Below are 72,089 nucleotides of genomic sequence, written 5' to 3' on the forward strand. Positions count from 1 at the left end.
GGAAAGCAACAAGTACTTCTAGGAACGTAGTGCTTTGTTATAAAGCTCTTTTCCTTTGTGTTATTAGTAAGTTATCACACGCATTGTTTCTCAGGGATTAAAACAACCTATGTCAGCTTAGTCTTTTCATTTTTGAAATCATTGGATCTCCTGGTGAATTTTTAACTTTATATACTCTCCTCTTTTGTCAAACTTTCAATTGGCTACACTCTTCTCGTTTTTTGGTCTGAAAATGTTTTTCGGCCTTTGACCTATGTTAATGTCAGGTTGTACATGAATGGCCTGGCTTGCCTCATGGTGTGAAGTTTGATCCTTCTGACCAAGAGCTGCTGCAGCATCTGATGGCTAAAGTCAGGAAAGCAGGTGCAGAACCTCATCCTTTCATCAATGAATTCATACCAACGGTTGAAAAGGATGAAGGAATATGTTATACGCACCCTCAGAAATTACCAGGTGACTGATTATTCTATATATATATTTTTAATGCTGTTTTATGCTGTTGTTTTTAATATTTCTTTTAAATTGAAACTCTTTTCCTTTCAGGAGTTAAGCAGGATGGAAGTGCTTCTCACTTTTTTCATAGAACATTCAAGGCTTACAATACTGGAACTCGTAAGCGTCGAAAGATAAACACTGATGATCTTGGGGATGTCCGCTGGCACAAAACAGGAAAGACGAAACCGGTGCTTTTAGATGGGGAGCATCTGGGATGTAAAAAAATAATGGTTCTGTATGTTAGTGCTACAAAGGGAGGTAAAGCTGAAAAGACTAATTGGGTGATGCACCAGTATCACCTTGGCATTGGTGAAGATGAGAAAGATGGTGAATTTGTTGTCTCTAAAATACTTTTTCAGCAACAGTTAAAACCTTGTGAAAGGAGTATAGTAGATCCAATCATAAAAACTACAGAGGATGTTGCTGCTGCGACGGTAATCATGGCTTGTACTGGATCTGCAACTCCTGAATACCATGATGAATGTCAACATATGATTCAAACCTCAGAGGAAACGTCTGATCAGGTAGATATTATCTTAGTGTAAGTACTATCAAATCATATGTTTCTTCCGGATATATATCTCTCTAAGCAGTTTCTTTTCAGCAACTCATGTCGAATTGAGCCAAAAATAGCCTTCTGCTTCATAGCTCGTTAGATGTGCGTTATTTGGAAACACTATAATAAAATCATGGCATTTAATGTAGATGGGAGATAGAAACCTAATAAAGTTTGCAGATTATTGTACTCAAATAATGAAAAGATTCATTGGTTCACTTTAAAGAAACAAGAGCATGGAAGTAAAAAATGTTATCACAATATTCAGGGCAAGTGATTTTTTTTTTCTCTCTTTTTAGTGTTGTTGGAGATGGTTTGGATCAACCATATATTAACTTAATATAATTGTTTATGAGTCCAAAAAGTTGTAGTATTGATTTTCTTTGCATTTTATTTAATAATTCTTGGAAAATTATAATTTAAAAGACTTCTGCAAGCCAACTTCTTGGTTGGAAGCATCCGATTATAAAAGATGAGAACAAGATATCTTTGTCTTGCTCATATAGTTAGAATCTTTACTGTTGTTCTTTTAACTATCAAACTTTCATTCTATCCTATCAACCTGTTCAATCACAAACCAAAATATGCCCATGCCCACTTAATTTTAATTGAATAACTTAACACAAAGGTCCATTGGTCATGCATTTAAACAGTTTCTGGTGTCAAGCATGAAGCATTACTTTGAAGTTCAAATTTCCTGTGAGAAGAGGCACCTATCCCACAGAAACTAAACCAGCGTCTTTTAGTTGTTACCATCTTCTTGTGGGTAGTTGTGCTGTAAACTGATTTGCTTGAAATGGTAATTGGGTTTAACTTTCGGTATGATCCGAACTGAAACCTAGATATATGCATAAAGTTCTATGGGAATAATAGTTAGTGAGATAAATTGAATACTTATTTAGGTTGAAAAATTGAAAAGCTAAAAGCATCCTATCTATTTAGGTCCCTGTTTTTAAAGTCATAAATATTTGTTCTGTTCTATAAGCATCAGATGCCAAAATCCCTTTCAATAGCTTCCTGCTGTTATTTGAACCCCAAGTCCATGCGGCTACTGCACTTCCCTCCAGTGAAAAAGGGGGTGACATACGCACTTCAGATTTTGGTATTTAGTGGTTGGTCCTTGAAGTTTTTGGCTTCATTTATATTGTCAATTGCAGTAATAAGGCAAAATTTTCCTTTCTGAAATATGTAGGTACTTAACTCTGAATGTTCCTTCCTCCCTCCCTCCCTCATGCCCTGGACCTCCCCTCAATCTTGTTCTGGAAATTGGTTGACTTGAGAGGCTGCATAACTATTATCAAGCTTATCTGAGATAGTTGCTCCATTACACTGCCTTACTTACCCCTTTTCAGGTTGTGTAGATGCCTTACTTTTACCAGCTATAAACTTGACCCCTAATTAGAAAATTGTATAATGACAGAGAAAGAAATTTGAGCTATGCATGAGAGGCTGTCACCAAGCCCCACCTAGATAGAATCCATTCTTCTTGCAGTGCATGACAAACATCAAATTTACAGGTAACTCATTCTGTTTAACAGGAAAATTAGTTAACAAATGGTTTATATATTTATTCATTATATCTTATGAAAATAATTATTGCTCGCTCATTAAGAGGGCAATCTCAACATGAATATTCAATATTAGCTTCCTTAATTGACAAGTGCAAAATGAATCAAACACAAGCTTTTTAGAGAGCTGAACAGGAGCTGTTTTCGAATGACACTTTTTTGACAGCCCTATTGGGAAGGTCTTTGCATAAGTGAGGTAATTTTTTTTTTCTCCTTGGAACATTGCAGACTGGTAAGCAACGAGTTTTCCATCTTGTATTAGAAATAAACCCATTGCATAAACACTTACATCATTCGTTAAATGATTACCGCAAATTTGGCAAATTGGTGTCTCGGTCCTCATGTTTTTGGCTCCATTCAAACTTAAAATTTGCTCTTGCAAGCTCATGGCAATGAAGAGGCCAGCATTGAAAAATGGCAAGCGAACTTATTGACATTCTGGCAAACCACCATGAAGCTTCTCACATCAATAATCATACCCTGTCTTATCCTCTTTTTGATCCCCTTCACTTGGGTGAATCTTGATTTCCCATTGCTCACCTTAAATCATGGATAGAGGTGTTATTTGCAAATGAACACTTTTTTCTGGTTGAGATGGAATGTTATTGTAGCAGTTTAAAGACTTTCCTCAAGTGCTTTTGGTTCTCTTATGACTTGCTGAAAACTAGGATATCATCCGGATAGATGATGATGATGATGATGTCATATAGCAGTGGTTGCAAGATGTTGCTCATCAATTGCATGAAAATGGTAGGGACATTATGCAATCCAAATGACAACCAACTATTCACATAGCCCTTGCCTCGCCTTGAACAAAAGCTTCTTAGTATATTTCCCATTAATCCGCATTTTATTATAGCCATATTTGAGATTCAGCTTGGAGAAGATGGTGGTGGGCTTCAGTTGATCAAGCAACTTGTCAATGTGCAACAATGGATAATGCTTTTTCATTATTATTTTGTTGAAGAAAATAGTCAACGTAGCGTCCACATCTCATCATTCTTAGGGACCACCACAATAGGTGATCCACAAAGAGAATTGTCGGAATGGGTTACGCTATTATCGATTGCGGGACTTGCTTTTTGACCTCTTTATTTTTCGATGACCAAATTCCATTGCAGTGGGAAATTTAGCTACGATATGTCTAAGGTAAGCTGAATTTCATGCTTGATTGGCCACTTAGATGGCAGCTCTTGTAACTCCTTAAAGTAATGCAAATTCTCCAAGTAGCTTCTACATCTACTTGTCTTTATCCTTGCCTAAAGCAGAGAAACAAGGCTTCTTTTATCTTCAGTTGGACGGTTAAGCATCAATAGAAGCTTCCAGCCAGCGTTGATGATATTCCTTGTCCTATTATTATCATGTTCACCATGGGAACAACTTAGTCTTTCTTCAGCAGAATTGTCGTCCCATATTTGGCACTCTTAATTCCATCAGTAGAAATTGTAACAACCACATCGTCATTCTCTTGATTTCCACCCATGTTAGCAACACTTATCTCTTGTCTGGCCATAAAAGGTGATGATAGTATGTGGATTGGGTCACTAGCAATTGGTTTAGCCATAGAACATCACATTTTCATCCACTTTATAACAGTGGCCATTTACCATGCCAACCTAGCACTTATTTTGCTAGATTTTTATGGTCTTCATTCTGAGCCATTTTATTTGCAAGGTCTTTCTCCCTTTTATTTCTTGACTTTCTGTCTCTACTATCTAAGATAAGAAGTGATTCTCCCGTACCTTGATTTTCTCTCTTTACTTGTTCCCTTCACAATGAAAAGATGCTCTAATGCCCAATTTGGTCTGATGCTAACCTCTTGACATACTAATGTGAGAAATTTAGCTGTTTATCCCTCGTAATGGCACATTTTTGGACTAATATCTTCCTTCTTTTATTGATGTGAATTATATTTCTTTATAGGTGTTTAATTAAGTCAAACTATATATATATATATATATATATATATAATTTTCTACACTCAGTGGAAAATGACAGTTAAAACTACCTAGGATCAATATTTATAAATTTTTTACCTAGTTGGGCGTCCATTTTGAAATGAAAAGGGAGAACTGTTTCGCAGATGATGCACTATTATAGCTGATGCAGGACTACTTAGATGTGATGCTTATGGATTCATTTAGTCATTGCACAACTCTTAGATTAGAATAATTTTGGATTAAAATTATTAGCAATTCTCAACGTCAACTCAAACAAATAAAGAGATGCTTTGCATAGGCTAAATCACATACTCCAAGCTTTGAAATTTTCAAGATAAATAAGAAAATTGAAACAATGCAAAATAGTAGTTTTCAATTTAATCCCTAGTCTAACAACGAGATTTAGGATGCAAAGAAAGTACGCTTAATAACCTACGATTACTAAGCTTAGCAAGAGCACTTGGAGGAGACTTTTGTGACTACAATCACACCAATGAGAATTTAGACTTAAAAGAAATTAGAGGCAAGTGAAAGAGAAACCTTTGCTTAAGGAGACGCAGAGATCCGCCACTCGATGCCTTCAAAATGCTCGTCAATGGCTTCCGTCAACGCGAATAAAATGCGATCCACGTATTCTTCGATTGTGTGGTCAATCTCCTGATTCACGTCGAAGAAGGTGGACCCAAGAATGTCGGTGAAGCCGTCGTCGTCCCAAGTGATGCCGTACTCAGTCTCCGGATCCGCCATTCATGGATGGTTGAGGGTATAAATTCAATATCAATTGATACAACTCTCGAGTGGTGGCAATAACTAACTCCACTTGTCCTCTAATCAAAACCTGAATTTTCCTTTCAGGAAATCTGAGAGACTTCAGATTTTCCTCTCAAAATCTGAGAGAAATTAGGCTCTCAATGTTGGGAGGAAAGGGTTAGAAGGAGCAATAGTAGGGAATTGAATCACAGGTGATTAACGGTGGAGAGGAGATATGAGAGGAGGGGTGATAAACTTTCCATGATGATCTGATGTCCCCATCATTCTCCCGGGGTGGGAGAAAACTCGACTCCGTCGAGTAAGAATCTCTGGCTCTCTCGTAGATCTCTAGTGCATCTGGGTCAATCTGCTGCAACTCCTTGCGATCTAGCCACGTATCCTCTGACTCGGGCTTTGCTTTCCACCTGATCAAATTTCTTCTCCGTCCTCCTTCTCTTGTGGATGATCTCATCACTTAAGACTGCCTACACTTGCTCTGCTATAGGAAATTTGGGAATATCTGGGAGTGGAGGTAGGTTCGGGATCTCACAAGGTGGGTTCACACAAGGCTGTTTTGATAGTGAATTTTGTGGGTTAAAATCAGGACCTTCATATACCACTAAGTCTTCTATGTTAAAAAAGAGATTTATATTGAAATCTGCAAGCAGATCTACTATATAAGCATTGTTGTTAATTTTCTTCAGTATTTTGAAAGGTCCAGCACTCTTTGCATGCAATTTCTTAACTGTTCTTGGAGGGAACCGTTCCGGACAAATCCGCACCATAACAAAATCACCAACCTCAAAAGCTTTAAATCGACGTTTTAAATATGCATGTAATTTGTATTCCTGATTATTCTTTTCAATTTGTTGTGCAATGTCCTTATGAAGTTCATGCAAATGAGATGCAAATGCTGATGGAGACTCAGAAATCCTATACCTAGAACTCATGGCCTCATGGGTATCAGATCTAACGGCTGTCTAGGTTTGAACCCGTATACAATTTCAGAAGGATTAAGACCAAGGGTAAAAATCACTGAATCAAGGTAATCGAGTCCACCTGGAATACGATCAGATAGGGAGGCTCTAGGGGCTAGATCTAGAACAAGTGAAATGCCTCTAATCAGGGGTAATGGATCGGGAAGACCATCAGGATGGATCTCAACAAGTCTACTAGGTATGAGCTGACTCTTATGAGGGACTGATTCGTCAGACTCAGTGGGAGTTTCACGATCGACTAAGATGTGTAAAGGCACGCTCTTGGCTAGGGCGTCTATCAGGTTCATTCCCTTCTTGGCTTTGACAGGGTTGGATTCAGGATCATCCAAAACCTGAGGCTGTGATGGCAAAAGCTTGATCTTTTTACCATCATGTTCAAACACGCAGATGTTTGAACGACCATAGATGTGGACATCGTTGTCGAAAAGCCAGGGGCGTCCTAGAAGGATTTGTCCAACATTCATGATCAACACATCACACTAAATATTCTCGTTATAATCAACGAAGGAGATAGGTATGAAGCTACGTTCCTTTACCTCCAAGGCAGTGGTGTTGACCCAAGCTACCTTATAGGGGTTAGGGTGGGGAACGGCAGACAGACCAAGCTTAGACACCATGCTGGAGGAGACAGCATTGATGCAGCTGCCACTATCCACGACGACTTTATAGTTCTTATCTTTGATTTTAGTGTAGGTGTGAAAGATCGTAGTCCTACGCTAGTCGTCAGTGGTAACGGGTTGTGACAGTGCACATCTCGCCACGCAGGTGGGAGAAGTGTCAATTTTCTGAATGTACTGGATGACAACAGTGTCGTCATCCTCCTCAAAGAATTCACCATCATTGTCCACTTGGTGAATCTAGTCGATTTCGGGATCGAATTCAGCTTCAGTGGTCTCTTCGATAATCGTGACTTTAAATGGACTGGAGCACTGAGAGGCGATATGCCCATACCCCTGACATTTAAAGCATTTGGTCCCGGGGTTAGATCGATGGGTATCCGGAGTGGGAGGCTTACTTCTAACATTAGGATGAGGAGTGGGGGGACTAGACGAGGGTCGGGTAGTGCTCCCAGGGGTCGACTGGGCAGTGGGGGTGTGAGGGGTGGAACTACCAGAAGGTCTGTAGGAAGGCCTAGAGTCATGTGCACGGCTTGGGTGCTGTGAACGAGTCTCCTCTAAGTCAAGCACCAGGCTGTAGGCATTCTCCAGTGTAGTGACGTTCCGGGCAAACTGCTCATTGCGAAGATCTTCACGCAACCCGGTATAATATCTGCTCGGGGTGGTAGAGGTCTCCTCTTTCCAGCGAATCAAAAATTCATCAAACGAGGCGACATACTCCTTCACTGGTTTGTTGCCTTGAGTCAGCCTATTCCATCTGTCCAACAGGCGGGGGAAGTACGACGGAGGCAAGTACTTTTGCTTGAGTTCCCGCTTCATGGACAACCAATCTACAATCGGGTAATCATTCCTATCTTCCCTGAGACTCTCTAAGTTCGCCCAAAACTGACTCGCCCTACCCGTTAGTTTCATAGGAGCAAAACTAACCTTCCTGGCCTCCGAAATGTCATACCACTTAAAGAAACTATCCATACATTTGACCCAGTCCAGGAAGAGCTGGGGATCGAGGGTGCCATCAAAGGTAGGAGCATCAACCTTAATGTTTTTCATAAGCGGTGCATCGGGATCATGGCCGTGGTAGGTAGCACGATGATTGGCACGGTGATGCCTCTCATCCAAATCAGGATCATGACGTGGATCATGTCCATGGTAGAGAGCTCGATGATTGGCCTGACGTGGCCTCTCATCCGGGTAGGTCTCATCCCCATACGTAGAAGGTGGTCTAGATGGGGTGTAGGGAGTAGGGTGGTCTCTAGCTCGCTCAAGTGTATCAAATCTTTCGGTGGTGTTCCTACGAAGCTTAGCTAGATCCGACTGGTTTTCCTTGAGTCGCTGACTAATATTGTTCATTTGGCCTACCAAGAGGTCTAAGGTCCTTTATAGTTGATCCGGGTCCATTCCTAAACACAATGGGGTACTGGAAGGCTTCCTAGGAAGTGGACATCAAACTAGGGGATGGAAAGACACTCTAAAATGACCCTATATGGTGCAGGAAAATCAGGGACAGCAAACCACACTAATGTACAAAGTCACCCTAGCACTACAAAGGTTTGTGAAGTTAAGGACAGCAAATAAGCACTTCACTAGTGGCCCTAAAAGCTTGCTAAAAGCTGCAGAAATTTCTAGACAGCACACTTAAAATGGTGTGTAATGGTGAACTAAGATGCTTTATGCATGTAAAATGATACACGATGAATAGTTAGCACCTTAGTAGCTTCTTATATGAAAACAGTGTAAAATAAATGTAGAAAGGAAAATTACTAGGAATCCTAAAACATGCAAGAGCATACCATGCTCTGATACCAGATGATGCAGGACTACTTAGATGTGATGCTTATGGATTCATTTAGTCATTGCACAACTCTTAGATTAGAATAATTTTGGATTAAAATTATTAGCAATTCTCAACGTCGACTCAAACAAATAAAGAGATGCTTTGCGTAGGCTAAATCACATACTCCAAGCTTTGAAATTTTCAAGATAAATAAGAAAATTAAAACAATGCAAAATAGTAGTCTTCAATTTTAATCCCTAGTCTAACAACGAGATTTAGGATGCAAAGAAAGTACGCTCAATAACCTACGATTACGAAGCTTAGCAAGAGCACTTGGAGGAGACTTTTGTGACTACAATCACACCAATGAGAATTTAGACTTAAAAGAAATTAGAGGCAAGTGAAAGAGAAACCTTTGCTTAAGGAGACGCGGAGATCCTCCACTCGATGCCTTCAAAATGCTCGTCAATGGCTTCCTTCAACGCGAATAAAATGCGATCCATGTATTCTTTGATTGTGTAGTCAATCTCCGGATTCACGTCGAAGAAGGTGGACCCAAGAATGTCGGTGAAGTCGTCGTCGTCCCAAGTGATGTCGTACTCAGTCTCCGGATGCTCCATTCATGGATGGTTGAGGGTAGAAATTCAATATCAATTGATACAACTCTCGAGTGGTGGCAATAACTAACTCCACTTGTCCTCCAATCAAAACCTGAATTTTCCTTTCAGGAAATCTGAGAGACTTCAGATTTTCCTCTCAAAATCTGAGAGAAATTAGGCTCTCAATGTTGGGAGGAAAGGGTTAGAAGGAGCAATAGTAGGGAATTGAATCACAGGTGATTAACGGTGGAGAGGAGATATGAGAGGAGGGGAGATACGGGTGACAGAAGGGAAGGCCGGCGGGATTGGGGGGGCTGGGATTCTAATTTCCTAAATCCAAACTCTAGTTTCAGGAAAGAAATTAGAGCCTAGTTATTAGGGAAATTTTCGGCTAAGAGGGGTTTAAGGATTTTGAAATTATTTCCTAAAGCTAGAATTGATTTTAGGAAATAATTTGAAAAGGATTTAATGAGGGAGAGCAATGGGGCCGACGGCATGCATGTGTGAGGGGTTGAGTAATGAGAGTAATTAAGGATTCCTAATTTAAATTCATAAGATTGGAAAGATTTAATTCCATCCTTTCTCAATTAAAATTTAATTAGGCATGATTTCGAAAAGTTTCCTAAAATAGAATTAGTGAATTAGGAAACTTTTGAATTTCAAATTAATTAAATTTGAATTTCTATTTCTTCCCAAATTTGACCAATCATAAATTAGGAAATTTCAAAGGGAGCATGGAGGGAGGTGGCCGGCGGGTTTTGGAGTGGTGGCCGGCGGTTTTGTGGGGGAAAAAGGCTCGGGTAGAGGGAATGGCCGTGGGGTTTGGGGAAAGATGAGGTCGGGTGAGGTGGTTGGTGGCTTGGGTGGAAGATGGGGATGTTCGACGATGAAAAGATGAAAAGATAACGAAGAAAACCACAAACCCGACCGTATCCAAGGTTGGTGGGTGATGCGCAAATCTCCCTCTCCTAGGGATCTCTCTCCATTAGAGCTCACAAGTTCTCACAAACTCATTCAAGAGGAAAATATCATAAGCAATCATTCATTAACTTGAAATAGAACAAAGTGGGGCTTTAAATAGCCTCATACAAATGACTCAAAACAAAAAGACACAGATGCCCTTTGAACTTACATACGACAACTCCCATAAGAGGGGTACAACGGGAAAAAATAAAACCACATAAGCAAATAACAAAATACATGAAAATAAAAAATACATCAATGACTCAAAAATATAAAGGCTCGATCGTGGCCGTAGATCGGCGGCCACGTCTCTGATAAACTTTCCATGATGATCTAATGTCCCCATCAATAGCTACTTCTCAAATCTTATTAAAAGCACGCATTATTGGTGTCTATACATTTATGCATATGCAGGTTGTTGTGTGCACTCCTGCATTTGTATATTTTTTTTTATTGTTTACTTGAGTCATATAGAATGAATACTTTAGCAACTAGTTTCTGTCAGCCGTATTGTACAATGATAGAAGGACATATTCCTCCTTGTAAATTGTGCTTAAAGTTGCAGGTAAAAGTAGATCATGACCCTGTGGAGAACTGTGAAGTTTACCCTGCAGGGGAAGAACTCCATTATCAAAGTTTTGGTACCAGTAATGGGACCAAAGAACTTCACAATGAAGTTCCTGCTCAAGATAGCCAATGCGCAGAAGAACCCAAATGGTGGGAAGGTGAATCACAGTTCCTGCTGGATTCACAGCAGCTTGCTGAAGGCATTGCACTATGTGATGAGTTCCTCCATAGCCAGTCATCTTATGCTGAGGATGAGATTAAACATAGTAAATCCTGCTTGTCAGATTATGCTTTTATTGGAGTTGAGGATTTTAAAAAGGACCTAGAAGAATGTCAGAAGCTCAGCCGCGACAACGGCCAGTCATCAAAAAGTGAACTCGACACAACTGGTGATATGAGACTCAGCCAACTTGTATGAATCATCATGAACTCATCTTATCTTTGAGAACAATTGTTTACTTAAATGCTTGCGGTAATTCCTTGACTTGTTAAGTTTCTAATTGCAGGAATTTGGATCTCAAGATAGCTCTCTGGGGTGGGAACAAGCAAACTTAATGACTAATTAGGTAGAGATCAATCATCCTCTTTTGTCATAAATATATTACCATCCATATGTTTTGCATATGCAGTTGTCATTTTTGCTATGCCATTTTGGCAGGAAATGCTCCTACTTATGTATGAAATTAACCTGTAACGATGCTTGGAACGTTACATTTGTGATAACACTGCATATGATGTTGTAAAAGTTGTAACATTTTGATGACAAAGTTGTAGTGCATGGTACAAAACTATTGATATGTACAACTGAGAGATCTTTTATATATATATATATATATAATAGCAACTCTTCTACTGTTTGAATTATGGTGGTACAAATTATTGTTTAATTTTGTGCTACTGGCCTCTAGTATTGGTGTTCCTATTAAATGCTTGTTGTATAATAATAATGCTATGAAAGAGTTCAGAAAAGGGTTTTTAGTATGCTATTAGCTAGAAGAGCATATACCTTTTTGTTGATTTTTTATCACTATTAATCTTATGTATAATAGCTTGTGATCCTTAAGCAAAAGGAACTATTTTTTTTAGGTTTTATTGCAAGCTTTCAATTTTCATGACCTTACTCTTATCTACTTTACCTTATGATGGTAATGTTGTGATCAATTATAGAAAAAAGTCCCTACGTTCAAATTTCCTTCCTAACTCCCTAAAAAATCCTTCATAAACCGCTCCCTTAGACCTGGCGGCTTGAACGGCACATAGATGAGAGGCGGAACTTCCACCTATGTTCCGCCTGGGCCGGTCCCGTGTGGACCGGCTAGATCAGTCCATGGGCCGGTCTAACATAGTGTTTGAAAGATTTTGCTGAGGCTATGTGGAGGGGAAGCTATAGCATGAAGAGGGTTGCTTGAGTAGCATTATCCCCAAAAAAATGGGGGCTTACCAAATTGTAATAATCTACTATATATTAAATGATATAATAATCCCCCTTTACTCATTATTTAAGAGCAATATTACCTCGTAATTGAAGAAAAGTTGTGGTGATGGAATGCGTTTTACATGTTTGCTTTTGATAAAAAAATCGAACAAGCATAAAAAATTTAGGATTGCAATAATCCTCTATGTATTGAAATCTATAAATCTTCATTCTTTATAATTTATGAAAATAAGTTTATACTAAGTTGAATGCAATTATTTGATTTCTATTAAAAAGGTTATAAAAATTGAATTTCTGCAAGTAAAAAAAAATAAAGCCTAATGACGGTTGCATATTAATAGGCAAACGATAATAGATGGATGATGAAAGTTTGATGATAGTGATAAGGGTTGTCAAAATTGGGTTACGGGTCGAGTTTGGATCAAGCCTGAATTTGACCTGATAATTTTTAACCCAACCCGAATCCGACCTGTTTTTGCAAACGGGTAGATTTTTCGGACCCGAATCCTATCTGCTTCGGGTATGTTTTAGTAAAATATTTTTATTTAATTCAATTTATTTAAACATAAATCTAATTAAGGTAAGATTTACTTCAATCAATTTAAAATAAATCAAGTTTAATTCAGTTTGGGCAACAAAATTTATTATTTTTTGAAAATAACATTTACTTTTTTTATTATAATCTTCTAAAACCCTCATAAATCAATTAAAAATGGATCAAATCAGGTTGATTTCGGATTTTCGGGTCAACTCAAACCCAACTTGGTTCGAGTTTGAGTTGACTCGGATCCAAAATTTTTTGATCGGATTTTCAGGTCGTGTCAAATATTGACTATTGACACCCTTAATAGTGATGACAATTGCTGATGTTGGTGATCGATGGTGATGATCAGAAGTTGCTATATACTTTTTGAGCTCTCAACTATTAAACATTTTTATGTAAAAAATGAAGTCCTATTTATAATCATTTTTAAATAAGCATTTTGATAAATTTTAGAGTTCAAAACACTCCATCATTAGATTCATATTGATCTCCTTGATCATAATTCATTTATCAAATATCTTAATAAAATCATAATCAAATGATCTTGGGCTTGTGATATTTTTCCTGTAAAGCCGGTCGATTTCACTATAAGCATTCTAGAATTATATATCATTTGTTCATTCAATTAGTGTTAAAACTTTTTCAAATATATTTTACCAACTTGATTTGAACTCATTCAGAGTTGGATTAAATTGCTTGTAGTATCAATTCATTCGTCTCGTTGATACGTTCTGTTCGACTATAAATTTGTTAAAATAAAAATTCAAATGATCATGAATTTAATTCTAGAAAATCTTCATTCACATATTACATCGAGATCCACGCTAATGATGCGAATTATTGCTTCGCATTGCCAATGCATTCGATTATAAGTTTATTGAAATCAAAATTTAGTCGATCCTAAATTTAATTGCAAAAAAAAATTTAATTCAAATATTATCTCTATATCTCTACTGATCATGTAAATTTTTTGGAGGCATCTTATATGCAAACACAAGAATTTTACAACATGTATATAACTCCAAAATTTTCATATACCATACAACAATATTTAGAACTAGAGATACCAACCATTTCTAATAAATATCTACATTTCTTAAAAAAAATTGTCAAAGACATTACACTAATAATATATACCATGATCTAACTGAAATACAATTAAAGAAAAAAAAAACAACAAATCCACAATACATGATCATTTATGAATGGCTAAATAAATATTTACACAAAGTAGCTGGAGAAAGCCCTGCATACTTAGCTCCAAAAGTGCCTGAGGCAAAATTCCAAGGCAATGATTCTCTAAGCTGCTTCAAAATTCTCCATTAATGTGCTCCTTTGAACTGAAAATATAAATGAGCAAGATAAAGATCCGTTACACACAACTAACCAATTAATTTGAAATTGTAAGCATATTTTTCGTTTTGCAGGAACAAACACAATTTTGATTCATTTGATTGAGCAGCTAATGGAGGAGTAAAAATGAAAACAGACGCTGGCCTTGAAAGAGAGAATCAAGAAATCTAACCATGATTGGTACTAAATGAAGACAAAACTCCTTGAGTTAGAAAAATTGTACATTTAATACATCAAAGCCTGATTGATACATTTGAGTTTTATTGTTTATAATTGCATAAATCCAAGAATGAATGAAATTTGAAAAGATTCACACCTTTATTCTATCTCCTCTCCTAGCAGTTTTCTTCTCAATCCTCTCAGACCCCCTAAAAATAAAGCGAAAATGACAACCTTTTCCTCTCTCTCTAGAACTCTCTCTACACTCATAATTCATTCCTCGCCATTAAGGGCGAATTCAAGGAAAAGATCAAGGAATTCATGGCTAAATTTAAGAAAAGAGGATCAATAAGATCATCATTAAGGGCTCAACATCAAATTGGCATCAAATTTATTCTTCTTCCACATCATTTGATATCAAAACCATGTTTCCTAAAAAAATTGCATATACCTTTCCCTTCACCTTACCTATTCTACACTACTACTAAGGCTTTGTTTGGGACGGATTTCTTACTGCTTCTTAAAGCAGTTTTTTAGTATAAATATTTTAATTTTTATACTAAAAAGCTGTTTAAAAAGCAATAAAAAAATCGTCCCAAATGAAACCTTAAATTAGCACAGGTGACGATGCTACCTGTTTGGCAAGGAGTTGGTGCATACAGACCACAAAACAAAAGTGTGGTATTAGCAGGCTCACCCCCACTTGAAGTGGCACCCAAGATTTTGATGTTAAGGAAGTGACGCTTATAGAAACACCTCAAAATAACAGTGTGACTATCCATCGAAGAACCTTCGAGGCATACAAGCTTATCTGCATACATCTGGTGGTTGATGTTTGTCCATGTTGTGTGGTTAGGTAAGAGACACTTTGTATTTCTATGCATGTTCACCATAAGAGTTGCTTTCAAAACCTTAAGTTATCTATTTATATAGATTTATGCTTTCTTCAAGAGGTCCATTTCTTTTGATATTCAAGTTTCAATAAATCCTCACAGATAGAATGCCTATAGTTGTTTCTAAATAAGAAAAACCTTATCGATATTAAAACAAATACTTTGAATAAGAACATAAAACGTTTCAAAGATGATAGGAAAGAGTCCCTGCGAGAAAATAATCAAAAGAATCCTCAATGGCTATATATTAAGATAATTACTAGATGAATACTCAAAAGGATTGAAAAAGAGAGAAAAAAAAAAAACAAGGAACATAAAGTAGAAGTTTCTTCTGAGAATCCTCAATGCCACTTTTAAGAGAAAGTTTAAGATTAACCGATTAGGATTGATGCCAATCTCAATCACATAAGCTCTAAGTTGAAAAATCTGTTATTCAAAACTACAGAATGGTAGATACAAAGGCAAGTTCAATTTAGATTAAAGCATGAAAAATTGATAATAAAAGGACAGTCAGTACGGTATCACAATATAAAATGGCTGGAACAAGTCATATCAAAAGGTTCTTGAAGACCAACATGCAGATAAGCTGAGAAACTGCAATATAAACATGGGTAAAAATAACATGCTTGGAAATGGTGACCAAGAGATTCAAAGATAGATGTATAACCAAGTTTATTTTAAATAGGTATATATGAAAATCCCCCTGTGCTCATACATACAGGCAAAACAAAAAAAAATATTAACATTAACATAAATGAAAAAAAAATTAGACACAAATATCCTAACACAAATATGTTCAAGATAATTTTAAAGAAATATATTTGTTTTTGAGAGGAGAGTAATATATGACTAATCAATCAAAACTTAAATTGCTCTCATCTCCAAACAAACCAGAAGACAAAAAAAATCATCTCATCAAATTTGAGTCAGCATATCCTTTATCCAACATAGATATACACAAATTGCATAAATCTACACATGCATAGTTTGAAATAAAATCAGAAATAATAAACAATAAAAAAAATAAAACCTAGAAAATTAACCACTAAATCATATACAAGATTTTTCATTTGCTCCAATTAGGATACATAAACAAGGTAATATGAACCTTTTTAATGTTCGAAATACAAATAGAGCCATGCCAAGGAGTTATCCGCAAGGTAAGGGAGTAGTTCATAAATATTAATGATTTAGGCTTTGTTTGGGGCAGCTTTCTTACTGCTTCTTAAAGCAGCTTTTTAATACAAAATTTTATTTTTTTGTACTAGAAAGCTGCTTTAAGCAACAATAAGAAAACCATCCCAAACGAAGCCTTAATATATTTCAGAAGTATACTTGCTCGTTAGGAAGAAGATTTTCTAAATAGAGATGAAAATTTAAGTTTCAAGGAACCTTCCTGTTCATGACGGTGACAGGTATTCACAGCTGAACAAGCACGTATATGGAATTACCGAATTAAATCATAGTTAGCGAAACTCTTCAGATTGTCCACAGATTACATCAAAACGTGATCATTTGTTCAATTACCATTCTAAATCATCTTCAACATGTTAGCTACAAAAGGAATTTTTGATGAAAAAACAATAAAAGATCTAACAATCTAAGGGACCAGTTGTTTGAGCCTTTTGCCACAAAGTAGGTTTGACGTGGAGCTACAAAAAAAAAAAGTTTGATGTGGAGCTGACCTTCCTCCTGACATCATGCAGTTTCCACGTCCCGCAATGCAACTCCTTTACAAGTCCAACTTCTTTTTGTGTGCTGCCTTCACAAATCCCAGTTCACGAATGTGTTCCTCCATACGATTCCTTCACGTGAATGGATCATGTAGGCGCATCAATCTTTATGGCTTCAGTTTTGAGGACTCTTTCTTATCCATTGTCGGTTTTTATTTGGTCCGGTGAACGTACGCAACTCTACATTCAGCCGCCAGTAGAATCGCGCAACGCGTTTTCATTATTTACCGCGCGCCCCGACACCCCGACCCGGAACGGACCCAAGATTGCTCGGTATTACTAGGTATTGGTCGATTTTGCTCGGCAAAAACCAATACCGAGCAAATACCTAGTTGAACCGAGTTGTACCGAGTTTTTTCTAGCAATACCGAGCAAATACCTAGCAATACCAAGCAAATCCCTAGCAATACCGAGCAAATCCCAAGCAAATACCGAGTTGTACCGAGTTGTAGAAAAACTCGGTACAACTCGGTATTTGCATGGTATTGGTCTTCACATAGCGGTATTTCTCATTTTTGCAAAGCAATACCTAGCAATACCGAGCAAATACCGAGCAATACCGAGAAAATCGCGAATATAGCATTCCCGGGTTCCGGTCCGGGTCAAGTCATCGAGCCGCGCGGTAAAGAGTAAGAGCACGTGGCGACATGTTATTGGCGGCCGAACGTAGCTCTACGTCCGGTCAGAGGACGTAATAATTGTTCCCATTGTCGACCGTAGGAGAAATTCTATGTAATTGTTAAAGGAGTTCCCGAGGCACAAACAAAGAGCAATTATTGCTTAATAAAACTGATATCTTCCTCTCAAACTTAAGTGCTCTAGAAGGAAACTATCTCATTGTTTATGAGGTTTGAATCTCTTATTTGATGAATTCTGTTCTTATTAGTTTTTTCTATATATTTTGTGACTCTCTACGAGCACGATTAGCTTCAGTCAAACCTATTACAACTTGGAGCCTCAAATTATGTTATGAATCTTAATCGAAATTTGGCTTTTGTAAATTCAACGTTATGGAAGAATGTCTAATTGGATGTTAATTAAATAAATGTTTGGGATGAATTTTTTGTCTTCTACTTTTTATAAAGAAAAGAGAAGTTATTTCACAGAACTTAAAGTTTATTGATTGCAAATTTGACCTTGTGTGTGTGATCTTGTCATCTCAATCATAGATTTGCATTAAAAAACCTTAAATTTTAAGATATTCTACATCATAATTGATATCAAAGCTTCCAATGAAATCATATAAACTATAATGCTAGAGAATTACAATATGAGTGCTATGAGATTCAAAATTATTTTCTACATTCAGAGAGAAATATAATCTAAGGAAAATTTTAAATTAGATTAAAAACTTCGAAGATATCTTTGAACATATACAATATGTTCGATTCACAAAAAAATGAAAATGCTAAACTAGAACAGTTGGACAACTCAGTCATTTTGGTGGAGTGCTATTGCCGTGTATATATATATATATATGTATATATATATAGATATATATATGAAATATGTACAAATTATATTGTAGTTCTTACTAAAGCTCTTCAGCTTAATCCACCGATAGAATCCAAAGACGAACATCTATATGATTAATATTCTAGAACTTCCTACTCAAAAAAGGAATGCTATGGGAAAATAATGAAAAAAAATATCAACAAAATAAAATGTAAAAGCAACAAATGTACCAGAAAATTTCAGGTCAAGCAACCTGTGTAAAAAAAAAATTTTTTGCACCTACCAACGGAGAATAAATTTCAAATCCTCATTATAGAAAAAAGCACAAAAGCTGAAACTCATAACCTGATGTATGATGATATGACATTGAACCTAAAACTTCTGGTACCATAAATATAGATAAAGAAAATGTTTTCTTAAGCCTTTTTAAGAATCTAACTTCCATGATGGGTACAAGTAAGAATAGTTTTAATTTTAAAGGTTGGAACTGAGTTTGCAATGAAAATAAAGGACTAAATAATGATGGTTTTGCTAACAGAGGAGCAATGTGGCGGTGCTTGAGTAGGATTTCATGCATTATAGATTCCACTTAGGTTATAGGCGTCATGGACTCTAAGAATGGGCAGTATCATGATACGAATTACATTCAAAATGATGGCCAAATTGCACAAAATATAAATTAAAGCAAGCAATGGCGTACTGCACATTCTACTAATTATATCATGCAAAAAATGGAATAATTTCTACAAGAAAATCATTAAATATTCTATATAGTTTTCTCTTTCTCAACCTCTTATAAAGCTATTAAGCAACATTAGGAAAGTTTATGAATGAAACTGTTAAAACAATATAAATTCAATTACGCTCATAATTTATCCAGAGGACGCTAATACCAGAAAGGTAAAGTCATAATCACATTGTTGAAATAAAATCATTGTAAGAAATTAAACATAAGCAGGAATAATGAATATTTAAGCAATATCATTATAATAACAAAAATAACTCAAAAGTATAGCAACAGAATTAGTTTCGCACAAGCATATGAGGGCAGCAATAACTTCACATATGGACTAGGAACGCACCTTGGAAGATAGAGGAGGTAGTGAGACTCGCCGTAGACTTTTAGCAGGTTTTGTTACTTTCTTGATCTCTTCAAGTTGAAATGCAATCTCATCAAGGAGTTGTAACTGGAAGCTTTCCTTCTCTTTTTGGTCTGCATAAAGGCTTAGATTTTTTCTTCCTTGCCTGATGATCTCTAATCTCTTCCTTAGAACGTCAACTTCATTTTCAATTTTGTATCTTTCGCTTTCAACAAAAGGAAATGAACTCCGCGGATTGAAACATGAAGTTCTACCATACAAGCCATCAATCAAACTGATCCTATTTGTGATTTCTGAGCAGCTTCTTCGAATTTTAAGTTCCATTTCATCAAAATTTGTACATGATAATTCTTCCTCTGAAGCAATGACATTTTGGTTGCTATCTTCCTCGAACTGTACATGAACATCAAGGATGTTTGATTCAGTTTCATGTTGAGAAGATTCACTGCATCTCTGATCAGTTTCATCACTTCCCATTGTACATGGGCCTTCAATAGAAACTATAGTATCAATTGGGGTACCCCTCTCACCTTCATCTTTGGCAGTAGAGTCTGTAATATCTTTATGGTATTCAGCTTCAAAAGGTGCATTCAAGCTATACACAACTGAATCATCTACAGATGTAATATTTAGGATATTTGAAGACGATGAGTTGGTACATGTTGCGAGTATGGTTTTCTCCTGGAATTCCTGATCACAATCATCTGTACTGCTAAATAATTCAGGATGTTTACTCGAACCTACAAAATTATACATAAGATAACCTTGATTTGAGCCAACTATACTTGAATTCGTAATTGGTGATGATTCCACTCCAAAATCATTTGGTTCTTCCTTCTTTCCAACTGATTTATAAATTTGTTTCAACATCAGCATGGGATCATCTGAGGAATCAACGAAAGTATCAAATTTGTCTTTCAAAAAGTTCTCATTATCAAGCTCCAGCTCAACTCTCTCACCAGAATTCATCATTTGCTTATACATCTCGACTTCATTCTCAAGAACATGCTTCTCCCTCTCCCGCCTCACTATGATCTCTTTGAGAATCTCCATCTCTTCCTCATCATAAGCAGATTTCTCCTCAACCATTCGCTTATACTGACGGGCCTCCATGCCTATCTCAGCTTTCTCCTTCTGAAGCCTCAATATCATTGCCATGGCCTCGTCTGCAGCACTGGCAGCCGCATTCCTCTCCTTCTCCAATTCAAGATACAGCGCTGCACGAGCCCCTCTCTCCTCCTCAAGCTCCTGCTCCAAACTCCTCAACGTTTCCAAACTCAACACTTTATCGCATCCTAACAGGCCTCCAACGCCATTACATGAATCGTTCTCCTCTTCATCTGCAACCTCTTCCACCAAAACTGAACCCTCCAACCAAAAATTTGGTGGTGTTTAGTTTGATGCTATTTAAATATAAAAACTATTAAGATGTCAAAACTATCAAGTCAAAGATTACTTGCTTGGATTAATGCTACTGTGTTTCAAGATTGTAACTATTCAGGGCAATATTATCTTTAGAGTCTAGTACACTAAGGGTAAGAATAAAATTACTCCCTTAATATTGTGGTATTTGTAAAATGCTTTATAAATCTTCTATTGATGTATTACAATGGTTGTGTAATTCTTCCCTGAAGATAATGCATGGATCTTGCTTGTCTAAACTAAAGCGTTGTTAAATATCCTCTGTTGGCAGTATATCTCTGAAGCGTTACTTACAGCGCCTCTTGTTTCGATTTACACAGGTTATAGTAACAGAATTTTTAGCAAGATCATGACATAATGCATAGATAACCCAAAACAGTTACAAAAAAAAAAAAAACAACGAAAGAGAATTGATTCCACCCACCCATCCCCTCACCAAAAAAAAAAAAAGTTTGTCCATTCAATTTTAGGTCTTATCATAAAAGATGAAGCAATTGTTGCGTCAAATGATAAGAAGTGATTGAACTTACCATCCTCATCAAAATCCCAGGGGCCGCCGGAAATCCTCTCAGCCGAGGTCGAGCAAGACTTCTCCCGATCGTAGATCGAATACCCAGGACTTGGATGAACCAAAGGCTCCTCGGGCGAATCAGGGGGCATCTCGGGCGGCGGCAAATCGCAATCTTCACTAGGGTATTGGACAGCATAGCGACATCGGGGAGAGGGTGAAGCACCTGCGGGCAAAAGGGAATCAAAAGGAAAACGAGAGCGAAGTGTGTGATGGACGGCGGCAAGATTGGCTCTGGGGAAGTCGAGGAGGAGGCTGTTTTGGGCACATGAAGGGTGGCCGAATCGTCCATCGCAAGTGCATGGGAGAGAGAGACCGGCGAGGGAGAGAAGCTTCGAAGCTAAGAAGGCGATGGTGGCTCCGACGAGGAGGAGGTAGGCCAGGGCTAGGTCGAGGTAAGCGCCCACAAGAGAGGTGAGAGTCCAGCTCTCTACAGCTCGGCACGCCATCGACTGTTATGGTGGCTTCGGTTACCTGTGCTGAAAAGGAGATGACAGAGGGAAAGAGAGAAAGGATAAGCAAAGGCCAACACGGCATTTATTGAATCGACTATAAAGGAATTAAAGGAATTATAAAGACGGGATTAGTAGCTTACATTAATTATATCCCAAAGCTATCCAAATTTATGTACCATAAATATTATAAGAGATGATAGTGACTAAGAAAATTCAACCTGATGAATAAATATACCATCAAAAGTAATTTGATTCGAGTCCAAATATATTAAGATGAGTTATTTGAAGTAGAAATTATTCTGTGGAGACCTAAAGAAAAATGCCGCTCGGAGACCAACCAAAATACGACATGTCAACGGTACTGGATTGTTGTACTGAGCACAGCGGTGATATGGCACATTCTGTTTGGTCTTCGGACGACATTCTGCGTCCGCACATAATAATTAATCCATTTGAAGTACATATAAAAATTCCATAATATTAATATGATGATGAAATGATCTTTCAATCTTGAATGCTTATAATCAAATTGAATATCTTGGCGAGATGAGTCCAACGAACTCAATTTTTTTTATTTCTGATATCATTAAGGCACTTAAACTTTAAAAGAATGGTTTATGATCGAGACGATTAATATTGGCTATCCAATGGTGTATTCTTAATTCAACTATACTTGTAAAGAATAATACTCTTAAAAATTATAAATAAATCACGACTCTCAGTAATAGCTATGGGGGATGAAGATTGAGCTTGGACACTGACTTGAATTTGGAGATGGCTCGCCTTTAGGACCATTTCCATCCAACTATCACTCTTGAACCACTGCCATCAAACAATCATCATCAAACCTCTGCCCTCAAAACACTGACTACGATTCTCCAAGCACCAGTACCCGACCACTATTCTTCGACCACCATCACCCCGCTAAGGTCCTCAAACCATCTTCACCAAAACGATCATTGATTTGGTATATATTTATTTATATTATATGAAAATATAATATCACCAAAATGATATTAAAAGGTATATATTTATTTATATTTTTATATTTATATGAAGATATGTATGTATAGTATTGTATAACAAAACAATTATGATGATAGAGTGAGAGTTCAAAGTTCTAGTATTCTATAGAAATTTAGAACAGCTACAAATAAGAGAGGAGTTGTAAGAATTTCTTTGCTCGCAACCGCGGAAGTAAATACGACGCATCTTTTTTTTTTCGGATTTCTTTTTGTTTTTCAACGGATACGTGTATCGAATATGAATGTCCTTTTGAAATTAATTAGTATTTTAACTGGATACGTCTTTGGCGTATCCGACACGTATCGGTGGAGTATCGGAGGCGTATCCGTATATCGGTGTATCAGATATAGCACGCCTTCATAAATAGGTGTATCGGTGCAACATAGTTGACAACTAACTATGACCCTATGACCACCATGCCCAATTGCTATCCTCCCATTAATCATTATTGTCTATCTACATTAGCACTCGCTAATTTCATCACAAATCATCCCCATTAGCTCATATTTTTGTAATCCAACCTTTTCTAATTTAGGGGTGGGCAGATGCTTACATATACATAATAAAATTATTTCCATTGAGTCAAGTTCCGTGATTTTTTTCCCTTCATGTGTCATATATGTAAATACTTCGATTATGACTTAATAATTTTTTACTACTACGTGGGGTCGGCAAACATCTTTTGAATGCAATTATAATATTTTATTAATAAGAGATAATAATTAATTAAGACAAAATGATAATTATCTTAAAGTAATGATACTCTTAATTCTTTATTAAATTAATCGAACTCCTTCAAAATCTCGTTTCACATTTCCCATAATAGAAGCCTTCTATGTTTCCAGATATTTTCCTTGAAAGGCTGTAAAGGAATGCTTAATTAATTAGTTATCTTACAAAGGACATAAATGGTGGTCCATTCCGTCACGAGCTATAAAATTTATTTATTATTTATTATTTTAGTTGAAGGAAAAAAATTATTTATTATTTATTTTAGTTGATTAGGTATATATTTATTTATATTTGTTGACTGTAACTGTCGCTCCCCACCGACTGAAACCCCAAACGACACAATGATTCTTCCACCGACTCTCTCGACAGAAACCGACTACTCACGACTTAAAAAAAAAAAAAGAAAAACAACGCTCTCTCTTATTCGCTTTTTCACGCACAGATACGCACCGAGAGAAGAGACGGAGTTTTCAGAACTTACCTCTCGATCTCCCGTTCGCAATTTAGAACAGCTACAAATAAGAGAGGAGTCGTAAGAATTTCTTGAGTTTTTTATATGGGAAACTCAAAAAACACAAAAGCTATTAGATCTGACAAAATATGGCAATGGTGGTTGGAGAATCATAGTTAAGTCACGGTGGCCAAAGAATCATAATTGGCTAATGATGGTAAGAAGATTGCAGTTAGAAGATGATGGTCGGAGAATCGTAGTTGGACGACGGTGATTGGAGGACCATAGTCAAGTGACAGTAGTTGAAGGACTGTAAGAGGGAGACTATGGTCGAATGACAAAAGTCAAATGATTGTGGACAGATGACCGAAGAGGACAATCATGGTTGAAAGACCGAAGTTTGGCAATGGTAATTAGAGGATTGTAATTGAGTGATGGTGTTCAAAGGACAATAGTCATGCGATAGTGGTCAAAAGGCCACAATGTTTCAAGGCTCTAATCGGTCGACAGTGGTATGAGTTCAAAGGATAGTAGTCGAGGCACAATTATCAAAAAATCATAATCCGTTCTTTTAAAATTTTGGTTTCTTAATGATAACAAAATTAAGCAATCTTAACCTCTTAACTTCATCTCATCTAGACGCTCAATCTGACCACAAGAATAAAAGATTTAAAAGCCGTTTAATTATCTGATCAATATCCTAAAAGTTTTAATCATGTTTCAAGTTCTTGATCTACGCTCGAATCACTTTTAATATCAATAAATTTATCAGATTGAAATATTCAAAAATCAATTTTTACAAGCTCCTAAATCAAAGTCATTAACTACATCAAAAATATTAATAAATATGAGAACAAAAGACCTTTTTGTCTCCTACCAAAAGATGAGAAACTAAAGACGTTCAAAAGAAACGGCAGTCGGCAGCTGACGCCTGCAGCCAAAGCGTCTCGTTCGCTGGAGGCTTTATTCAGGCCACTTGTCTTTTTCCTTGCTAATTTTTATATTCATATTTATTTGCTTCTCGTCTATTTTATTTGCCTCTAAGGAAATATGATATGAATATCTGGTTAGATATCAATTTATAAATCCTGCCTTTCCTTTTTTTAAAAAAAAAATGTTTTCGAATATTATGTCAATCAAAATAGATGCATAAGCATCTTATGGACTCAGACTGCTAATCTCAAAGATCAGAAAAATGAACCGGCATCCGCGAAAAAGAAATCTCCTGGTTGCCCAAAAAAGAGAAGGCCCTCCAATTAGATGATTAGCAGCTACATCATCGTCCTTGCATGAAATCCTTCGAATTAAACATTCACATAATCAAAACTGATATTCAAAAGCCTGAAGAATCCACCATATCAAAGTAGATACCAAAATTCCATTATGTTAAGAATCAACCAAAAACCGTCCCTCCAACAAGACAGGCCAGCTGAAAATTCTAGCTGCAAAATAACCTCCAGTAAAATTGAACACAGCACCGAACTCCTTAACCAGACCAAGGAATTCTCAAATTTTCGGAATGATTCCAGGTCACAATTTTTGCCTCAACTGCAGTTTTGATGACCAATTAAACATTCACACTTCACTTTTTTGTTATGTGCGCTTTCATGTCATGGAAATAGTATAAATTAAATTTATAGTTTTAAGGGCTCAGTATAAAGAATTGCCCTTAAAACTATAATATTTTTTTTTTTTTTAGATTGTTCTAACTCTGTTTTTCTTTTTAGCTTCGCTTACTAGTTTTTAACAGTTTTCTTTTTCCGGTTTTTAACAGTTTTATGTTTCCTGTTTCTTTCACACCTGAACTATTTTGTTTGATTAATGAAAGGGCTTTGCCATATTTTTCCCAAAAAAAAAAATTGATAGTTTAAATTTCAAATCGGGAAGGCGGCAATTTTTATAAAAATGATTATAAAAAATAAGCTTTTTTTTTTTTTGGGGGGGGACATTTAGGCCATTTAAGACAAACTCGCACACAAGACGCATACACATAGACTCGAACCTTAGACCTCTTAGCTGGAAGCCTAAACTCTCAACCATTTGGCTAGAGAGGGTTGTGTAAATAAGCTTTTTTTTTAAACCACAATAAAAAGCAGAGCTTTTTGATGTAATTCTTATTACTTCTTAAAATAATTTTTAAATATAAAATTTAAATTTTTTAAATAAAAATAGCTTTAAGTAGTAAAAAAACGTACCAAACAAAACTTTAATATAAAAAATTCATGATAGTAGTGAAAAAGTAATAGCCAAATAAAAAAATTGACTATAATTTGAAAATTAAAACTTCAATAAAACTATCCCAAACGAAGTCAGAGAGTTCATTTGAGACAACTACAATTTTTATAAAAGTAGTTGTAATAAAATAACTTTTTTAAAAAATATTGAAAAAATCAACTTCCTAGCACAAAATTATTGAAAATAATAAAAAAATAATCCTTGAGGCTAAGCTCCACTAGGTGGTTTGCCATTGATTTAAAAAATAATCATTGAGGGGAAGCTCAAAGGTCCCCTTCTCACTAAGGGTACACATCAATTGAAAATGCAATATTTATCAAAGCCATTTGTCCTCTCTGAAAGGATTTGGCAGAAAGCACATTGAGATAACTCATAAAAAAAGATCAAAATCAACTTGAAACTCATCAAGAGATGCCTATTTTGGACAATTATTAGCTAAAAAAAAAAAAACAGTTCTCTTTCTTCACTGATGTAATAACTAAAAAAATTAGAATACAAGTACATCAAACAGAGCACATAGAACTGGAGCTGCTATATTTCATTCTAATGTTACAGAGAAGATCACAAAGAATCTGCTTTTATGAAGAAAGAGAGCCTTATGATGAATACTAAGAAGCTGCATGAGAAAGTACATAGGTGAAAACAGAGAGAGCTTCCTGAAGAAGGCCGGCACGAATATCTTGGGGGATTGGAGCGTCAAGCATCGTCTCAAAACAGCTCATTTGAACTGATGGAGTTGAGCCTTCACCTGGAATGGACTGCAGCAGGTCACATAGCTCCTCTGCCATCCTCGAATAAGTTGCTCTAGAACACACAAATTTAGAAGGCAAGAAAAAAAAAATGTAGTTTTACACAAATTTCACATGAGCTACAAATAAAGTAGTGCGTAAATCTCCCGATAAATTTGATGGATGTGTAGAATAACAGGCACAATGATTGAAATGCAAGTAAAATATTGTTAGACCTGTCCACTGAACCGATCCAGCTGGTCAGACTGGCTTGCGAGCAATAGAGGCAGAGAAGTTCTGCTTCCTTGATAAAACCACATAGTCCAAAAGAGCATATTATGAAGGTTTTAGGAGAAGTTTAGAAGGAAAATTTGAATGTAAGGTCTGTTTAGAGGTTTCCTTCTGGATTGTATGCATTAAACAGTTTGTTTTTCTTGGATTATTGCATCTTGAATTTGGCTGAAATTAGACTGTTTTTAGGTGTTTGGGATCTAGCCACGGCTAGAGATTTGGGAGAGCCGGATCTTCCTCTCCGATTGAAGATCCACTTGTATCTTGTTTTTTCTTTCATAAAAATTTCAATAAAAAAGTGTTCGAGTGTTTTATTCTTGATTTTTTTGTCGTTGGTTTTCTGAAATTGTTGAAATCAGAATTCAGCCAAGGCTTTTCCTAAATTTCTGCACGTGCTTCCCAACAAACATCAAAACTATGGCTTGGCTGCACTTATTTTGCAATAAATTTTGGTGGCGCTGTGTTTTGATTGGCTTCTATGAAGGGTCTCTGTTTTGGGGTTGACTCATCTATGTTGGCAGCATCGGTTTTCAACTATCCTTCAACGCTTGTAGGGAACAATCCTTATGATCTCCTCTATAACTTTTTTTTTTTTGGTTTCCCGTCCCAGGGTTGCTACACAAACTTGGCTACCCGAATGTTGATGTTATGCAAGCCCTCTTGCAGTTCACTCTGTTTGAATGGCGTGGAAGACTGCTCTTTTAAACTTTTTTAATTGATAATTGAAGAAAGCTTTATAATTATAATTATGGGGATCTAAGGCATTTAAAAGCAAGTCTAACTGAGTTCTATTTGATTGAATAAATTTTCTAATTGATAGAATTCCTCCTAGACTTCTCCCAATGCGATAAGAGATTAAATTTTCAAAAGAGGTCATCTCCATGGATAGTTGTGAAGCTTATTTGTTACTATTTAATACTACAACAACAACATCAAGCCTTTATCCTACTGTGGGATTTGTTACTATTTAATAATTACATATATATTCTCTATTTAATAATTATTTATATTTTTATGAGTTTCATTAAATTTCGTAAAATCTTATTTTTAAACTATGGATTGATTTTTTGAAAACATATGATCTTCATGCTTACAAAATTCAGTGAAATTTCTTAAATATAGCTATTAAACTATCAATTGTGGCAATTTCCTCAGTTTTTTTTCCCTTGCATCTAAGGAAATGAATAGTTCTCAAAATTAAAGGCTCGTGGACTACAAAATGTATTTCTTTGCCTAAATTTATACATTTCTTCATAGATTTGTATTAGAAAATCCTAGACCCTTAGATACTTAATATTAAATTTGGCATTAGATTTTAAGGTGATGTCAAAATATTAGCTACAAGTGGAGATTAATATCAGGGTTATTTGAAGATCGTCAAAATGATGAGATCTTAAGAAGTTTGCAAAATGAATCAGTTGAATTACTAAATGAATAAATCAAATGAGTGAGCATTAATATTAAATGAAAGAGCTAACTGAAATTTTCAAATCCTCAAAAGTTCAACCACGTCACCAAGAACTTGATTCAAATCCCGACCATGGACCCATCCATTTAAATGTCAACATGGATAGGAAACAAGAAATTAATCAGGATAAAATAATCAAAACAGACCATAGAAGACATATGATGATAAAGCTAAATGTATCATAGATGCCAACATATGATTTAAACAAAGACAACTAAAGAAGTAAAAAAATTGGGCCATCTAAATTTGATAGAAAAATAGATCCTAGCTACTTTCTAACCAGGTTCTGGATGTGGGTAGTTTCTTCAAATGCAAATTTCAATTGGAGTGAACATCAAGTAAATTTGCCAAATTGAAATGAACTGAACAAGTTCAAATGTTAGATAAGTATGGAAAAATAAAGAGAGATATTGTGTAGAGAAGTTCACAAGTACTTGGGTTGATATGAAAAAAAAAAATTAATCAAGGAAAAATATTTCATTATCACATTATCATCATTTGTGTTTGATGAGTATAAAATGCTAAAAATAAAGAATAAAAACTATTATATGAACACATTGGATGAATTACTAGTGTTCCGAAATTGAAAATCCTAAAACAATGTTTTTGAGTGTTAGATATGGATTATGGCATAGAATTAAAAGAGAAATGACAACTCATCACATTCCTTCATTACGTCATGTTTTCAAACTTTGCATTACATTTTGAATAGATGTTAAAATTTCCTACTACAAAGAGAGCCACAGCATATTATGAAAATATATCATTTTGTCAAGATAACCAAACTGAATCTATTGCACCTAATATATTTAAAAGAAATAACACGATTGTTAACAATGACAATAACGAAAACCCCTTAATATTGTATGATTGTATCTAGTTCTAAAATTTCTGCAAAAAATAGTTTTAGTTGTCAATAGATTGATTGGTCATGCAGATGAATATACCCGTACGAAATTAGATATTAAAGAAGAAATGAAAATGGAATTAATGAAGGCAATGATGGTTGTGAAATTGATGAAGAAACAAGTGATACGAAGATGTTTTGATGAAATTTTCATTAAACATTCTAAAATGTGTACTCTTTATTAATGACATGATCACCCAAAATCACAATCCCTCCACTAGATCTATCACAAGTTCACAACTAAAATTACACTCCATGTATTCGATTTTAGATCTACTAAAATGAAAACCTTTAAACTCTAAGGTTGACTTTCATAATTCAAGATTATTTTCAACTCCCTCTCCAGTCTTATCAGCATGAAAAATATCATCAACAAAAAGAATACACCAAGGTAAATCCTCTTGCAAATGTCTTGTAAGAACATCCATGACTAAAGAAAAAAGATATGAGCTTAAAGCTGATCCTTTGAGTAATCCAACTAAAATAGGAACATACTTGATCAAACCACCTTGTGTTTGAACACAAGTAATAACTCCTACATGCATATCCTCAATGAATTAATACAAGCATTATTAACTCCTTTTTCTTTTCTAGAAATCTCTAGAGCACTTCTCGTGAAACTTTATCATAAACTTTCTCTAAATCAATAAATATCATAACTAGATCCTCCTTATTCTCTCTATACTTCTCCATCAAACCTCTTAATAAATGTATAGCTTCCATAGTAGACCTATCCAGCATGAATCCAAGTTGAATTTGAGACTCTCTCAATAACTCTTTGCCATAATTTTAAAGCATGACACCATAACTTAATTCCTCTAGAATTCGAGCATCATCTTTATTCTTAAAAATAAGAATCAACAAACTCCTCCACTCATCTGACATTTTTTTATTCTTCAAAATAATATTGAAAAGTTTAACACCTCAATTGGAATATCATCATGTCCTATAATTTTTACACACTTCATTTTTTTAAAGCCTATCTAACTTCGATTTTACTATTACGCTGATAAAAACTAAAATGTTTGAATGCATAAAAAAAGCTAGAAAATATACGTGTCAATTATTTGCACAAATATACTTGAGCAACTTTGTTCATTTCATAGGTACAACTAACTTCAATATTTTACGGTCAATAACATGAGAACCTTTTTTTAATCCTCTTACACATGCATTGAAGACAAGAGGTTTCGTCATGGGTGAGAATTCGGAGAGGAAGCAAAAGAAAGGAAGAAGGATTGATCGTCATTTGGTTGTGTGAGGAAGACAAGAAATCAAGAAAAATAGAGAGATAGAAGGATTGAGCGAGATATACATGGAGGGAAATTGAGACCTGCGACGAGAAAGGGAGACAGGTGGTGACCAAGCAGGAAATATCGTTGTGCTCGATCATGCAGACTTATAAGCCGAGTAGGGACTTCATGTGCTTTAAACTGTTGATATTATACATTGACTGAGTTGCGTTTGGCAAAACCAAGTTGTCGATCCAAGATGGGTAGTTTAATGCTAGTTATTTGAGGGAAGGCTTGAGTTAATAGAAGAAGAATGTATATATTTAAACTAGAAAATTTTAAATTTTATTTTGAGTTAGAGAAAATTTAAATTTAAAATATTAGTTAAGTGTTATCATTTATATCCGCAAATCACGAAATTTAATTTAGAAAATGCTTGCAAAGGTCATAAGTTAAAAGAAATGAAATTTTTTATTTAAATAGATTTGAAATAAGATATGAACATTAATTAGCAATGCTATAATAATTATTGGTGCAAGAAAGGAGAATTTTAATATATATATTTATTTATGTATATATATAAACCTATTTTATAGTCGTTAAATTAATTGATAAAGGCTTTTACTTTCATGATATGAGATTTATATAGACTAGTTTTAATTTTTGAAATTTAATGGATAAATAAAAAGACTAATACAAATTAGGTTAATGAAATGTTAGATATTAAGTTAAAAATTATAAATATTAATTAAATATAAATTTATATACTTGTACACTGTTAAATAATGAAAATTATAAAATTGGAATTAAGGAGTGACAAAAGCAAGACATAAAAAAGTGAGCTCAGTACTCATGTTCCTATTCTTACAGTAATCATATTATTTTCTCTAATTTGTTTGCATTGAATCAATTGATACTTGTTTAATTAATAATTACAGTAAGATTCGAGCATTACTTATATTTTTCTTTTTCAATGAATATCATTTCAAAGTTATTAATGGTTAGCATGATAATTCATCAAATCTAATATAGAAAGTTCTTGAACGATATATAATAAAATGACAATATAAAAATACTTGCATGTACATGTTGATTGAATGAGTACAACTCCTTATGGTTGGCTGAGGATGTAATCTACCTACATGCATGAAATAGAAAAAATTTTGGAAAAGATTATGAAAAAAGAAACGGAAAAAGGAGAACCTTAATTTGTACTATTTATATGGCGTCTCCTTGAGAATTGTATTAGTTATAGAAAATGGTTAGATATGATATGTGTGTGTGCATAGTATGCTATTTATGATCATGAATTTTAAATAGAATTGCCAGTTTATAGCAAGCGTGCATCAAAGAGTTTAAATGAGTGGATGACAGAATGTGTATTGTAAACAGAATGCTTCGAAAGAAAAGTATTTGTTGAAATAGTTATAGTATTTTTCGTCTCTTTCAATATATTGAAAATAGTTATTGTTAGAAGTTTTAGCGAATGAAATTTAAATAATCGTCTGACCGTTTGTTCATACCTCGTTAATTCAAGCCTCTGGGCAGATTAGTAATAATACCTATACAAATATCTCATTGTTATCTCCTTTATTATGATTTTCATTATTCAATTCCTTGTGATTTGATTCATCACGATTCACCCACTAACTATTTGATTTTAGCTAACCAATTCATGTTGCTACACTAGTCCTTGGGGCTCAACTCAATTTGGATAGGGTTCACGAAAGCACTTATGGATTTTTTAATTGAGCAATGAAAGAGCATTTAAGATTCTAAATATGAGGGTATGAGGCTTAAAAGAAAAAAAAAATTATCCTTGATTTTTGTTTTGATTAAATAAATTATTGGTTGGATGCAATTTCTTTTATACTTCTAATACAAAGAATTAAGATTTTCTAAGAAAGTTGTCTCATTATACAGGCGTGAGGTTTGGTTGCTCCTATTAGGTATTTTCTTACCTGTTCTACATCTATTCACTATTTTCTAATTGTAGGTTTGCATGTGTGATTAAGCTTCTTAAATTTAGTACAATCTCATTTTTAGTGATGTTATTTTCAGTGAGCATATAGTTTTCATGCTTCCAAATTTTTACAAAGATTTTTAGAAGACTGCTATATTATCACTTGTGTGTGTGTGTCTTTTTGAGTTTTCATTTTTTTCTTAAAAAACAAATAGTTTTGTAAATTAAAGATTTTGACCTATGAAGTTTAAATGCTTGGGTGGATTTGTGCATCCCATCATAGATTTGCATTGAAAAACATAGAACGTGAGACTATCTGCATCACTTTGCATACAAGCACTTTTATCAAGTTTCAGCAAACCAACGAGCCGCTTGGACAGTGAAGAAATAAATGAGAAGGGACAGTTAATGAAGCCTCAGTAATTTTAGTAATCAAAGAATACCATGTCATGTACTAAGAAATACTTGCTCAAGTTATCAGCACGTGACCAAAAGAACAGACATAATCGAAAGTAAAATTTAAGCCACATAAGACGTCGTGTGATGCTTCTAAAACCCCAAAACTTCTTGAAAAAAAGACAAAATAAGAGTTGGGTGTATGCAGCAGTCTTGTTGATAATACTGTGTGAAGTATTATACTAAAACCATCTTGAACATTCTTATGAAAAAGAATGAGGCCACTGGAAAAGAAAATATCAACGAGCAGATTCCTAGTTCCTAATAAATATGAGAAGCCCAACATGATGGGTTAGAAAGCTGGTGTATTTATATAAAAACGTAATAAACAATGCCTGTGGAAAAAAGAATCAGATTTTGAAGAAGGAAAAGCCATCTTTGGAGCACAAAAAAACACATATGGATCTTTTGCCGAGCCAGAAAAAAACAAGACGCTAAATAAAAGAGATTTTAGTTCAAACTTCCAGAAAGATCACGAGATGGACTTTCTTTAATACCTCGCATCAATTGGGAGTCTGCTTCCCCAAACTCGTAATGATTGATTTAGCCGACTGAAGAAATGCCTGCATTCTTTATTTTTTCTTGCAAGTAGGTCCTATTGCAGGGCAAGAAAATATTTCATTAATCAGAAATGAAAAAGAATAAATCAAGATGCTCCATAATTAAGTGGAAAGTGACAATCAATCGCAGTGCATCTTCAGAAGTGTGAAGTTGTGACTGGTGCATATTCAGAACTATGAGATTCAACGTGTAAGAAATAGTGCTTTCAAAAATCTAACAGAAGCCACGGCTCGGCACTACGGTCACCAGATGAAAGAAAATAACAGAACAGGTCTGATTTACCCAAGGTTAGAAGCATATTTCTAGATTTCTTTTTTCTTCCCTTACATATGTTATATATAGGTTCATTACTTTTTTTAATTATTTTTCCTACTATCTAAAAAGCCTTAATAATTATAATTTTTATAATATTTATAATATTATATGCATTGAGTGTGAAGATATTAGGATCTTAATTTCAAGATTTAGACATCAAAAAAATAAAACATACAATTTCAAGAAAAAATTAAACAAAAATCAAAGAAATGAATTTTTTTTTTTAAGTAAAATGAATCTTTACACAAGTAAAATCAGAAAATCATAAGTATACTAGATTGACCCAAAAAAAATTGAAGTTAACATTGCTGAAAATGCATAATTCCAAGTAAACCTTAGGCCTAGAAGAAATGCATATTAAGATTTAAAGAGATCTAATAGAAGTTTGAGTACTTAGATTAACAAAACTTTTTTAATATAATCATAAAAACAAAGAGGATGCTAACTTATTAAGAAAGATTTTAGTGGTCATTCTTAAGAATAAAAAAATGTTAAGGATTATCATCATTATTGGGAATCAAATCTGTCAGTTCTATAGTGCGGTTTTTGGAGAGGGTAATTAAACCTAAGCTTAGAAAAATAATAAGTATTGTAGTAGCAAATTTCTCTAATGTCTAAAAATCTAACATTGAGATGATGTTCCTATTAAAATAATTAATAAAGAAGTCTAGAGTACAATAATTTTCTCATTTATCTTGAAAAGATATATAATAGAAAAAAATCAAGAACTAGTTTGGCGGGCTTTAAAGATAAAACAGTGTAAAAAAGATATGTTAAATTTATTAAAGATATGTTCAAACGAGACATGGCCACCCATTTAACAATTAATAAGATAACCAAATTGTTTAGAATTATAAAAGATTACATTAAAGATTAACATTAGATTTGTCCAACTTGTATTAATTATATAGATATTTATAAAGTATATATACAGATTGAGACATTTGGGGGCAAATTGTTTGTAAATGAGATTCTCGTGGATAAAATATTTTCCAAAGAAGAAACTCATAAAAATAAAGAATTTTTTTAAAAACTCATAAACATAAAGAATTTTTTAAATAAGGGGTGCACATATAGTAAAACAAACACATGGCTTCAAAAATTTACGCCCAGCCTTTCTCAAAAGAGTTCAAGGACGTTCCAAGTCAATTTTTAAAAAGGCATATTAGATTGAAGATAACACACTACCTACACTACCTGCAGATTTCACCCTCATTTTGCAAGCACTTTGTTTTCTAGTTACAGATTTTCCATATGTGCAAGCCCCTATAGATAATTGTTGCTCTTACGGTGATGAACGAGAACCTTCGATTAAAGTTAGCCATTAGATAAACACGATGTGCTTGGCGAATAATAGCAACAAATTGATTTATGATTGAAATTTATCACCTTATACTTAAAGCGGATGATAAAGGGAATGATGACGAACTCAATCAAGATCACATAGTTTTGTCATCCCGGTTTGTCATGATCTCTGATTTACTTAGTCAAAAGAGGCAATTGGCCCAACCTGACCGAAGTACGCTTGCGGTAACTATGGGTTACTTCATCCAAAAAACTTCTTGACCTAGGTTGGATGTTTGTATAAAGGGATAAATTTAAGTCGACATTAGCTGACATAGAGCTTTGTACCCTATCAAGAGCATCATATAATTCATTACTCAATAGTTATTAGCCCATTGCAAAACCTGCGAGCTATGGCCGTGATCATAATTTAATGATGTTGTTTTGTGGCAAAGTCACCGATCATGTAAAGTTGAAGCCCTGTGAACTGAGCCCAGCCCCCAATGGTGGTAACATAAGTTAATTAGCTTACACATAATTTAAAAATTAATCATTCAATACATTTTCATGTATTCTACATTTTCATGTATTCTTCTAATTTACTCTAAGTTCATATTATTTAGGAACTTCAAGTTAATACCACTAGGTGTTCTCTTTGGAGCCTAGGAGATCATAGGTTGAGTGTCGACTGTGTCTTAACTCAAGGTAAGTAGTCTTTATTAATTAAAGAATAAACACACCCTTTTTAGGTGTGTTATCCTCGTTGCTCGAATTTGGTTCATAAGTTGTCCGTCCTGCTTTCAATATTTTTTTATTGTTATACATGTGTAGCATATCTTGTTTATTAGCCATAATGAAATTATCATGCAATAAAGTCAACATTATCTTGATTTATTAAAGCATAAGCTCTTATCCATTTAATTTGATTCATATTGTACAGAATTTACCTTATAGAAATTAGCTATGTTAAATGCAATAAATGATATTCCAGCAAATCATATTGATTGCAAAATTCACAATTCCCATATTTAATATAAAACACAAGTTGAAAACCTAATTATGAGAAATATGAACATTACATGCATGTGCGCAATAATATGTAATCGATAGAGCATTTTTGGACAAAATCGATATATATATGATGAATAAGTGATAAGTTATATTGAGGTACGATGATATTTAGAGCAATTGCATATGTATGAATTTATATCAAATTGCATTAATGATAGTGTTACATACACATTTGTAATATCATCATATTAGAATTTATCAAAGGATGACATATTTAATCTACACATTGATCCGTCGATTATATGTTACTACGTAGTTTCTCTTCCCCTCTTTAGTTGGTCATGCTGCATGCCTTATCTCCTTGTTTTTTATACTTTAGGTCTATCAGGTTTGAATTTTCAAACTCACTTATTCAATTTTCACATAGCATTTATTGCCGAAGTGTTTGATGAACCCTCATCACTGAAGCAGATATACTAGCAGTATGAATTTTTTTTTTTTACTAGCAGTATGAAATATGTGGTACTTTAAGTTTTTGTAGTAGGTATTGTTTAAAGGTTTGGCAATTTTATTTTAATAGTTGCTTCTTTTAGTACTCTTTTCATATATTGTTGTTTCTATTTTATTGATGTACTACTATTTTGATTTATGATAACAAAATAAAATTTTATTTTTCTTTTCGTGGTGTACTCTAATGAGTGTTGCTATATTATTTGTATATAATTTTTTTTTTTCGTATGAAAGCTAAACAAGTTTTACTTATCCTTTCATCATGTATCGTGTTGCCAAGATGTACCGCCATCTGAACCAAGAGTGTGATGGGTTGAAGAACTTACATGTTGCTGAGATGTACCACCTTTCAAACCAAGGGTGTGACAAGCTAAAGGCCCCGATCATAAAATTTGTTTGTGAAGTCATTTTACGGCAAAACCATTAGTTAAAGGGCATATGATATATCTTTATTGGCGAGAGATTGTTTGAGAATGAATCAAAGGATATGCTTGATAATATATTGCGTTTTGTGAGCTGGGATTATACTCAATTTTATCACACTCAGACAACAAATTATGGAGGATAAGTGGATTTTGCTTTTAAGTATTATGATGGTGGATTTTGCTTTAAGTATTTTCAACAAAAATAACAACAATAACAAAAACAAGCCTTTATCCGACTACGAGAGGTTGGCTTCATGAATCCTTTTTCAACATTGCGTCCTATTAAGAGTCAAATTCTCATTTAAATTTAATTAAAAAATATATTTCTAAATTTTCTAACTAAGACTTTAGGTCTACCTATACATTTCTTAATATAAACCAAATCTAATACATTTACTCTCCTAAATGGGTCATCTGAATGTCGACATTTTATGTGTCCAAACCATCTAAAGAGACTCTCTAATCTAATATGCCACTAGAGCTACTCCAACCTTTTCACCTATATACTCGTTTCACATTCTATGATTTCTATTTCTAAGAGTGAAGCCACTCATCCACCTAAGCATCCTCATCATTGCAATACCTAACTTAATTTTATGCTTCTCTTTTAATGACCAATATTCTATTTCACAAAGCATTGCAGGCCTCACCACCATCTAATAGAATATTCCATTAACTTCGAGGGGTACTTTTCTATCACACAACAAGCCCGAAGCATTCCTCCACTTCAATCACCCAACTTGAATTCTACTAATAATATCCCCATCTATTTCACTATCACTTTGAACAATAGACCCAAAAATATCTAAAACATGTACTCTTATTAATGATTAAATCGCCCAACATCACAATCCCCACCCCAAGCTCTATTACTACTAAAATTATACTCCATGTATTCGATTCTAGATCTATTCAAATGAAAACCTATAGACTTCAAAGTTGACCTCCATAATTCAACTTTTCTTTCAACTCCCTTTCTAGTCTTATCAACAAGATGAATATCATTAGCAAAAAGCATACACCATAGTACATCCTCTTACAAATGTCTAATAAGAACATCTATGAATAAAGCAAAAAAAGATATGGGCTTAAAGCTGATCCTTAATGTAATCCAACTAAAATAGAAAAATACTTGGTCAAACTACCTTATGTTTGCACAAAGTATCAATACCTACATACATATCTTTAATTGACTTGAATATAATCATTATTAACTCATTTCATTTATAAACCTCTCCAAGTCACTTTTCTTGAAACTTTATCGTATGTTTTCTCTAAATCAATAAATGTCATATGTAGATCCTCCTTATTCTCTCTACACTTCATCAAACCTCTCAATAAATGTATAGCTTCAATAGTATACCTACCCAGCATGAATCTAAAATGATTTTGAGAAACATTAATATCACATCGTAATCTATGCTTAATAACTCTCTCCCAAAGTTTTAATGTAGGACACATTAACTCAATTCCTCTATAATTCGCACACTTCTGTGCGTCATCTTTACTCTTAAAAATAGGAATCAACACATTCTTTCTCCGCTCATCTGGCAGCTTTTTATCCCTCAAAATAATATTTAAAAATTTTTGTAAGCCAAAAAATTCCTTCATCTCCTAAGCACTTCACACCTCTATTAGAATATCATCAAGTCCAACAATTTTTTCACACTTCATTTTCTTTAAAGCATCTCTAACTTCTATTTTACTGATACAACGATAAAAACAAAAATCTTCATTTTCTTAAGGATGCTAAGATCACTAAAATCAATTGTATTCTCACAATCTTCATTAAAAAGCTTATCAAAATATTTCATCCATCTTTATTAAATATCCTCTTTTAATAAAAGCACTTTTTTATCATCATCCTTAATGCAATTCACTTGAACTAAATCCTTATTTTTCATATCTCTTTGTTTGACTAACTTATACATACATCTTTAGTCCTCCTTAATATATAATTTATTATATAAATCATTAAAAGTTAAATCATTTGCATTGTACATTTCTTTCTTAGACTCCTTACAAACCCCATTATATCTTTCTCAAATTTCCAAACTTTTAAATTTAAACTAATTGTTATAATAAAACTTTTTATTTTGAATCTTTTCTTACACATTTTAATTCTACCAATATCAAATTTTAATATTAGAAGTTTTTCCTTTCAATACTCGAAGCACATTATTTGTAACATTCTTAATACCACTAACTATTTTTTCCCACATAATATTAGCTTTCTCAAGCACAGTTAAAATCTTAAGATAATGAATTTTACTTTCAAAAAAAATTTTATTAGTGCTCTTTAAATGACTCTATCTAATTCTAAGACAACATTTTATTTTATTTTTCATATATTATCCCTTCATCTTAAAATTTAAAACTAATAAGCAATGCAGGGTACATAAACATGCTTCAAGTATTTTTCACATTTCTTTTTTTTTAATAATTTTATTTGGATATAAACCTAAAATAATTTGTACTAAGATTTAGTGGCATTTCAAGAGATAGTATCATCACGTTGAATGATTTTATTTTTTTGTTATTTGAACCATGCGTACTTTGTTTGCTTGCTAACAAAGGATTGAGTTCAAGTATCAACTTTGTGAGCTAACATACCGGTGATGAACTCGAGAGTTCCTATTTTTTTTAGTAATGAAATAAGGAATTAGCAACTTTGCCCTATAGGCAAGGTGACTCGCTTGAGAAGCATCATGTATGAATAAATTTGACAAGTACATTTGAGAGTGTTTATGAATTTTCAAAATAATTGATCATTCTTCCAATAAGGGTTACATGATTCTTAAAGTGAATTGAATTTAATTTCAACTTAATTTCGGTCCACACAGCATTATCATACATTGAAGTTAAGCATTTAACATGTTCAACGGAGCATATTCGAACTAACTTGAATTTAAAAATATATTAGTGAAGTTTCCAAATAATTGCTTGCTTCAAGTCGTCACACATTTTTTGCAAGAAAGAATTTGAGTTCATTCATCTTAATCCATGTTGCATTCTCAGACCACAACTTTAGGTGTTTGATGTATTGTCCGGAGCATGTGCGTGTGAATTGATTTCAACTATTTCACAAGCTTTTTATGTATTTACACATCATATTAGCACATTTATCAATGCATTTATATACTTCTTAATACACTTGCACTACACACTTGCACGTTTATTGATGCAACTATGAGATGCACTTGCATACTTGCATGGTCTTTTGTTCCCTTACATAATGCATACATGCATTCATCAGTACGTTTGCAAATTTTATGTGCACTTGCACAATATAGTGTGTTTTCATTACATTTGCATGGTAGATTTGGAGAGTGTGCAAACACAACTACTCTCGATGATACGCGTCCTACAAACTTTGTCAAAATAATCGTGCAATCCCCATGACACGCAACAATAAACTATTTTTTTTCGTTTGAAAAATTTTCATTCATGGGGTTATGCCGCTTGTTCATGGGATGTATATAAGCTTCCTTTTTAGTGATTAGTGTGCATGTTCAAAAATAGAGTAGAGAACATATTTCACAAAGTCATACCAGAGAAAAAAAGGAGGATTAAAATAAAGAAAAAGAAGATAATAAACTAAATGATGTAGGCAAAGGGGGGGTCAAAACATTTTGAATTATAAATTTGGTGAGCTTCTAGGTCCTCTACTAGATTCAGCTCATTAATGTCTAGTAGAGAGTCTTTTTAGCTCATAAATTGATGTTCATTCCCCCATTTGTTGTCCATTTGGTTCCCGTGGATGGCTCTTTGGTTCCCGTGGATTATTTCTTGGTTTTCTGTGCCTTGGCTCCTTGGTTTTCCAGGTTGGCTGCTGGTTTTCCGTGCTGGGTGGCCTTTCCCGTGCCTTGGTGCTTCGGTTCCATGCGGGCCTCCTTGGTTCTTGCGGCTGCCTCTTCGAGTTCCGCCTGGGCTGTTTTTCCGTGACTTTTTGAGGGCTTTTCTGTGGCTTTGGTGCTTCGTTTCCTGGAGTTGACTGTTGGCTTTTCATATTCCCTATTTAAATAAGCTTTTAAATTAATGAGGGGTTGTTTGTATTCTCTTTCTTACCTATAAATAGGAGTTGTTTGTGGCTGTTTAGTCCTTTTATAATATTAAAGTTGTGTTTTGTTTTGTTAGGTATATTTTGTCAAGTTTTTGAGTATTTTATGTCTTTCTATCATCCTAGAAAGAATTTGTTTTTGTGATAAAAAATTTGGGGCCATTTTAGTAAGTCCTTTTATAATATTAAAGTTGTGTTTTGTTTTGTTAGGTATATTTTGTCAAGTTTTTGAGTATTTTATGTCTTTCTATGATCCTGGAAAGAATTTGTTTTTGTGATAAAAAATTTGGGGTCCTCTCCCAAATTTTTGATTGCATTACTAAATCTACTGATTGTGATTCCCTCTGTTTGGTGAAGCCTCACATTTCAATTGCTCTAAGGACTTCACATCCATAAATGAACTATCATCAATTAGCACATCATCCTCAATTCACTGTTAAAAAGGCCAACAACAACAACAAACCTTTATCCCATTGTGGGGTCGGCTACATGAATTTTTTTTTCTGCATTGTGTCATGTTAATGGTCAAATTCTCATCTAAATCTAATAAAGAAATGTTATTTCTAATATTTTCTAACTGAGTCTTTTTAGGTCTACCTCTACCTTTCTTAACATAAGTCAAATCTAATACATCCACTTTCCTAACCAGGACATCGGAAGGCTGTCGTTTTATATGACCAAACCATCTAAGGCGACTCTCTCTAATCTTATCTTCTATTGGAGCTACTCCAATCTTTTCACGTATATGTTCATTTCGTATCATGTCTTTAAGAGTAAAGCCACTCATCCACCTGAGCATCCTCATCTCTGCAACACTTAACTTAATTTTATACTTCTCTTTTAATGGCCAACATTCTATACCATAAAGCATTGCAAGTCTTAGTAATAAAAAGACCTAATTATAGAAAATTACATAACCCAAATTAAGGCTGTATTCAATGATACCCATTAACAGCAAAATAAAACAAAATAAAATTTACTCATTTTCCTTCTCAAAGAGAAATGATAAGATAAAAACTTTTTTGCTAAGAAAGAGAATTAAAGTAAAATAAAATAAATGTATTTTCATAATCGATGAAAATTTATCCTAAACATTTTATTAATCAGAATAAGAGCACAAGACCAATTTACATATGAAAAGGCACGAAGCCAGTTGTAGATGCTGAGGCTACAAGGCTAGATTAAAGATCAAAATTCGTATAGAGAACTACTGAATATTTAGTTTGAAGAAAGTCAGAGGTTGGATCCAAAATGGTGACCTCCACCCTAAGAACCAAGCAGCATACAAGTTGAGCTAAAGAACTTCGGCAAGTAATAAACGTATAACTGATGAATAATATTGCTAAATATAACGCCATATTTAATAAGGGGTGATTCAATACTATCACACCCATATAAGTTTTTGGAGCAGATCTCATTGAATGCAATTAGCACATGGCTTGATCTACATAGTCTGGTCTAGTTCACTATCACTCTCTCTCCACAAATATCCATTTTAACTAAGTAAGCCCCAACTGACTGGGCCAGTAATTATAAATATCTTTGGATCAATTTTACAATGAACTTCCACGGTGTTAGCTAAGATGAAATCAAGCCATGAGATACTTAGTTTATTTTCCATAAATTAAAGATAATAAAAGCAATCAAGCTTCTTACTGGTTCAGACTGAGAGATATCCTTTTGTAAGGAACTTTTTAAGACGTAGAAATCAATAAAAATTCCAGCTCCTACGTCCCAATCAGCAATTTCTAATTTGTGCTCTTCCATGATGCTTGCAGTCCTCCAAATCTCTGAATCTTTGGCTGAAACAATTATGAAAGAATCAATAAAAGTCAAGCATCAGGAAAAATCCAGTACATCAGAGTCATGACAAAAATAGGTAAAGGGAGGGATGGATTTAGTTGTCAAATAAAATAATTTTTTTAACAAATTAATCAATGCAAAATGGAGATCAAAAACTAAACACTGCGCCAAAATGCACAAAATATCACTATATCAGAGATGGGACTGAGAGCTGTAAAGAATAAAAAGGATTAAAGAATGCACATTTCGTCACCTAGACAAGCAATGCACTACCATTGGCGAACATGAATGTAGCAAGTGCTAGCGCTTCTTCTTTCATTGATTTAATCGGAATTTTAAATATGTAAATAAGCAAGCAAAACATCTTATACTTATTTATTAGCTTAAACATTGTGAAAATTTCCAAACAATCCAAAACTGTTGCCTCTTCTTGGTTTCTCCTCAACTTGAATACTAGAATCACAGCTCTAGTGATAATTATTATGACAAAAAAAAAGCACAATTTGGACACCAATAGAGGTTTCATTATCAAATTGAAACTTGCTACTTAAAACAGTCAAGAATGGCATGGCATACTTACAAGATAGGTACAATGAATGAGCTACTGTTGTCATGAAAATCGAATGAGCTTTTTGCCACTTAGAACATTTTAGATAGTGTTCAAGGGCCTCTGAATGATTCCTGTAATATTCGTAATATGTTGCCTGCAACAATATTATCGAGTTATCCATTACTGAAGAAGCAATAAAGAATGAATGATAGCATATATGAATTTCAACTTGAACAAGGAGAAATTAAATAAAAACGCTCAAAGAATTTAACATTAATGATAATGGCATGTATTAAAACAGATGGACACTTTTGGAATTGAAACCATAAAATTGCTACAATAATGACTGAAAATGACAGATGCAACCTACCAAAGCCTCGTGCATCCATGCAGGTGGTACACCGAGGTCTACAATAAACCTTTTTTGTGTTTCACTCGTACTCCAGGCCTCACAGTATTGTGACAAAATTTCCTTGATTAGATTGGCCTGTATATATCGGAATTCAGCATAGTAAGGCATGTGGATGGCAACATAAATTGCCCAATGGCATAGCCCTAGACACAGCAGCTGTGAAACAAAACTTATATCAACAACATGAAGTTCCTTTGAACTGAAAACACCTATCGATTCTAATATGGCTCGTTGATGCCAAATCATGTGGCAATCAAGTGGATCAAATGTGGAAGAGAAGGCGCTAAACATAGTTTTTAGAAGACCAAAGGCCTTTTCTCCATTGGCATGAAGAAGCATAAGATAATAACCAATATCATAACGGTCACCAGCCCTCCACTCCACTCGATCAATAATAGGACCCTCATCAATATAAACAGGAACTGGATGTGGGGCTCTTCCTTCACTAAGAAGTTGTTCATAGGTGTTAATAATCACAGGAAGTTGAGTATCAGGTGGCAACTGATACCACATCACCAATCCTAGGTGTCTTTTCCAGTCAACAGACCAATCCTGCAGAGAACCTAGAATGTTTCCAGCAAGTAGTTCATACAGCTTCAGCCTGTCTTTCTCAATATAATTGAAATCCATTCCATTATCTTTCCACATATCTAATTGTTGAGCCATATCAGCCCTATTAACCATTGATCCACCAGTTTGACTCAGCAAAATTGCCAGGCGTACATCTCCTTTAGATGAAGCAAGTTCTACTGCTGCATCAAGCTCTCTTCCAGTTAAATATACAAGGATTTTTTCCAAATATTTTGAATCATTCAAATAGCTGAAATCTTCTTCAACCCTGTGGGAAACACTTTCACGCAACCAATAGCTGAATTCAGCTCTGCGAAGAAAAGGGTTTGCCTCGGCATCAATTTTAAGAGGTCTATCCTTCTTATCAAGTACCATGTCCTCACCAACATCGTCTGAGGAAGATCTAAAATTTTCATTATTCTCCCTTTCTGAGAACAAAACTTTTATCAGCTCCCATACAGTCACTTGATGCATCAAAAGGACACGAGTGGATGCAGACAAACCAGCCACTTCAATCTGCTTTTCAATGATGTCAATATATGACCGGCAAATATCTGGAAGCATTGAGCGACTAGATATAACTCTCTGTAGCTTTAACATGTAAGAGTCAACCTTGACTTCCATCGTTTCATGGTCTAATGATTTGTGCAAATTTAATGGAAAAGAAAAGCAGAAATCAACTAGTTCTTCTTTGACTTTATTCTGTTCATCCCTCACAGTTCTGTCTATTGCAATTTTCTCTACATGAATTATAGAAGACAATACAGTTCCCATTTTACCAACAGGGGTACCAGCATGGACAAGTATGCCATTTGGTCCCCATCCAACTCTGAAAGATCTACCCATAAATAGACCAGCGTCAACAACATTATTAGAAAATCTTCCAGACAAAGGAGTTGCATGCTTTTCATCTAGTCTGAAGCCTTCTGCCCTTTTTACCCTAAGTGGCAATCCCTTGTTCTGACCTGTCATGAGAATGCCTCCAGATGGAGATATGTCAGAGCTACTTTTATGGTATTCAAGTAATGGCACTGGTGATTTCTTCAAAGGGGAAGAACTAATCCTATTACCTGCCTTCTGAGCGTAACCTTCCAAAGACCTATAAACAGAACCTTTAGCACTGGAGCTGGCAGATTTTTCTCTCAGGAATTCCCTGCCAAAAATTTTTCTATCTGAAGGAAATGAATCTTCAATAGGTTCATCCTCTTCTGCTGAAAACATCAGCATCCTCAATTCTTGCATCCTTACAGGGTCAAGCCCGAGATGAGCAGGAAGAGAGTGGGATAGTACAATTTCACCAGAAGGAGCTTCATGATCTTCTACAGTAGACTGAACCGGCTTAACCAGTACATCATCCATAACAACATCATCTTCTTCATCCTCCCCCAATCCAAATCTACTGAAATGATGAACAAGAAACTTCCATTCGCCACTTGATTGATCAAATGAAAGAAACTTAGCTCCCTGCTTATATGTACATTTTTTCAACTTGGATGTGATTTTAGAAGAGTCTAAACCTTGTGAATCAACTAATCTCAATTGAAGGATTAGTGTTACTTCAGCAGTTTTGTTTAGCCCTTGGCCAATTGGTGGCTTGTCGCTCTCATTTTCATACACTGTTACAGAATGTCTATCAAGCTTTACAATCTTCTCCAAGTTCAGCCATCTGACATCGGTAACACCAAGAAATTTAATGTATCCATAGCCTACTCTTCCAATCACAAAGTTTGGGACTCTGCTGCAGTAACCAGGATCAATATACTCTCTGGCAGCCAATTCAGTAACTGAAGGCTCAACAAAATAATCAGAAGAGAGTACAATAGGTATGAAAGCCTGAGCATCTCCATCGTTCATTCTTCTTTTCTTGCATTGAGGAAGCATTATAGAGTCACTGAAACTGACATCTATTTTACTTCCCTGGAAAAGTTTTTTGTACGCTATGAATCAGTTAGAACAATCAACGACTATTCAGGATATAATCAAATTTTGGTTTCAGCTAACAGAGTTTGCATAAACGGCTCATGGAAATCAGAACTGCAGGATTCAGACAGATTTACGCAAAAGAAAAGGATAAACGTTTCTGTATAAAGAAACTGATTTAACATCTGGCCAAGACGCACTACCAATAAGGCGATGGTACATCACTACCATTGAACTTTATAGTCAGAGAGCATCATCATAATCTTCCTTCTTTTTCGTTGCAAAGACATGACAGGCTCTCACACTACATAAGAAAGAAGTATCAACTTGAGCCTTGAGCAATAATTAAGGCAATGCAAGTCATAACAAGCACCTAAAAAGGAGAAAGGCTCAGATCCCAAAATCCACTGCCTCAACCCAAGGCCCCAAAAAGCTTAAAATGTATATCATATGAGCAATACATGGAACATAAACAAGCAATAATCTGATATATATAGATTAGCTTTCATTATTAAACAATTAGTACCAATGGACAAAAACTCCAACTTGCTATGTCATTTCTAGTGGGAAGCTAATGGGCTGCTTAGTATTCAATTTGAGGCAAAATTAAGCAAGATTTAGCTTAAATCCTGCAAAAATGGGACTTTAAACCCTACAGTTTTGATAAATCCCATTTCAACATCGTTATTGGTTAAATGAAGGGGGTGTTTGGTATCGGATTTATTTCGAGTTTTTAGTAGGATTTACGGTAAATCCTGATGAGAACTTCAATGAACATCCGAGGAAGATTATGAACAGTGAAAGCATGTATTTTCTGTGTATGATCGAAATGTATTACATACGTTTATATAAGAAAATGATGCTTAGAAGTAAATGACCGAACTACTCATGACCGTTACATAAAGTGTACGATGGCAGAAGATAATGGAAATAAAGTATAAATCGTTTTCAGCCATTTGAGTCTGACGCCGGCAAGCTCAGTGAAGAGTCTGATTGTGGCTCAGGAATGTGCGTTGATACAGATGCCTTTTCATCCTCCCGCAAGCTGATGGTGGGTAGAACCAGAAGCTTGTTCCGTAAGATAAGGAGTCTGGCCGATGACAGGGACTTGGTAAAGATGTCCGCAGGCTGATCAATAGTGGAGACAGGACGAACTGTAATGTGGTTTGATTGAATGTTGTCATGGATGAAGTGACGATCGACCTCGATATGCTTCGTCCGGGCATGGAAAATAGGATTGCAGGCTATCGACATGGCCGAGACGTTGTCACAGAAGAGCTCGGTAAGCGGTAATGCGATTTGAAAATCTTCACAGAGTCTTCTTGTCCAGATGAGGTCTGCTACAGCGGCTGCCATGGACATGTATTCCGCTTCTGTTGATGACCTCGCAACGGTCGTTTGTTTTTTAACAGACCAGGAGAGAAGCGCAGCGCCTAAGAAGATACAGTAGCTGGTGGTGGATTTGCGATCCAGTTGATCGCCTACCTAGTCGGAATCAGAGTAGGCAGATAGAAGTAAGTTTGTTTTGGGAAGGAAGAGTCCATGATGTAATGTCCCCTGTAAATAACGCAAGATACGTTTGAGCAATTGAAAATGAAGGAGGAGAGGATTGTGCATATGTTGGCATAGCTTATTAACAGCAAAGGCGATGTCTGGCCGGGTAGCTGTAAGATACTGTAGAGAACCAGCAAGCTTACGGAACATATCCGGTTGAGCGAACGGTATCTGGAGATTGGCATCAACAGGATATTTGGACGGAAGGGGCGTAAGCAGTGGTTTACAGTTGGACATGGAAGCTATATGTAAGAGGTCTTGAATATATGAGCGTTGGGAGAGATGATAGCCGTCAGCCGAACGAAGAAATTATGTACCGAGAAACTTAGAAAGTTGCCCGAGATTTATGGTTTGAAAGTTTGTTTGAAGATTAGAGATCAATGTAGCAATCGTAGAAGGATCACTGCCTGTAATGAGGATATCATCAACATACACTATAATGTAAATATGAGTGTGATCCTTATGATAATGAAAGAACAACGGATCTGCGGAGCTGGGAACAAAACTTTGTTTTTTAAGATAAGCAGAGATCGTGGCAAACCAGAGTCTAGGAGCTTGTTTGAGGCCGTAAATGGCCTTATGAAGCAAGCAAACATGGTTGGGAAGGTTTGGATCCTCGAAACCTTGCGGCTGAGCCATATAAACTGGTTGATCGAGATTGCCGTGGAGAAAAGCGTTCATTACATCGAGCTGATGAACGGCCCAGTCGTAATGTAGAGCGACGAGGAGAAATAGTTTGATTGTTGTGAATTTGACAATCGGACTGAATGTTTCAAGGTAGTCAATACCATATTGTTGTTTAAAGCCTTGGGCAACCAAACGAGCCTTATGGAGAGCAATGCGACCATCTGCCAGAAATTTGAGTTTGTAGATCCATTTGCATCCAATTATCTGATTGGTGGTAGGCGGAGGAACAAGGGACCAAGTACCCTGAGCCTGTAATGCATGAAACTCAGCTGACATAGCGTTGCGCCAATTGGGGTCTTTGTTGGCTATGGTAAAGCATGTTGGAGACGATTGAATAGTGTGAGAGAGATCAAGAAGAATTCTCGGTTTAAGATTTTCGATTTGGGCACGAGTAAGCATACGATGTGAAGTGGTTGGTAAGACAGGAGGTGAGGAGGATTCTGACGACGTGAGAGTTGGAGTAGATGTTGTGGATTCATGTGGAGAGGTGTTGGGGGCAGTAAACAATGGGGAGGAGGCAGATGAGCTGGGTTGATGAGAATTGGAAGTGGGAATGGTGGATTGTTGAATTGGAGGAAAGTATGGTAGGGGAGAAGATTTTGGAGGCTGGGATGTGGAAGAAGGTGGAATAGAGGGAAATGTAGATTCGTCAAATTGGACATGTCTGGAAATGATAGTTGTGTGAGTGGTAGGGTCGTAACACTTAAAGCCTTTCTGGTTGATGGTGTAACCGAGGAAGATACAGGGAACTGAGCGTGGAGCTAACTTGTGATGGGAGAGAGGCTTCATCCATGGATAGCATCTGCAGCCGAATGAACGAAGAACAAAATAATCTGGTGGTGTTTGATGAAGTAGATGGTAAGGATATTTGAAGAAAGTATTGGATGATGGTAACCGATTAATAAGAAAGATTGCATTAAGAACAGCATCATACTAGAAAGTAGGGGGTAACTGAGCATCGAGAAGAAGTGCTCGGGCAGTCTCCAGGACATGACGATTCTTGCGCTCGGAGACTCCGTTTTGTTGAGGGGTATAAGGACAAATAATTTGATGAGTGATGCCACGGCTGTTGGTGAAGGCCTGTAAAGTTTTATTGAGAAATTCGTCACCGTCGTCGCTGCGAAGCATGCGCACAGAAGAATTGAGAGATTTCTCAATAGCAGTAATGAAGCGAATTAAGTATAAGGCTACATCAGATTTTTGTTTAAGTAGAATTAACCGTGTATATTTAGTATAATCATCAACAAGAATAAGAAAATACCGAAATCCATCATGGGAAAAAACAGGGAAAGGACCCCAAACATCCATATGTATTAATGCTAGAGGAAACCGGGATACATGGTGTGAGGGTGAGAAAGGCGTCCTGTGACTCTTTGCGAGTGCACAGGAATTACACATTGAGCGCAGAGAAGAAATAAAAAGTAACGAGAAAGCTTTTGATAGAGCTGCCATTGTTTTGGCATTCGGATGTCCCAACCGGCGATGCCATGAGAGTGCGGATTGTGACGAAGCAACTGTGGTAGAGGCAGCAACAATGGTGGGTTGAGAAGGTACGGGATACAGACCATTAACGCAGCGCCCGTGGAGTAGAGATTGATTGGTCGTCGAATCCTTGACACGAAAACCAGACTTGTCAAATGTAATTGAACAATTGTTATCATGGGTGAGTTTAGATATAGAGATTAAGCGATGAGATAGATTAGGAACGTGAAAGAGAGGATTGAGCCGGAGCTTACGAGTGGGCGTTGGAAGAAGACCGTTTCCAACATGCTGTATAGGAAGAGAACTTCCATTGCCAACAAAAACTTGATCGCGACCGGAGTAAGGAGTTGGTTGCTGAACCGGGAGAGGATCCGGAGTGAGGTGAGCAGAAGCTCCACTGTCTAAGTACCACGGGGATGACTCTGGTTCTGCAACCAGAGCAACTCTGGATGAGGAGGGCGGAGTATAGCTGAAATTGCCACTGTGCCAGCAGGTGGTGGCGGAGTGGCCGCGCTTCCCGCATATTTGACAGTCCCCAGCAAAGCGAGGAGGGCGGGGGGGAAGATCTAGTCGCATTGCTGGAAGTAAAGCGACCACGGCCATGATTGGACGAGAAGCGTCCACGGGATCGTCCACGGTTTGAGAACAGAGCAAGTTGTCCCTCTGTGTTAGGTGGATTTGAAAAAGAGAGCTCACGGAGAGCATCGGTAGTCTGATGAACTTCTTCACTGCGAAGAAGGGAATACAAATCATCCAGGGAGATGGGATGTAAAGAACTTCGGATTGTAGTCTTGAAAGATTGGTAGGAGGGTGGCAAGCCATTAAGGATATAATGAAGAACATCTTTGTTATCCACAGTGCCGCCAGCTGATCGGATGTTATCCATTGTGCTCTTGATGGCCGCTGGATAGTCTGTCATGGTCTTGTGTAGCATCGACATGGATTGCAGCTCATTCTTGAGTTGTATAACTCTAGAGAGATTCGTGTAATAAAAACGTTGTTCCAACGTTTTCCAGATAGACGCAGATGAATCTAAGGTAAGAATGTAGGGAAGAATAGGTGGAGATATAGTAGAGAACAATGCAACCGATAGGTTTTGATCTATTAAGGTCCAGGTAGAGTTCTGAGGATTGAGAGTGAGTTGCCCGGTGGCTGTAAGAAGATGTTTGGGTGGAGGGAGTATAGTGCCATCAAGATAACCGGAGAAATGGTTTGCGGCGAACAGTTTGTAGATAACTGATCGCCACGTAGGGTAGTTTTCGGGAAGCAGTTGAACGTTGATGACGTTCTTTATGTTGGCTAACATAAATTTGAGAGTTGCTGGAATGACGATGTCAGTAGGTGATACTGAAGCATCGGAGATGAAAGCGGCGGCAGGCGGTGTGCTCGGGGCTGAAGCGGTGGAGTCTCCCATGGAGAAGAGAGGCCGTTAGGCAGGTAGCTCTGATACCATATGAGAACTTCAATGAACATCCGAGGAAGACGATGAACAGTGAAAGCATGTATTTTATGTGTATGATCGAAATGTCTTATATACGTTTATATAAGCAAATGATGCTTAGAAGTAAATGACCGAACTACCCATGACTGTTACATAAAGTGTACGATGGCAGAAGATAATGGAAATAAAGTATAAGTCATTTTCAGCCATTTGAGTCTGACGCCGGCGAGCTCAGTGAAGAGCCTGATCGTGGCTCAGGAATGTGCGTTGATACAGATGCCATTTCAAATCCAGCCAAACGCAAAAAATGGCGCGGTAAATCCGACAAATCCGTAAATCCCGGATTTGAGGATTTACGGTAAATCCTAATCCCGCTAGAAGTCGGATTTACGGGATTTGGCTGAAGAAGCGCGCGAAAGGGAGAAAGTTACCTTCACAGCGAGCGAGAGGGAGCTCCCGTTGTTGCTTCAGATCAAAATGTTGTAACGTCCGATCCGACAGGAAGGGAACGTCGTCGAAAGAGCGAAGTCGAACAGCAACAAAGTAGCCAAGTCGAACAGCAACGAAGGAGCCGAAGAAGCGACTCGCGCAATCTCAACACCTCCTGCGAAGCAACGAAGGAGCCCAAGAAGCGACTCGTGCAATCTCAACACCTCCCGTGAAGCAACGAAGCTGAACAACATGGACGAATAAGAGAAGATTAAAAGCAAACCCTAGACGCTTTCATTACTGGTTAACTTAATTAATATAATTTAAAATATTAATAATTAATAGTAGAATTAGTGTATAAATTAATATAATTATCTTATACATTATTAAACATATAATTAATAATATAAATAATAGTTAAATAATTAATGAGCAGTAGAATTCTTAAATGATTAATGAGATAATTAATAATAAAATTTATAATTAAAACTAATAAAATAGTAATTAAATTATTAATTAAATAATTAGTAGGAATATTATTTAAATAATTAGTTATTTCAAAATATTTAGTTAATTCAATTTTAAATCTCCACCCTTTTAAATCCTGTTATCTCTTGCCAAACATCTTTTTGGATTTAGCAGGATTTAAAAATTGTCATACCAAACACAAATCAGAATTTAAGAGTCCAAGATTTAGCAAATCCTACTAAAATTGAATCTAATCCTATACCAAACACCCCAGAAGGAATTATTAAATCCAGCATTCACATAGTTTAATTGGTTAAATAAACCCGTCTTAAATCCTGAAACAAATAGTCAAAGAGTTTATCAGAATTTAGCAAGAATTACCAATCATCATACCCAACATTTTTAGGTTATAATACTCTCATGGTTTACTAAATCCTAATTGAACTAAATCCTACTTGCTAGCCAGAAAAATAAAAAATAAAAAAGATAAACGAAATGCAAATTAGATAAGGTGCAAGGGGAAGTGATCAAAGCTTCTCAACAAACTGAACGGAAAATCTGAATTTCTAAGAAAATACATTAAATAGAAGAAATCAAGCCACAACACTCCATCAAAGACAGAAACCGATGTGAATTCACAGAGACGCAAGGGAAAATGGAACTCGACCAATAAATGGTGAATGCATGTGACCTAAATGAAGGGGGCTGTTTGGATGCAGGATTTAACCCAAATCCCGCCAAACAGCAAAAATGACAACTTTGGCAACAGTATTTACGCGGGATTTGAGCAGGATTTAGCGTAAATCCTGCAAGACAGGATTTCCACTCGGCATAAATCTCACGGCGGAATAAATCTGCAGCTACCACCTTTTTGCGGTGAATCCCGGATTTACTAAATCCGGGAGTTCAGCGGATTTACGGGATTTGGCCGAAGAAGCGCGCAATGGGAGAAGATGGTTACCTTCGCAACGAGCAAGCTCCCTTCCGTCGTCGTCGTTACTTCCGATCCAACAAAAGAACGGGAACGTCGTCGAAGGAGGCCATGAAATCTTTAATCGACTCGTTCAAAACTTTAAGCGAAGTCGAAAAGACACGACTGGAGTCGAGGAAAAGCAAACCCTAGAGCTACGGCTACAGCAAGAGAGAGCGAAAAAATTCTTGAAATTGCCGGCCATTTGTTAATTAATTGACTAAACTAATTTACTTAAAATTAATCAAAAAATATAATGTATTTAATAATAAATTAATAACTCGGATTAATAGCGCAATTGGCCCCCCTAGGATGTATTTGGTTCCGCCACTTAGGGGTGTCAATTTTTGACACGACCTATAACCCGACCTAAAAAAATTCGGGTTTGGGTCAACCCGGTTAGCAAATGGGTTGGATTCGAGTTCATATTTTTTACACGTATGCAAAAACGGGTCGGGTTCAGGTTGACCCGGAAACCCAAAATTGACTCGGGTCTGAGTCCGTTAAACCAACAATCTTGGCTCCCATTTTTGCGATATGGGGTCTAGGCTCCAGCTTACGCGATCTGGGCTCAGCCGCTCCGCTTCTGCTGTTTCGCAATCCAGGTTCAGCTGTTCAGTGCCGCAATCCGAGCTCCCGCTTTCACAGGACCGTAATTCAGTCTCAGTCGCTCCACTTCCGTGATTCGGACATAGCCTAGCCAGTAGCCGCTCCGCTTCAGCGCTTCCTGCTTCCGCATCCGTGACGAGCCCAAGTTGGTTGCCTTCAGGTCCACGCGGATCTGGGTTTAACCCAAACTCGACTCGTTGACCCGAATTGACACCGCCACTGGTCACATACCAATATCTATAGTAAAAGATTTTTTTTATCATTATTTCTTTTTTAATCTTTATTATACGGTCAATTCATTCTATTCATTAATCAACTATTGAAATTAAATCAATATCAACATTTAGAGCTAATTAATTTTATTACATAAAACCAATAACAACGAAAAATATAATTCGCATTTCGATAATCCAGAATTACATCATAACTGTTAGGGCTGTCAAAAACGGGTCACGAGTCGGGTTCGGGTCCAACCCGAAATTGATCCGACACTGTTCAACCCGACACGAACCCGACCCGCTTTTGCAAACGGGTCGGTTTTCCGAACTCGAACCCGACCCGCTTCGGGTATATTTTTTTAAATTTTTTATTTAATTCAATTTGTTTAAATCTAAATCAAATTAAGCTAAGATTTACTTCATTTAATTTAAAATAAATCAAGATTAATTTAATTTGGGTAACAATGTTTATAATTTTTTGAAATATCATTTACTTATTTCATAAGAATCCTTTAAAATGCTCCAAAATTAATCAAAAACGGGTCAAATCGGGTCGATTTCGGGTTTTCGGGTCAACCTGAACCCGACCCGGTTCAGGTTCGGGTACTCAAACCCGAAATTTTCGGGTCGGGTTCGGGTTGGGTTTTCGGGTCAGGTCAAATATTGACATCTCTAATAACTGCAGAGTAAAAAATAATATATGCAATAACCAATCTGATTAAAATAAAAAACAACAAACCAAAGTACTGAAATAAAACTATACTGGCACTGCAAACACAGTTTCAACTTTCAAGCTGCATGCTCCTTACTTAAAATTATTTAAATCACGTAATGAGCAAATAGTCCAATAAGTAATTAAAATCTTACAACTGAAATCAATGCAAGAGAATCAAAATAATATGTTGTAAATCATATAAAGAAATCTATGCATCAATATTTATACCAGTTATATGTACTAATAATCCAATTTATAACACATCACATTGAAGTCCATAGTATCAGTAATAGTGATATGTATCATCAAGAATAGTAACAATATCAACAGTAAACAACCTCACTACCATTTAAGCTATAGTATCAAAAATAATAATGCATAATCATTCAGTAATAAGTATTTTATAATCAATTATCAATATCATAATTCATATGATAGTATCTTGCTCATGCACTTGAGTTCCAATCAATATCTCCTTACAACTCTCAATCGTTGCTCTAGAATCATTATAGAATTATTATTTCATATATATGGTATCAATCAGTACCACATTTCTATTAGATCACTATCAATATCAATACAATACATTCATTGCTTTCTCAGTCAAATCAGTATTATATTACAATACAAATCAATCATTTCAACAAGTCGTACAGTTTAGTGCATCTTACCAATCACAATATGTCATTCTTCACTTAAATTTCAGTACACATTTCATTGAAAAATTCATATACACCAATTTAATCGGTGAAAATACAAGAAAATCATATTAAATTATTCATAATGATCAAATATATAATATATCATAAGTTACATGGTGAAACTTACAAAATCAAGATATAATATAGTTTTAGCAGATTTAGGAGAGATAAATGATAAATCTGTAGAAATTAAAATCATCAAAAATAAAAGTAAGAGGTAGTTACTTACAACGAATAGAACAATATCCATAACAGGAACGAAGGACAGAAAAATGACCCGAAGGCCTTTCACACTCATATTTTCTTTTTTCTTCCTCTCCCTTCTCTTCTCCATTCCTTCTCGGCCAAGCATGCAAAGTGAGGGGAGTGAGGGTCAGTGCAGGGATATTTATAATAAAATATATTTAAAAAACACTATTAGCGGCCTAGCACTGCAGTGCTTATATCCAACACCTCAATGATGCATGTCGATTTCAGAGTTACTGTATAACAAAAATTCCAGGGCCGCAATGACCATTTTTAGCGTTGTTGTGCTCTAGACCCCAGCGCTGCAACGCTTAGAGGTACAGTGCCATTCCATTGCAGTTCAAACATAAATTCTTTTTTTAGCACATGTTGCTTTTTCAGGTTCTCACATGGTTATCCTTATAGACAATAACATGTGTCGAGGTTGTCATAAATGACAACTAGTTAAGTTGGCAGGTATCAATGCTTGCATAAATGACACATATCAACTTTATAGAGGATGGTATGCATCAACATTATATATGATGGGAGCAACAAAGTTGATGACTGTCATCATTTGAGTTAATAACATGCATCAGCCTCATGAGAAATTATCTGCATGGCTACATCGATGTTATTAACAAAGGCGAGTGATGAAGTTGGCATGCTTCATCGTCTTGCACAAATCCTAAAACACTTCTTCGTAGAACTGATATTAATTCCCTTGAGCATAGAACGTTCTTTCAACTTTTAATTGATTTAATGACCACATAATTGACTGATCTTAGACTCATTATATTTATCGCATCCATAAAATAATTTTAATTATAAGCATGCAAGATTCAAATAGTATTTGATCCTTTAACTAATAACATAAGATTTTCATCATACATTTGATTCGAGCTCATTTGGACTCGAATCATAGCACTTTAGGTGTCGTTTAACTCATTTGATCAAGTCATTCAACTCAACTACAGGCTTATTGAAATTGGTGTTTCAAATTATCATAAATTTAATTATGAAGTTTATAATTCAAAGATTGCATCAAAATTCATTTTCCATGGGATGAATTGTTTGGTGATGTATTCGTTATCTCTATTTTGGACTTTGAATTGTGTCATGAAAAAAAATATATTGAATCTTTAATATATTTTTTGACACAAAATTATAATGTAAGAAAATATGAGGCGCGACTGCTCATTGGACGTCAAAATGGACCTCCCTCCATATGGAGTAATTATTCCGTCAGGTTACCGAATGCATCCGGAAACCAATAACAAAACGCCACGTCATTAAAGTGCTCGGTACAGCGCATTCGGTACACTCGGTATGCTCGGTATTGCTCAATATTTTTACCGGATGTAATAATTTTTCCTCCATATGATGCGATGAAGTAAATTCCTCTTTATCATAATGTTAGTCTTCATTGAAATTGGTGTGTTAGTACTTAAAACAAAATTCATGAAATTTTTTGACTATAAACTCTTCAAGTTTATTTGAAATTGGATGGGTTGCAAATGAGTCGAGCCGAGCTGAAGCTTGTTCATGTTTAAGCTCATTTAATAATATATTGTTTGAGCTCGATTCAAGCTCAAGCTTTTCATTTATGTTCAAGCTTGGTTAATTTAAAATAGCGAATGATCAAGTTTGACTTATTTCGTGTTTATCGAGCTTTAAATGAGCGACTCGTTTAAATTTATGAATGAGCCTCAACGAGTTATTAATGAATGCACTTTATCGGAACTATTAACAAATGAGTTTTTTAGAGATATTCATTAGCTCAGCCAAAAAGCCTTATGGAGACTAATAATGAACACTTATATCGAGTTCGTTAACGAATATATCTATCAAGCTTTACCAAGCACATAAACAAACAAGCTGATCGAGCTTTTTCTCCAGCTCATAAGCGAGTAGCTTGTCAAGCTCATAAATAATATAAATAATTAATTAAAGAGCTAGCTGGTCATATAAAATTTAAAAAATAATTATGAATCCCCAACCACCATATCTCAAATCTAATTAAAATTTTGAAGTTTGGAAATGGTTTTTTTTTTTTTTAAAACAGAAAGCTCTAAAAATCAATTGTGTACCATTTCACACATTAATACCTCTCAGCATTATATTAGCCGAGTACATATCAAAAGTTTACATGAGATACAAATAAAGTAAAACAAAACAGTTTACATAACCTTTTCAGAATTCATATATCATCAAAAAATTATGTTGATCGGGCGCGAATCTCGGAGCAAAATCAAGATTGGAAATTTTAAAAATTAAAACGTAGACCATCTCAACTAAGATTTCAGCAAACTCATAGTTGAACTGAACGTTTCGAAAATACAAACACAACGACACCAAATTCGACTCAATCTGATACCAAATGGGTCCAAATCAATGAACCGAAACACATTCAAAAGGTTCAAATCATAATTTGGATTATCAAATGGTTTCCAAACGTGATGTGCTTATAGTTGAATCGAGCGGCTCTATGAGACGAATCCAACAAGCCCAAGATCGCCAAATTCTGATATCATTAAGACATTCAAATGTCAAGTAAATAGTCAATGATCAAGGGATTCAACATCGGTCATCCATTCAAACCAGCCCCAAATTACCCTTAATATTCCTCCTACTTAATGGCCATGACAATCTCATAAAACTATAAATAGACCCCTCATTTCTCATAGAAGGGGACCTTCGGGCGGGGGGGGGGGGGGGCCGTTCTGGGGGGGGGGGGGGTCTGTCCTTCCAACATTCGTTGCTAGAAAATGATTTTTCTAGCCATTGTCGCTCGTTGACTCGATACTTCTGACTTACATAGCCAGATTGCAGACTTTTCAACCTTCATCGCCATACAACAGTCTTTTATGACCACTATCGCCCATCGACTACGGTCCCTTTGATCACTGTCACCAGACTACGATATTTCCGACCTCCGTCATCCGCTGACTATGGTTCTACCAATCAAATAGATGTATCAATTGTGATTCTTTCAAGTCTCATCATGTAAAACACACCATATGATGTATATTTGTTACATCAAGCTAAGACCTTACCCAAGGAAGGGCCTCATGTGTACTCGACTACAAAAAATAGTATATTCATTCAAATTGGGTCAAGCCTCGTGGTTTTTCCCCTTTTCAGGATTTTCCATGTAAAAATTTTGGTATATCTTTTAAAGTTGCGCCTCTCTCTCTTATCTGATTGTGTACCAGATCTTCGTATAAAGCTAGGACATTAAACTTTATATTTCTCTGTCGCCTCGAATATTCCAAGTATTAACAAGAATAACAAACAAAAAGTATTAATTCAACAGTTTTGCATAAAAATCATTCAAACTTTTGCAATTCTTCTCTTATATGTGTGTGTGAAGGACCTTCATACTAATGCTGAGACTTTAAATAAGCTTTTGTGGCAACAAATATTCTAGAACACAACATAAGCAAATGTTCGGAGAGACGGTGACTCCAACTGGGGTATTAGATGGCAGTGGTGGGTAGCAACATGTGGGGAAGACGAGTGTATAATGAAATCATTCAAATTGGGTGGGTTTGAAAACTTAATAATGAATTGCAAATTGATCAACATTTTTTTTATCCATCTTGGCACCAAAATTTTTAAAATGACCATATTCATTTTGTTCTAATCCTAAAAAAACTTGTTGTGGCGGCCGGCTGGACTATCACTCACTGTGACAGCACTCAAGTGGAGATCATGGCGGTTTACTTTATCGAGAAACTGCTCCTTCAATGGATGTATGAAGTGGATGGCGTTATTGTTGAGGGGGATAACGAAAGCGTGATGGAATTTATGCACAAATGCCAGCAACGGGAACAGTGGCGGCACCGGCCCGAGGAGGGAGATAAGCTGAACTGGTTAAAGGCTTTTCACAAGGTTCTTTTTGTTCACACATACAGAGAACACAATATGGCGGCTCATTTTTGCGCTCAAAGAGCGATTGATGATAGTTTTGTTTGGGATATGGGAGATACACATAGTATATGTATTCCTCAAGAATTTTTGTCCATCCTTGAGGATGATAGTGTTGGGTGTGACCCGGGTTAAGGGTCACCCGGTTTTGTCTTCTTTCTTATTGGTTTTGTAATGGTCTTGTAATGGTCTTGTAATGGTCCCCTTTAGATGAATGCTAAAGCAAAGTTCAGCTAAAAAAACTAAAAATAAAACAGCCAATCATAAAAAAAAAAATAGAAAAACACACATGTAGCTTGAGTTAAGCAAAATGGGAGGTGGAGGAATCGAATGAGTTGAGAACAATGAAGGATTGTAACTAACATGATTTCATTTTTTTATTTAAATTCAATAATTGATATATCCTCAACAAATTATCTTGATCAAGCACGAATCTCAATGCGAAACTGAACTGGAAACTTCAAAAATTAAATCTGGGAGCTCCCGAACTCCAATTTCAGCGAGCTTATATTCAAACTGAGCATCTTGGAAATACGAACCCAACGACACCAAATTCAACTCGATCCAAGCCCAAATGAGCCCAAATCAAGCACCCGAAGTGCTGTTGGAAAGCTCATACTGCAATTTGAGTTACCAAACAGTATCTGATTTTAACGAGCTTATAATCTAATCGAAGGGCTCAACGAGACGAATCCAACGAGCCCAAGATCTCCGGATTCCGACATCACTAAGGTCTTCAAATGTCCAACAAACGATGCACGATTGAAGGATTCAATATCAGCCGTCCATTCAACCACTCTCTATTTGCCCTTGATCTCACACCTATTTACGAGTTATGCCACTCCAAAAAATATATAAATAGACCCATCATTTCTCATGAGAGGGGACCCAAGCAAGAAGAAGAGAAGGAGAAGGAGAATCAGCTCCTCATCGACCACCGCCGGAGTTCTTTTCGTCGCCTGAATAACGCCGGAATTCTGCTGAATATTCAGGTGACGCCGGAACTCTGCACAACTTTATAACTGAATTTCAATTCAGAAGAAACTCATTGTAATCTGATCGTTCTAACTTGTCGGACGAATCAGCCTCTTGTACCTCAAACTACACTAGTGGAACTTTTCAACTGGGCGTGGCCCTGTGATTTTTTTTCCTTTTTCGGGTTTTTCACGTAAAAAACCTGGTATTCTTTTATTTCCTGTTTGTGTGTGCTAAATATTCGTAAAACGCACAGACGAAAATTTTCTAACTCTACTACCGCGTACATTCTAGCCCGCAACAATAATAATTAAAAGTAATATAAAATTCATTAATATTTATCATTTAAGCTAATTTTAAAAATTTTAGGCTTTATTTAGAACAACTTTATTACTGCTTTTTCAAGTAGTTTTTAAATTAAAATTTTTTTACTTAAAATCTTCTTTAAAAAAAAAATTATCCTAAACTAAATCTTAAATGAAACTCAAAAGGCTCAAGATTTGAGAGAGATTCGAGAGCTCTAATCAAATTTCAATAGTTTAGTTCGAAATTCATATATTTTTAATGAAAATTCTACAATAATTTTCTGATTAAGATCTCATTAAGTTTCATATTGCAGCTTAAACCTTAATTAGACAATCATTCTTATTTTCTAAAAAAAAGTTTTACAAGAGCCTTGACTTGCATGCATATTATATGAATTTTGTTCTATGAATTAGAATGAATTAAATGGTCAACTCCAAAGAAATAAAAAATATAATCTTTATTTTAATTTTTTGTAATTGTCTAAATAAAACATGTAAATAAATATTTGTCATAAATATAGGAATATTATTTGTAAAACTTATCAATTATATTTTTAAATTTTTAAATATCATTATTTTTTTAATACATCAAAGATTTTGTCTGGGACAGCTTTCTTACTGTTTTTTAAAGCAACTTTTTAATACAAAAAAATTTTCGATGAAAATTTTTATATTATAAAAATGCTTCAGAAAACAATGAGAAAGCTGCCTCAAACAAGCTTAAAAGTTATAAAAATAGCATTTTTCTTGACTAATTCTCTCTCTATATATTATTTACTAGCTCAAAAGGAAATATATCAAGCTAAAAAATCAGGAATAATGGAGCTAACATGTCTTGATATTAAAAGAGGCAGTCAAGGAAGCCAGAAGACTTGCAGTCTGCTATAAAACTGGCAAAGCGTGACAAATCCCAAGAACAAAAAAATAAAAATACAGGCATTACCTCTTCAAATGGAACACATCCACAAGTCATCCTCATGGACGCCAATACCAGCTTGCAAATTGCCATTGCAGAGCATCGGGTGAGGTCTTTTCTTCAACGCCAGCTTCGAGCAAAATGGCGAAGCTCCGCCTGGGCTGCCGGTGGAAGTCAGGCAGCTATCAACTGAGCATTCTGTCATCTGTTGAAGTCTTCTCCATGGTCTATCTTCTGCGAAAGCTCCTGCGTTTTCAGACAGAGATGGAAGCTTGATGGGCTCATATGAGATGCCGCCATTGATATTCCTGTTTGGAAACTCTGTGAATTGTTGCTTGATTGCGTCAATGCCGATTTCTGTAAGATTTGGATCGACAAGAGCATTGCAGGCTCTGTCCAGAATCGATTGGAGGTATTTACCCTGTGCTTCAATCCTTAGTTGAAGACTCTTCTGGACCTGGATGAAGAGGAAGGGGTTGGATGAAGCTTCAAAGAAATAAGTTATAAAGATCAAATAGCGCATAGAAGGATAAGTTCTAGGAAGGATTGAATCCCTAATAGTATTTACCGATGGGAACATCAAAGAAAAAAATATTTAAAATAGGAATAAGTTGCAGTTTGAGTTATCAACTATTTGCATAATAGTCGCCAATTCATAGGTGGGAGTATAAGACTGAGGGGAAACTTATGCCTGAGAGGCATTAAATATTTTTGAATGCTACACAAGGGTGAGTCACCCACTCGGGTGGAGATTTATGGCCACGTGGCATTTAACAAAATGCCATTGGTGTGTCCAACTGAGTGGGCTAGGGCCTAGGGGTGCAAACGAAACGAGTCGAGCTTGAGTCAGGCGTAACTCGAGCTCGACTCGCGAGCCAAATCCCGAGCTCAAACTCGAGTCGTGCTAGTGAAAACAAGCTCAACGAGTGGCTTGCGAGGTCCGCGACTCCGCCGATCTGCCTTACGCGGTCCGCGACTCTCCAGTGGTTCGCACGCGTAGACGTCGCCCATGGTTCGCCCACAGTTCGCCCGTGGTTCTGTTTCATGTAGACCGTGTCGGTGAGATCACCATGTAAAAATGCGTTAGAGATATCAAGTTGATGAATATTCCAATTGTAATGAAGAGCAATAAGAATGAAGACACGTACCGTGGGTATTTTTGCGACAGGACTGAAGGTTTCTGTGTAGTCGATGCCATGTTCTTGATTGAATCCCTGAGCCACAAGTCGAGCTTTGTAGCGAGAGACCGTGCCGTCAGAATTTAATTTGATGCGAAAGGTCCATTTGCAACCTAGTACATTTTGTTGTGGTGAAGGCGGAACCAGCTCCCACGTTCCTTGTTCCTGTAAGGCCTGAAATTCCCTGGACATAGCCAGTCTCCAGTTTTCCGATTTAGCAGCCTGTGCATAAGTGGTTGGTTCGAGCGATTGAATGATGTGCGATAGATCAAAGAGTTTCTTTGGTTTACTGTGTCCGGTCTTAAGACGGGTCAGCATGTTGTGACCGGTTTGATGTGGCGGCTGTGCTGAGGACTGAGTGGAAGTAAGTTGTTCCGTGGAGGAAGGATTGGAGGCACGGGCCTGTAAGGGCTGCGAAGCGGAAGTAGTAGTAACAGATTGGTGTGGATGAGTGTAAGAAGAATGAGGAGAATGTGTGGGTTGAATAGAGTTGTTTAGGTGGCCAGGTAGCCCAGAGGTGGGTATAAGAAGCAGGGGTGGTATATTGGGTAGAGGCTTGTTCATAGCCTGAATATTTTGGCTAGTATTCTGAAACGGGAAAACAGCCTCGTTAAAGACTACGTGTCTAGAAACGTAAATTTTATTAGTTTTCATGTCTAGACAATGATATCCTTTTTGTTGAACAGCATACCCAATAAACACACACGGAGAGGACAAGGGAGAGAGTTTATTGTTAACGTAGGGTTTAAGCCAAGGATAGCAAAGACATCCGAAGACTTTGAGATGGTTGTAGATAGGTGGATGTTTGTAAAGCAATTCGTAAGGAGATTTGTTGAAAGTGTTTGGAGATGGTAACCTATTGATAATGTGGACGGCTGTGAGCAAAGTGTCGACCCAGAGATATTGAGGAAGGTGAGCTTGAATAAGGAGAGCCCGAGTAATTTCGGTGAGGTGACGGTGCTTGCGTTCGGCAACGCCGTTTTGGGGTGGGGTGTAGGGACAGGTAAATTGGTGTATGATACCTATGTGTTTGAGTAGAGCTTGAAATTGGTGTCCGGTGAATTCCCCTCCGCCGTCGGTTCTGAGAGTGTGGATGCGATGCGAGAACTGTCGTTCAATCATTTTAAAGAATTCAAAGAAACGGTGAACAGCTTCTGTTTTGCTAGTTAGAGGATAAATCCAAGTATACTTGGAGTAATCGTCAATAAAAGAAATGTAGTAGCAAAAACCTTTATTACTTTTAACAGAGAATGGCCCCCAAATATCAGAGTGGACAAGATGAAAAGGAACAGTACTTACATTTGTAGACAAAGTAAAGGGTAAGCGGTGGCATTTAGCCATTTTACAAATATCGCAAAGTTTAGAGGAGCCGGTTTTACAAATATCAGTGTGATGATTGGCCAAGCTGGATAGAGTCTGATCGGAGGGATGTCCAAGTCGCCGGTGCCAGAGATCCGGGATTGCTTGTAGGGAGATTAGCGCCAGTTTATGCTGTTGTAGTTTCTGGACGGGTGCAGCGTAAATGGGATAAAGGCCATTAATACATGGACCCCGGAGTAGTAGATGCTTGGTCCTCGGATCCTTAATTTCATAGCCGGATGAAGAGAAAGTAATGATGCAGTTGTTATCGGTGGTTAGTTGATAAACGGATAGTAGATTAAAAGACAAATTAGGAACAAGGTGAAGATTGGAAAGAATTATTTTACCTTGCGGTGTAGGAAGAATGCCGCGTCCGGTGTTGTGAATGGGAATTTGTTGTCCATTACCCAGCGTCACTTGGCTAGATCCGGTATATGGTTGAGATGATTGCAGTTGAGAGTGATCGGCGGTAAGATGCGACGAGGCACCACTGTCGAGGAACCATTCAGTTGGGGAATTATTGTTGTGAGAGCTGAGTAGAGCGGTGCTGGATGGTTCGGAATTGTATTGATCATCGTGTCGATACCAACATTTAATTGCAGAATGCCCAAATTTCCCGCAGATTTGGCATGTAACAGGATTTCTTGATGGCTGATTTCTGCGTCCAGAATTATTTTGAGTTTGTTGGTTTCTTGATTGAGACTGGTTGCGGCCGCGATTGCTATTTGATCGCCCACGACCACGAGTTCTTGATGCTGTGAGAGCTGTGGGATTGCTTGCGATTTGAAGGGAATGAAGATCACGAGTGATCTCATGAGCCAGGTTCAGCTCTTCGCTACAGAGTAGCGTGTACAAGTCATCCAGATTTAACGGCTGAAGATTTGTGCGTATAGCCGTTTTAAAAGCTTGATAGGTTGGAGGAAGACCGTCAAGCGTGTAATGGATAATGTCTTCGACGTAAACATCATCATAGCCCACAAGCATATTTTTGCACTCCATGCATATCCACGCATAATTTAGTTGTTCAAAAATAGGCTTCGTTTGCGACGGCTTTTTTATTGCTTCTTAAAGTGCTTTAAGAAGCAAGAAGAAAGCCGTCCCAAATGAAGCCATAGCTTCATATTCTGTGTTTCAAAATTCCACAGCCCTGAAAGTGCAGAGCTTCTACTCAGAATAATCAACAGGAGTACTTAAAATTATTAAAGGCAACATAAAAACTAGACTAAGAGAATCCATCAAGTTGGGAGAACTAAGTTTTGACCGAACCACCTAAACTATCTCGTGATCTTCAAAATAATAATTTTATCTACATATGGATTATGAACAACCATCCATTAATAATTAAAAATGCATTAACAATTTGCCTATTCTGTGATTGTCTGATACAAATGGAAGCAAACTAATTCCACTGCACACAAATAGACACAGTGGACATAGACGCAGAGGGAGAGAGAGAGAGAGAGAGAGAGAGAGACCATCATTAGAGTTTTCAAGTTCTTTTAATGATTGCTTCCCCATTCTGTATTTCTGCAAAAAAAGACATGCAAGATGATAGCAAGGCATTAGTTTCATGTAGTATGAAAGGGCTTTTCTATTGAATGACTCAATCTTATAATATGATGTAACAAACATCCAAAAAGGGATTATGAACTCTTCACCATCCATTCAGTGATCAAAATGGCATTTACATTATAAAGATTTTTATCGTATAAGCAAAGAGAGCAGCTATGACAATGTAAGCAAGTTCATGCAATTTAACAGACTCAAATAGGTTCATCTCTTTGATATGATTTCTTCAAATACTAGGAAAAAAGACTGTGCTTAGTCCAGGGACAACCTGAAGATGGCTCTTTAAATGATAAAGTGTGAGGCCTTTTATGTTCATCAACCTCATTATGGTCTTTGGTGTTGCTTCTGCCAAAAAAAAAAAAAAAACGATAGGTATTATATAGAAGAATAGAATATTAAAAGAAACACAAAATAGTCTTAGGCTTCGTTTGATACGGCTTTCTTACTGCTTTTTAAACCAACTTTTTAGTACAAAAATTTTAATTTTTATACTACAAAGCTGCTTTAAGAAGCAATAAAAAAGTCATTCCAAACGAAACCTTAATCGTTGGGCACTCGTTGTAAAAGGAGTTGAATACCAATCACTAGCATTTATAACACCGAATAGTGTGATAATATAAGTGATAACTGTCAAAATTAAATGAAATTATAAATGGAGGATAAAAATTAAAAACCAGTAAAATAATGATGTTAAAGATGCAATCCTATTATTCACTGAAAAAACAAACTGACAACAGGATCAACCGTCAATAGATCATAACAAAATTATGATTAATGTATACAACACAGGAACCATCTTCCAAGGAAGAAACCATTATGCATACAACCAAGAAAACCACGCTATAATGTTAATAGTTTAAGACAGTTTGAATAACTTTAATTTCAAAAGTCACAACACCTAGTCAAATGAAAACACCACAAGGGAACAAGTGCTAAAGCAAAAGCTGATTTCAGAATAAGAAATTTAGGCCTCATTTGGGACGGCTTTCTTAGTGCTTCTTAAAGTAGTTTTTAGTTCAAAAATTTTAATTTTTTACTAGAAAGCTGCTTTAAGAAGCAGTAAAAAAGTCGTCACAAACGAAACCTTAGATTCACGATGAACACACGCACAAATAAGCGATCTGAAGTTCACTAAACCCAGAAAAAATATGTCCTCCGAGGTGTATGCAATAGTGCACAGTCCGGTACAGTTGACCATCACATGGTACAAATGCCTAAGCAGGAATGGAGTTTTGATTGGTTTCTCCAAAAAAAAATTAAAGATCTTACTTCATGGATTATAGAAAAAGAAACAATTCAATAAAATCAAACAGTTAATGCAGGTTTATTTAGTATAATGTGAAGACTAGCCCATTGGCATATCATAGATGAAAAAAGGAACAATTAAATAGAAACTATTTAAAAACTTTAGGTTGGTGAGTCTCAATTTCAGACTATCTATTGGGGAAAAGCCAGTGCATGATAGCAATAACAGACATGCATGCGAAATAAAATATCTATATATAAAAAGACCATAAGAAGGTTTACATGGTTCAACAATGTTCTACAAATTTTCAATAGTCAAGAGATGCGTAAAATATACAAAATATTTAATCCTCCAATATTTTTCTCGCCAATCACACTAGCAAGTTCTCTCTAGAATTTCCTCTCTCCTAAATTTTAAGGAGTTTTGATTTGGGAAGATTTTATGAATGATTTTGAGGTAGAAATTGGCTCCAAATTATGTTCAGATTTGTCATGCAAATAAATATGAAAATTGTATATTTAATCATAAAAAAATGGAAATAAATCAGTAGAGAATAAGGAAAATAGGAAATCAATGAAACACAAATTGATCAATAAAAGCATCTCAAACAAAGTATGAAGTATGTTGACAATGAATGAGACGAGAAATATGTGTTGTCTAAAAATAAAACTACCAGTTTAATTAACTTACAGAAAAGAGAAGAATAGAGGTTTACATGGGGCTGAAAGCAAATTATTTATGTAGTTTATTTACATAATTGAACAAGTTTGAAAAGAAATTTTAAAAGCTCATCATATAAATGAACAAGCTCAAACACTCTTATTTGTTCATTTATGTTCACAAAACATATTCATTTGTTGATTAACAAGTAACTTGCTAACAAATCAATAAAATAGTCATTTAATGATGGCTTGATTGCTATTTTATTGACATAATTTATGTTCTTGTGTTAATTTTACAGACTTTAAACATTAAGTATATAATTAGAGGTATAAACGAGATAGTACTCAACTTGACTTGGTTCACTTTTGGCCATAGGTGTAATCGAACCAAGCTAGTTCATGAGCAAACACAAGCTCGACCCAATAAATGACTTGTAAGAAGAGCTCCACAAGCTAATGAGCTAAGTTTGAGTCAAACTCAACTTAAATGTTGACATTTGAGTCATATCATTTAAAAATATAAATATGAAATTACACTTAAAATTTTAAAAACTCACTAGTTAAATTAAAAGTTATAAAACTTTTAAGGTCAAATCTCATTCTCTCTAAAAAATTCTCATTCTTCTACTGGTTCCATCGGCACAAAACTCCACAGATTTACTTTCATCTTCTCTAAATCACAAGAAGGCAAGCCAACTCGTAGGCAACTTCAACTTGTTAAATTGAGCTCAAGCTTGAAGCTGGGCCACAGAACATGGATATAACTCTTTGACAACCCTAGAGTAAAATCAAATGTCACGGAACCAGTAGAAGTTGGGCACTCTACATCGGTAAATGCTCAACTGCACAGACTTCAAGCGCCCAAAAATTCCCACCCAACTTTCAAACCTTGCATCCTCTAGCCACATTTTAGATACAAAAGACAACACAAACAACCATGCAATCCTGAAAAACTATGGCCTGGTTTGGTAATCATTTTTTGTTGCTTTTCTCTGCAAAAATTTTAGTTTTCTTGCATATCAGAATGTTAAATAGTACAGGAAATATGGGAAAAGAGTATTATATTTCACATGGACCATTTTTTTAGCTTCACAGGAATCTGTTCATCAGCGCAACTTTATTTTACAAAGAACTGCATGGAGCACAGCAACAACAAACGCCCAATACATCTAATTCCACTAATCCCAAGAATAAAGCTATAAAACTAACTATTCTTCACCCTAAAATTTGAACTTGTTAACGCAACAGCAGACAAACCAAATCTAAGCAAGAGAAAAGATGCACGAGAAATAAGGGAGAAAGAAGGCTCACTTTCAGGCCCTCCGAGCTGAGCGACAGCATCGATGAACCGATCATGGAGCTCCGCCGTCCACCGGAGACGGGGCTTGGGGTCGGAGGTGAGGACCAGGGCCGCGTCGCCGGGGAGATTTGTGCCTTCAAGCGACCCTACGAACTCTCCTCCCTTGATGTACATTTTCCAAACTATCTAAAGCAATTGGAAGGCAAGCAGAGGTACCAACTACCAAATCAATGGAAAAGATTGGAGGCAAACAGAGCCGTGAAAGACCAGCGTGACTGCGTGATTATGACAGCGATCAATGATCACTAATAAAGATTAATGGCGATAGCTAGTAATGATGGGCAATGAAGGTAATGAGTGATGTATTTATATAATTTTAAATAAATTTATAATTTCTAATTTAAATTAGAACTTAATTTTATAAATAAATTTAAATTAATATATATTCTAATATAAAATTTTCCCTCTTGAAAATCTCTTCACTTTTGAACTCAAAATTACCCATTAGAACCATCAATTAAGAAAAAAAAAACTTATATTATACAAGGATCTAAACAGCCTCGAAATAATAAAAAAATATTTTTTAATTCAATATTAATTCAATTATCATATTTATATATTTTATCTACATAATAAACGTTTAAATCAACTATTAAAAAATATATTTTTTTAATCTGCTTGTTTTAATTTTCAGAAATATTAAAAAATAGTGAACCTCTTTATTATTTTGGACCTTTTTGAGTTATATATTTGCCTTTTGATCTCATAATATATAACCCCCAAAAAACACTTTCGCTTACACAGAGCACAAAATAATACAATTTCGATTCATTTGTACAATTTTTTTAATTCTAGAAAGGTAAGCTCACCAATACTCCAGACCGGTTAGGGGATCGGCAGCCTCAGGTATTTTAAAATGCGGGAAAAGGATCAGAGAACCGCCAAAGCAGGTACGCGTCAGGTGGAAACGGACAAGAACCGGGACGAAAAAACACCGACCGGTTCGAATTTTATCAAATACTATAGGCCGCAAAATATAAAATATAAACATAATAAAACTAAGAGCCCTTATCCTGTCTTAAAATGTAAATTTTAAATCTTACGAAATTAAAATATTTTCTAGCTTTTTTCTAATACTTCACATTGTAATATTGAATTAAAATAAACTAAAATAAAATTATTATAATTTTATTTAAATCAATAAATAGGAGTTTGTTTGGGATGGCTCCAACATTTTATAAAATTAGGTGTAAAATAATTGTGGAGAAAATAGGTTCACAATTATGATTAAAAAAAAAGTTTTCATCACATAAAAATATATAAAAAATAGTGAGAAAATAGTAATCAAACGAAATTGTGGTTCTTATATGAAATGTAAAGCATGCAGAAAGTTGTCCCAAATAGGATTATTCTGTGCGGAGACCGACGACAAAAATCGTCCTGATTTGTTGCGCTTTTGCTATCATTTTACTGCGCTTTTGCAAATACTTAGCAAAAGGGAAACAAATATGTATTCATAATTGCATATTTGCTGCTCTTTTGCTAAGTATTTGCAAAAGTGTAGCAAAATGGAAGCTAAAGCGCAGCAAATATCATACTAATTGAATATTTGCTGTGTTTTTGCAAATACTCAGCAAAGGACAGCAAAATAACATTCATAATTGCATATTTGGTGTCTTTTTATTAAATATTTGTAAAAGAGCATCAAAAGGTAAGCTTAATGTCAGCAAATTTGGACGGTTCTCATTATCCGGTCTCCGAACAAAATAATTTCTCCCCGAGCAGACCCTAAGTGGCCTTATCAGTCTCTCATAATTTGAGTAGCCATGTTACACTCGATTAAAGATCTATTTGATATGAATATACTTTTTTATAAAGATAATTATAAAGTTATTATGCGGAAAATAAATTTTTTAAAAGTTGTTATGAATGTTAACATTTTTTTTTTAAACAAAACCCTCACTGCCACTGGACGAATGGGCGATCGAGAGCGACGAGAAATAAAATATTAACTGAATAATCAATTTTAAATTAACAATAATTAAATGTCTGTCAACTACTAATCATTAAGATTAGTCAACTTAATACTTAGCTGAGTTGACATAATAGCTTATTTTTAAGCACAAAGAGGATTTGAGTTGTAAAGATAAGTTCAGAATAGGCGACAAAGCTTCAAATAATTAGATATTAAATAAACAAGAAGATGTACATAAAAATACTGTAATTTAATGCACATGATAAGATATTATAGAAATTCTTAACTAATTTTGAACTTCAGATAGGGCTGGCATGGAAA

General features: G+C 35.7%; 4 protein-coding genes across 9 annotated transcripts in view; 1 reads left to right on the forward strand and 3 right to left on the reverse strand.

The window, feature by feature from the left end:
• LOC110109664 (SUPPRESSOR OF GAMMA RESPONSE 1) overlaps positions 1 to 11,671 on the forward strand; it is a 13,775-nt gene extending 2,104 nt beyond the window's left edge. The window contains exons 3-7 of one of the 3 annotated variants that reach the window (XM_020840859.2): positions 267 to 453; positions 544 to 1,019; positions 10,820 to 11,239; positions 11,334 to 11,393; positions 11,486 to 11,671. In XM_020840859.2, the coding sequence (XP_020696518.1) occupies positions 267 to 453; positions 544 to 1,019; positions 10,820 to 11,239; positions 11,334 to 11,393 (1,143 nt within the window). In that variant the 3' untranslated portion in view covers positions 11,486 to 11,671. Of the gene's footprint in view, positions 1 to 266; positions 454 to 543; positions 1,020 to 10,819; positions 11,240 to 11,333 lie in introns of all 3 variants that reach the window. The other 2 variants (XM_028697304.1, XM_020840865.2) reach the window with 2 other exon arrangements.
• Positions 11,672 to 13,870: 2,199 nt separating this feature from the next.
• On the reverse strand, positions 13,871 to 22,025 carry LOC110109684. Of its 2 annotated transcripts, none has more exons than XM_020840881.2 (3): positions 21,452 to 21,923; positions 19,482 to 20,867; positions 13,871 to 14,146 (listed from the first exon to the last, which is right to left on the reverse strand). In XM_020840881.2, exons 1-3 carry the CDS (start codon positions 21,779 to 21,781, stop codon positions 14,129 to 14,131), a joined length of 1,734 nt encoding a protein of 577 aa, XP_020696540.1. In that variant the 5' UTR covers positions 21,782 to 21,923; the 3' UTR covers positions 13,871 to 14,128. The 2 variants fall into 2 exon arrangements, with proteins under 2 accessions (XP_020696540.1, XP_020696534.1); XM_020840875.2 differs by having other exon boundaries at positions 13,880 to 14,146; positions 19,482 to 20,860; positions 21,452 to 22,025.
• Positions 22,026 to 26,825: 4,800 nt separating this feature from the next.
• Positions 26,826 to 54,096, reverse strand: LOC110109694 (nuclear pore complex protein NUP96). Of its 3 annotated transcripts, none has more exons than XM_020840911.2 (6): positions 53,877 to 54,096; positions 44,323 to 46,851; positions 43,983 to 44,106; positions 43,256 to 43,401; positions 33,931 to 34,028; positions 26,826 to 27,192 (listed from the first exon to the last, which is right to left on the reverse strand). In XM_020840911.2, the coding sequence occupies exons 2-6, from the start codon at positions 46,813 to 46,815 to the stop codon at positions 26,997 to 26,999; spliced, it is 3,057 nt and encodes a 1,018-aa protein (XP_020696570.1). In that variant the 5' UTR covers positions 46,816 to 46,851; positions 53,877 to 54,096; the 3' UTR covers positions 26,826 to 26,996. The 3 variants fall into 3 exon arrangements, with proteins under 3 accessions (XP_020696570.1, XP_020696550.1, XP_020696561.1); XM_020840891.2 differs by having other exon boundaries at positions 44,323 to 47,158; XM_020840902.2 differs by lacking the exon at positions 53,877 to 54,096 and adding an exon at positions 52,450 to 52,509 and having other exon boundaries at positions 44,323 to 47,158.
• Positions 54,097 to 66,350: 12,254 nt separating this feature from the next.
• LOC110109718 (protein PHR1-LIKE 2-like) lies at positions 66,351 to 70,032 on the reverse strand. Its single transcript, XM_020840921.2, has 3 exons — positions 69,805 to 70,032; positions 66,854 to 66,930; positions 66,351 to 66,543 (listed from the first exon to the last, which is right to left on the reverse strand). The coding sequence occupies exons 1-3, from the start codon at positions 69,965 to 69,967 to the stop codon at positions 66,358 to 66,360; spliced, it is 426 nt and encodes a 141-aa protein (XP_020696580.1). The 5' UTR covers positions 69,968 to 70,032; the 3' UTR covers positions 66,351 to 66,357.
• Positions 70,033 to 72,089: the final 2,057 nt, after the last annotated feature.

The sequence above is a fragment of the Dendrobium catenatum genome, unplaced genomic scaffold (assembly GCF_001605985.2).
Source record: "Dendrobium catenatum unplaced genomic scaffold, ASM160598v2 fragScaff_scaffold_911, whole genome shotgun sequence".
NCBI lineage: Eukaryota > Viridiplantae > Streptophyta > Magnoliopsida > Asparagales > Orchidaceae > Dendrobium > Dendrobium catenatum.

What these genes read in the sequence shown, in the direction of transcription:
- LOC110109694 (XM_020840911.2), bottom strand. Translation starts at nt 46,815, where the DNA reads ATGCTTCCTCAATGCAAGAAAAGAAGAATGAACGATGGAGATGCTCAG. An exon ending in CATGGATGCACGAGGCTTTG is followed by an intron (nt 44,107 to 44,322) that starts GTAGGTTGCATC and finishes ATATTGTTGCAG; the next exon opens with GCAACATATTACGAATATTA. An exon ending in TCATTCATTGTACCTATCTT is followed by an intron (nt 43,402 to 43,982) that starts GTAAGTATGCCA and finishes TAATTGTTTCAG; the next exon opens with CCAAAGATTCAGAGATTTGG.
- LOC110109718 (XM_020840921.2), bottom strand. Translation starts at nt 69,967, where the DNA reads ATGTACATCAAGGGAGGAGAGTTCGTAGGGTCGCTTGAAGGCACAAAT. An exon ending in TCAGCTCGGAGGGCCTGAAA is followed by an intron (nt 66,931 to 69,804) that starts GTGAGCCTTCTT and finishes TTTTTTTGGCAG; the next exon opens with AAGCAACACCAAAGACCATA. An exon ending in ATTTAAAGAGCCATCTTCAG is followed by an intron (nt 66,544 to 66,853) that starts GTTGTCCCTGGA and finishes CTTTTTTTGCAG; the next exon opens with AAATACAGAATGGGGAAGCA.
- LOC110109684 (XM_020840875.2), bottom strand. Translation starts at nt 21,938, where the DNA reads ATGGCGTGCCGAGCTGTAGAGAGCTGGACTCTCACCTCTCTTGTGGGC. An exon ending in CTGGGATTTTGATGAGGATG is followed by an intron (nt 20,861 to 21,451) that starts GTAAGTTCAATC and finishes TGGAGGGTTCAG; the next exon opens with TTTTGGTGGAAGAGGTTGCA.